Below are 71,406 nucleotides of genomic sequence, written 5' to 3'. Positions count from 1 at the left end.
AACCTGCAAATCCCCTGGGAGGACAGACGCACCAATGTTAGCGTCCTCGACCAGGCCAACATCCCCAGCATTGAAGCACTGACCACACTTGATCAGCTCCATTGGGCGGGCCACATTGTTCACATGCCAGACACGAGACTTCCCAAGCAAGCGCTCTACTCGGAGCTCCTTCACAGCAAACGAGCCAACGGTGGGCAGAGGAAACGTTACAGGGACACCCTCAAAGCCTCCCTGATAAAGTGCAACATCCCCACCGACACCTGGGAGTTCCTGGCCAAAGACCTCCCTAAGTAGAGGAAGTGCATCCGGAAGGGCACTGAGCACCTCGAGTCTCATCGCCGAGAGCGTGCAGTAACCAAGCGCAGGCAGCAGAAAGAGCGTGCGGCAAACCAGACTCCCCACCCATCCTTTCCTTCAACCACTATCTGTCTCACCTGTGACAGGGACTGTGGTTCTGTATTGACTATTCAGCCACCTAAAAACTCATTTTTAGAGTGGAAGCAAGTCTTCCTCGATTCCGAGGGACTGCCTATGATGAAGCTCTGTAATTATCTCCCCAAAACCATCCATTTTTCTCCTCGTAGTAAAAATGTCCCAAGACGCTTTACAGGAGCGTTACCAGACAAAATTTGACAAGGGCCAGAAAAGGAGATATTAGGACAGGCGACCAAAAGCTTGGTCAAAAAGGTAGGATTCAAGGAACGACAAAGGAGGAAAGAGAGGCAGAGAGGTTTAGGCAGGAAGTTCCAGATTTTGGGGTCTTGGCAGCTAAAGGCACGGCCACCAATGGTGGAGCGATTCATAATCAGGGATGCGCAAGAGGCCAGAATTAGAGGAGCGCAGATATCTCGGGGGGGTTGTGGGGCTGGAGGAGATTACAGAGTTAGGCAGGGATGAGGCCATGGAGGAATTTGCAAACAATGATGAGAATTTTAAAATCGAGGCGTTGCCGGACCGGGAACCAATGTAGGGTATTGAGCACAGGGGGTGATGGGTGAATGAGGCTTGGTGCGAGTTAGGACGTGGGCAGCCGAGTTTTGGATGAGCTCAAGTTTACGGAGGGTGCAAGGTGGGAGGGTATACCCCTTTAAATTGATCTGCCGTTTGAAGTGATGCCACACGGCTTTATGCAGGGAAGGAATATTTTCATTAGCAATTCCTGGCTTGCAAACAAGAAATTCCTGTATACAGACACTAAACACCCACTAGTTTGAATTAACAATGAAGAGTTCCCAGCTCACAAAGCAGTTATCTCTCTCTGCAGTGCCTAATTTTCATGTAGATCCATACTGAAATCCTCCTATTCTGATCTGTCGTTTTTCAAAATGCAACGCAGTTGGGTTTTTTCGAGCAGTTCTCCCACTCACAGACGTGTGATTCTAGCACTCCTCGACCAGACGAACATGGAGATAAGATTCTCTCTCCATTTAACCAGCTTCGTCTGCAAAGATTTGGCTGCTGCCTGTGATTTTGTGCGTGTGTGTGTGTGTGTGTGTGTGTGTTATCTTCTCCTCCTCCACAGTGTGTTAAGCATAAGAAAGGAAAGACTTGCATTTAGATAGCGCCTTCCACGACTACCAGATGTCTCAAAGCGCTTTACAGCCAAAGAAGTACTTTTGGAGTGTGGTCACTGTTGTAATGTGGGAAACGCGGCAGCCAATTTGGGCACAGCAAGCTCCCACAAACAGCAATGTGATAATGTTTGCAGATAATTTGTTTTTGTTATGTTGATTGAGGGATAAATATTGGGCCAGGACACCGGGGATAACTCCCCTGCTCTTCTTCAAAATAGTGTCGTGGGATCTTTCGCGTCCACCTGAGAGAGCAGAAGGGGCCTCGGTTTAATGTCTCATCCAAAAGACGGCACCTCCGACAGTGCAGCGCTCCCTCAGCACTGCACTGGAGTGTCAGCCTAGATTTTTGTGCTCAAGTCCCTGGAGTGGGACTTGAACCCACAACCTTCTGACTCAGAGGTGAAAGTGCTGCCCACTGAGCCACTGGCTGGCACTCCATGTGTGCGCCCCATGTGACTGACGTGGCACGCACTGAAGTGGGACTGGAGTTGCCCCCTTCTGCTGCGTTTGAGCCTGGCTCTGTCTAGTCTCCTGGATGCGGTCCACAGTCAAGGTACACGTCATCATTGTAGGCGGCCCCTCGTGTCAAGGATGACCTACTTCCATGCCAAAAAGGGATGAGTTCACGGGTGTTTCTATGAACGCCCTGATATTCCAGATCCCAAACTACATGTTGAAGGGGTGGAAGATGCCTGTGCGTGGATTTTTTTAACGTGGGGTGGCCGTTGCACAGCAGCCACCACACGGGCTTGACAGAGCTAGGTCTTGGTCCTGTGGCAAGGATTGGCAAGGTCCATAAGTGTTGTGGTGTTGGCTGGGTGCTGATGGGTGCCATTTGAAGTTCTGGAAGCACGGAGGTGGCCATTTTCCACTGAGGCAGAATGCAATGAGCGTTGCACCCAAAGGCCCTTCAATTTTGGTTGCACTATTCTCCTCCAGTGTCTTAACTCGAGAGAGAGAGGGAATTTCTCTGCCTCCGCCCCGTCCTTTAAAATGCAGCAACAGATGAGACAGTGCTAGAATCACGTGACAGGTGTAACGTTAGGGGACCAACTTATTTCAAAGTTGCTTTTATTTTCCAACCCAACCCAATTTCAGTGCATTTTTCCATGTCACCTTCTAAACCATTGGTCTTGAAGGAGGAGAGAGAGGCAGAAGGGTTTAGGGAGGGAGTTCCAGAGCTTGGGGGCCCCGGGCAGCTGAAGGCACAGCCACCAATGGTGGAGCGATGAAAATCAGGGATGTGTAAGAGGCCAGAATTGGAGGAGCGAAGAGATCTCGGAGGGTTGGAGGGGGTTACAGAGATCTTTGAGCAACGTTAACGGGGCAGTAACGGCCTCACAGTGAGATCGGTAGACTTATGATCGGGGGGCCTATACTCATTGGAGTTCAGAAGAATGAAAAGTGTTCTTATTGAGACATCTAAGATAATGAGGGGGCTCGACAAGGTGGATGCAGAGAGGATATTTCCACTCATTGGGGAAACTAAAACTAGGGGCATAGTCTCAGAGGCCATATGGCTGACTCCTGCTCCTTTTTCTTATGTTCTTATGTTCATATATCTCTGTCTTAAATTTATTCAATGTCCCAGCTCCCACAGTTCTCTGAGGCAGCGAATTCCACAGATTTACAACCCTGTGAGAGAAGAAATTCCTCCTTATCTCAGTTTTAAATGGGGGATCCAGGGGTATAAGCTCCATTCCCACCACGGGCAGCTGGGGAATGTAAAATTCAATTTAAATAAATAAATCTGCAGTAATAGGCTAGAATCAAGTAACAGTGACCATGAAGCTACTGGATTATTGTAAAAACCCATCTGGTTCAGTCATGACCTTTGGGGAAGGAAATCTGCCGTCCTTAACATTTTTTAAATTAGTTTATGGGATGTGGGCATGACTTGCAAGGCCAGCATTTATTGCCCATCCCTAATTGCCCTGAACTGCAGAGGTGGGGATTAAGAGTCAATCATATTACTGTGGGTCTGGAATCACATATCGGCCCAGACCGGGTAAGGATGGCAGATTTCCCTCCATAAAGGGACATTAGTGAACCAGATGGGTTTTTATGACCATCCGGCAGTTTCATGGTCACCATTACAACTACGTGTCCCCTCGTTTGGAGTGCAGTGCCCAGCCTGTATGCCCCTCTGAAAGTGACAGTGGGACAATCAGCATAAGAACATAAGAAATAGGAGCAGGAGTCGGTCATTTGGCCCCTCGAGTCTGCTCCACCATTCAATAAGATCATGGCTGATCTGATCATGGACTCAGCTCCACTTCCCTGCCTGCTCCCCATAACCCTTGACTCCCTTATCGCTCAAAAATCTGTCTATCTCCGCCTTGAATATATTCAATGACCCAGCCTCCATAGCTCTCTGGGGCAGAGAATTCCACAGATTTACAACCCTCTCAAAGAAGAAATTTCTCCTCATCTCAGTTTTAAATGGGCGGCCCCTTATTCTAAGATCATGCCCCCTAGTTCTAGTCTCCTCCATCAGTGGAAACATCCTCTCTGCATCCACCTTGTCAAGCCCCCTCATAACCTTATACGTTTCAATAAGATCACCTCTCATTCTTCTGAATTCCAATGAGTAGAGGCCCAACCTACTCAACCTTTCCTCATACGTCAGTCTCCTCATCCCCGGAATCAACCTAGTGAACCTTCTCTGAACTGCCTCCAAAGCAAGTATATCCTTTTGTAAATATGGAAACCAGAACTGCACGCAGTATTCCAGGTGTGGCCTCACCAATACCCTGTATAGCTGTAGCAAGACTTCCCTGCTTTTATACTCCATCCCCTTTGCAGTAAAGGCCAAGATTCCATTGGCCTTCCTGATTACTTGCTGTACCTGCATACTATCCTTTTGTGTTTCATGCACAAGTACCCCCAGGTCCCGCTGTAGTGCGGCACTTTGCAATTTTTCTCCATTTAAATAATAACTTGCTCTTTGATTTTTTTTTCTGTGTCTTATGTTCTTATTAATCCAACAACCACTATGTTCCCGTACCCGATAAGTGAAGAGTGCTGGGACATTTCTAACAGATGTGACACGGTGCTATATAAATGCAAGTCTTTCTTTCACAATGTCGAGCCCTTGCCACTGCAGACACTGCAGTCGGCCAAGTGTGTGTGAGCACACACCTCTCTCAGTGCAGTTTTCAATTATTTCTGACGAAGATTCAGAAATAATAAGTTGCTGGCAGCTGCAGCTGGGAGAATGGGGTAATTGAACCATCTTCCATGCATAAACCTGATAACGTGTCTGGCAAGACATGTCCGTGGCCTTTAAAAATACGAAGAAAAAAGCACATAAAGTGCAGGTTATATAAACTCGATCATCTGTGGCATTAATGGTGCATGTTGTTATTGTTAAAGGTGAAGCCCTCACAATATTGTGGCAACATTAAAGTGTCATTAACAATTTACTGCCTGTTGAGAAATAAAGCAGCCAGGTTATCAGATACGCATCGTAAACATTAAGGTAAAGTTCCCATTATCTATTCTCAAAGAGCGTTGAGAACTGTAATGAACCTTTGACCTCTGTCTAGGTGACCCTGAAATGATCTTCCAGACACATATCCGCAGCATAACTAAGATCGGATATTTCCACCTCCATAACATCGCCCGTCTCCTCCCCTGCCTCAGCTCATCCGCTGTTGAAACCCTCATCCATGCCTTTGTTACCTCTGGACTTGACTATTCCAGCCCTCCTGGCTGGCCTCCCACATCCTACCCGACGTAAACTTGAGGTGATCCAAAACTCGGCTGCCCGTGTCCTAACTCGCACCGAGTCCCGTTCACCCATCACCCCCTGTGCTCGCTGACCTACATTGGCTGCCGTTTAAACAACGCCTCGATTTGAAAATTCTCATCCTTGCTTACAAATCCCTCCATGGCCCCGCCCCTCCCTATCTCTGTAATCTCCTCCAGCCCCACAACCCCCCTGAGATATCTGCACTCCTCTAATTCTGCCCTCTTGAGTTGCCTGGGCCCCAAGCTCTGGAACTCCCTCCCTAAACCTCCCCGCCTCTCTACCTCTCTTTCCTCCCTTAAGACGCTCCTTAAAACTGACCTCTTTGACTAAGCTTTTGGTCACCTGCCCTAATTTCGGTGTCAAATTTTGTTTGATAATCGCGGTGAAGCGCCTTAGGATGTATTACTACGTTAAAGGCGCTATATAAATGCAAGTTGCTGTTGGTTTATGTAGTTGTCTCTTCCTCACTTTGGGGTGTTGAGTCTGGATTGCGTTTGGAGCCACCCTTTCCCAGAGAGGGTAGCTGTAATTGCAGCTCACTCCTGCTACATCTGCACTCACCCACCAAGCTATCACTGGACTTCCAATCGTACGCAAAAGGCCTGTGGTCCATGAAGCTTATCCCATTCCCCAGGAAACAAGCTGCTCAATCACTAATCTGTGGACCAACTTCCATCCCTAGAAGGGTGCTGGATGCAGAAACCCTCACCACATTTAAAAGGTGCTTGGATGGGCGTTTAAAGTGCCGTAACCTGAAGGGTTACGGACCTAGAGCTGGTAAGTGGGATTAGACTAGATAACCTCTTGTTGGCAGGTGCACATATGATGGTAAGTACTGCAGAGAATCGAATACAGCCAGGGTGATCTCCTGGATTAGTTTCGATTGCCTGGATGGGTCGGAGAGGAATTTTCCCAGATTTATTTCCCCCAATTGGCCTGGGTTTTTATCTGTTTTTTGCCTCTCCCAGGGGATCACATGGCTCCGGTTGGGGTGGAGTGTAGAATGTTTTAGTGTAAGGGGTGTTGCAGTTGTGTGGGGCGGACTGGTTGGACTGGGTGCTCTTTACCTTTCCGCCATTGTTCATAGGTTTATATGTAACCTTCAGGGCTGCTGACCGAGGGCCATGTGGCTCTTTGTCGACCGGCGCGGACACAATGGGCTGGAATGGCCTCCTTCTGTGCTGTAAATTTCTATGTTTCTAACTTAGAGAAAGAAAACCCTGAGAAATTCCTCTCCAGCCTGCGTCGGGAATCGTGCAAACTCCAGGGGATCGCGGTGATTGTTGCTATTCCTGTCAAAACAACTAACTTCTATAATTCGTGATGTCTCCCACTTGCTACAACTCATCCAGATCCCGTTTGAACTCTTGCTGAAAATCCACACTTGGCACAACCTATTCCAATGGTCCGCAAAAAGGAGATTCCTGGGGTAATGTATTTGGTTCATGGGTTCTTTGCTTAAGGATTCATAGCAACACATTGCTATTAAGAACTAGTTGGTTTATTAGCAAAAGGTTTAACAATCACACTACACATTAACGGTTCATCCACCAGGCTCACAACTGCATACCTCATCATGGATCCCCCGAACCCAACTGGCTGGGGTTTTATTGAGTCTTGTGAACATCACATGACTGGCTAAGCCACTCCCAGCTCAACAGCTCTACCAACCTGTGAGCATCCTCACAGGCGCTTACATTACACCTGGCATCTCACTTAACTCTCTGGTTACGTCATTGGTATTGATGCCTCCTCATTCTTCCAGGGTTGCCAACTCTGGTTGGCTATATTCCTGGAGGTGTCATCACATGACCGCTTGCCTCCAATGGCCCCGCCCCCGCACTCCCGCCATTGGTTGCCCGACACGTCCATCCTCGCGGAGCCCCGCCTTCCCACGGCCAATCGGAAAGCAAATAGACTCGCCATTACCCGATTGGATCATCCTTGACTGTTGGTCTAGCAGCCTTTTTCCGATTATGACTAATAAACAGAAGCGATCGATGAGAATTTTGTTAAGAACCACGAAATCTTTAATGCCCCGATGACTTTTCTCCTGAGTGTTGCTGGTGGCAATGTCCTGGAGGTTAGTCTTTGATTCCGGGAGACTCTAGGACAATCCTGAGGTGTTGCCGATCCTTGGTTCTACCCCCATCAGTACTCATCACTCTGAGCTTGGTTACTGCATGTTGCTGCTACCCAGCCCGTGCGTATTGAGTAAACACGTTTTGCTTAAACCTAAGTAGACAACCGAGCTTCCTGCCGCATCCTTCACCAGAATTGTGTGGTTGTGTCGAGATACCAGTGTTCAAAAAATAATTAATTGAGCCGTGCCTGTACCGTGGGGGAGGGGCAGCGTCTGTAAGTGGGGGAGGGGCAACATCTGTAAATGGGGGAGGGGAAACATCTGTAAGTGGGGGGGGCAGTGCCTGTACAGTGGGGGAGGGGCAACATCTGTAAGTAGGGGAGGGATAGTGTCTGTACAGTGGGGGAGGGGCAGTGTCTGTACTGTGGGGGAGGGGCAACATCTAAGTGGGGGAGGGGCAGTGCCTGTACAGTGGGGGAAGGGCAACATCTGTAAGTAAGGGAGGGGCAGTGTCTGTACAGTGGGGGAGGGGCAACATCTGTAAGTGGGGGAGGGGCAATGTCTGTACAGTGGGGGAGGGGCAGTGTTTGTACAGTGGGGGAGGGGAAACATCTTTAAGTGGGGGAGGGGCAGTGTCTGTACAGTGGGGGAGGGGCAACGTCTGTACAGTGTGGGAGGGGCAACGTCTGTAAGTGGGGGAGGGGCAGTGTCTGTACAGTGGGGGAGGGGCAATGTCTGTAAGTGGGGGAGGGGGCAGTGCCTGTACAGTGGGGGAGGGGCAACGTCTATACAGTGGGGGAGGAGCAATGCCTGTACAGTGTGGGAGGGGCAAAGTCTATACAGTGGGGGAGGGGCAATGTCTGTACAGTGTGGGAGGGGCAACGTCTATACAGTGGGGGAGGGGCAACATTTGTATACTGAGGGAGGGCAACGCCTCTATAATGAAAATATTTGCACCGATGGAACACTTTCCTGGGCGTGTGGGTCACCCTACCCACCCTCCCCAATGACTCGGTGGGTACCACGGTGTCTGGACATGAGCGATAAATTCTAGGTCGTCTCCACCTTCGATCTCTCGTCCCAGTTCGCCGCTGGAATTATCCTGAGTGTATCTGGGCCAGGCGAATTAAATGAAAGGGGGGCAGCGTAGCTACTCCCGGTTGCGGTCTAGCGATTCCTGCTGCTCAGTGTGCATGGCCGGGCAAGTCAGCTGTGAGGACTTACTCGGTCAAATAGCCTGCCAGCACTGACCATTTATTGGAGGTCAGACATGAAGAATTGTCGCTTGGATGAAAGAAAGAAAGAAGGCCTTGCATTTATGTAGCGCCTTTCATGACCACTGGACGTCCCAAAGCCCTTTACGGCCAATTAAGTACTTTTGGAGTGTAGTCACTGTTGTGATGTGGGAAACACTCGGGGGGGAGCCAAACCTCAGCCAAAGTCCTAAAAGGTCAGACTTGGTCAGTCTAAAAGAAGAGGATGTTAAAAAGGAGAGAAAGTTGATTGGGGGGGGGGGGTGGGGGGGCAATAAGGAAAACAAGTCAAGCGCATTCCAGAGGTCATTTGTGCACCAGAAGGACCCGGATGAGACAGAGGCTCATTATAATCAATTACAGAGTGTGTCTGGAGCGATCGACAAACAATGCAATATAGAACAAATCATTTTTGGTCTCCTTATTTAAGGAGGGATATATTTGCATTGGAGGCAATTCAGAGAAGGTTCACCAGGTTGATTCCTGAGTTGAAGGGGTTGACTTATGAAGAGCGGTTGAGCAGGTTGGGCCTGTACTCACTGGAGTTTAGAAGAATGAGAGGTGATCTTATTAAAACATATAAGATCATGAGGGGGCTCGACAAGGTAGATGCAGAGAGGATATTTCCACACATGGGGGAATCTAGAACTAGGGAGCATAGTCTGAGACTAAGGGGTTGCCCGTTTAGAACTAAGGGTCGTGAGGGTCGTGAATCTATGGAATTCTCTGTGGAGGCTGGGTCATTGAATATATTTAAGGTGGTGATAGACAGGTTTTTGAACAATAAGGGAGTCAAGGGTTATGGGGAGCGAGCAGGGAAGTGGAGCTGAGCCCAGGATCAGATCAGCCTTGATCTTATTGAATGGCGGAGCAGGCTCGAGGGGCCAAATGGCCGACTCCTGCTCCTATTTCTTATGTTTTTATGTTCTTCATACGCTTACAGAAACCCCTCCCTGCAAACCTGATCAGCTCGGTATAAAATGTAAATAATTCCTTGCACTTGTTTGGCACGCTCACCATCACAGAGAGGCCCACATGGCTTCACCAGAACCAAGGGATACCCAAACGGAGATCGCAGGAGCGTTAGAGGAGAGGGCCTCACCTCGACCTGTTTACAAATCCTTCCAAGGCCTCCTCCCTCCCTATCTCTGTACCTTCCACCAGCCCTACAACCCTCCGAAATCTCTGCCCTCCTCCTTGCTCACCCCCAAGTTTAATCGCTCCACCATTGGCAGCCATGCCTTCCGCTGTCTAGGCCCTAAACTCTGGAATTCCCTCCCTAACCCTCTCCGCTTCACTCTCCTAAGAACATAAGAACATAAGAAATAGGAACAGGAGTAGGCCATAGGGCTCCTCGAGCCTGCTCCACCATGTAATATGATCAAGGACTTGAGTCCACTTCCCTGCCCGCTCCCCATAACCCCTTATTCCCTTATCGGTTAAGAAACTGTCTATCTCTGTCTTAAATTTATTCGACGACCCAGCTTCCACAGCTCTCTGAGGCAACGAATTCCACAGATTTACAACCCTCTCAGAGAAGAAATTCCTCCTCACCTCAGTTTTAAATGGGCAGTCCCTTATTCTATGATCATGCCCCCTAGTTCTAGTCTCCCCCATCAGTGGAAACATCCTCTCTGCATCCACCTTGTCAAGCCCCCTCATAATCTTACACGTTTCGATAAGATCACCTCTCATTCTTCTGAATTCCAATGAGTAGAGGCCCAACCTCCTCAACCTTTTCTCATAAGTTAATCCCCTCATCCCCGGAATCAACCTAGTGAACCTTCTCTGAACTGCCTCCAAAGCCCTTTAAAATCTACCTCTTGGATCAAGTTTATGGTCACCTGTCAGAATATCTCCTTTTGTGGCTCGGTGTCAAATTTTGTTTTATAACGCTCTCGTGAAGCGCCTTAGGACGGTAAAGGTGCTATATAAATATTTTTGATCATTTAGTTTCGTTCTGCTGAAGACAAACTGCCGATCTCATAAACAGCCCTCGTGCAGCTAACCTCATTGCCAAGCTGTTTCATTCAGGACTAGTGCTGGGCTGTCAACATTATTTGTTGTGATAGTTCCCAAGAATTGCACATCAGAACAAACCATGAAACTAGACAACAGGGGCCGTGGCTATAAAATCGACCGTCCGGCAGACACAGAGCTGCTGGGCTATGGTAGGCCAGGTTTATCACTGCGGGCAGTACTGTGAACGTGATTTCTGACTACAGCAACAAGTGGCTCTCATTGACGCCGCAGACATGAAAGCTGTGAGCAACTGGCCTGTTGCTCATGGATGCACTCGAAAGACCACGGACCTTCACGGGACAGATCACTGTGTGCAGTCATCGGCAGTCCCTCGAAATCGAGGAAAACTTGCTTCCACTCTCAAAGTGAGTTCTCAGGTGGCTGTACAGTCCAATGCGGGAATTACAGTCTCCGTCTCAGGTGGGACAGACAGTGGTTGACGGAAAGGGTGGGTGGGGTGTCTGGTTTGCCGCACACTCCTTCCGCTGTCTGCGCTTGGTTTCTGCATCTACATGCTCTCGGCGACCAGACTACTGCTTGGGTTAGCACATTGTCTTCTCACTATGGGCTTGAATTGGAACCCAGCCCAGAAATACTCTTCTCTGTAGTCCCCTGGGCAGGAACAATTTCGCTCCCCAGCACAAAGTACTTCATTGGTTGAAAAGTGCTTTGAGACATCCAGTGGTTGTGAAAGGTGCTATATAAATGCAAGTCTTTCTTTCTTTCTTGCTTTCTCTCTCTTGCTTTCTCTTTCTCTCTCTTTCACTTTTTTCTCTTTCTCTCTTTCTCTCTCTTTCCCTTTTTCTCTCTTTCTCTCTTTCTCCCTCTTTCCCTTTTTCTCTCTTTCTCTTTCCTTCTTTCCTTCTTTCCTTCTTTCCTTCTTTCCTTCTTTCTTTCTTTCTTTCTTTCATCACAAAGTTATCACTGAGAAGCGTTGCTGCGATCGCTGATGTAAATGTCACCCTGTAACCGGGGATGATTTTGTGACATTGGCCCGGCTGAATTTTGGGAACTTGTGGTGCCAAGTGCATCAGCAGCATCACAATTGGCCTCAGTGCCCCAGATCAAAGAGGGTAAAGCCAACCACGGTCCCCACTTGCCCTCTGTCCGGTCTCCCCCTTTTGGACATACTTGTCTGTCAAGTGAGGACAGAATCGGGCCCGATTATGATGCCTCCCGCATTCCAGTTGTCTGCCCGCATTCACGGCCGAGGCCTGTAGGCCCCTGTCCGATAATGGGGAGCAATCGCTGGAAATGGAACTGCACCCCAGCGCTGTCGGGAGAGAGGTGGGGGGGATAATTGGTGAGAATTGGGGCACTGGAGAGGTACCACCAGCGCTGCCTCCACAAGATACTGCAAATCCATTGGCAGGATAGAGCGAGAGTGTTCTCGCTCAGGCCAACATCCCCAGCATCGAAGCATTGACCACGCTCGATCAGGACACCGGGGATAACTCCCCTGCTCTTCTTCGGAATAGCGCCATGGGATCTTTTATGTCCGCCCGAGAGAGCAAACGGGGCCCTGATTTAACATCTCCTCTGAAAGACGGCACCTCCGGCAGTGCGGCGCTCCTTCAGCACTGCACTGGAGTGTCAGCCTAGATTTATGTGCTCAAGTCTCTGGAGTGGGACTTGAACCACTTGCCCTTCTGGCGAGAGTGCTGCCCACTGAGCCACAGCTGGCACTATTCGAAGGTTAGGGCCTCCTCCCCGTGCCCTGGCCAACGTTCCTCCACCAACAACTGGTTAACTGGTCACTTGTCTTATTTCAGTTTGTTGAGTCCTTGCTGTGTCTCGGTTGCAGTGTATGCCGACATAACAACAGCCTCTGTAACTGGTTGTCTAGGTGACGCATTTTTGAGATGTTTGGGAGGCGCGAAGAGGAGCAGCTCTCTCCGAGCTAAAGGCAAGTCTTTCTTGCATCTCTTTTTTTTTTGGTTTGAGGTTTGCCCAGTATGAAAGACTAAATGCCAACTGTTAGCTGGCTGGTGGCTCCCCACATGAAATATCTTTGGACTGTTTGACGCCAGTTGCTGATGAACACATGCCCACGATGGTTGGTACTAATTGGGTATCTTGCTCCGAAGGGTCACGGAGGGCTAACTAATAGGATGGGTTGTTGGCCCATTCTGAAGGGGCTTTACTGCCCGTTTAATGAGGCTGTATGTGACTGTCCTGCTGACGTCCCCAACCCTTATATTGACTTCCGCAAAAATTAAACAAAATATGTTGCTTTAAGAAAGAAAAGCAATAATTGGCTGGTGTGTTGACGATTACAGCTCAACGATCTGTTGTGTGTGTGTGTGTGTGTGTGTGGGAGCGTGGTGCAGCTTTGTGAGAGGGATTAACTGTTCAGTATGCCTGCAGCAGACACCTATAATGACAGAAGCTGGTGATGTGGAACTTGAAAACGGGGCAGATTCCTGAGGGGAGAAGGAATGTGCTGGATCAACAGGTTCTTCCGGAGTGCAACATTTTCCTCAAATTTAGTCCCATTGGAAATGTTTTACTTAAAAACTTATATTTATTTGGCGCCTTTCATGACCACCGGACGTCTCAAAGCGCTTTACAGCCAATGAAGTACTTTTGGAGTGTAGTCACTGTTGTAATGTGGGAAACGCGGCAGCCAATTTACGCACAGCAAGCTCCCACAAACGGCAACGTGATAATGACCAGATAATCTGTTTCAGTGGAATTCACTGCCTCAGAGAGCTGTGGAAGCCAGGACATTGAATAAATTTAAGACAGAGATAGTTTCTTAACCAACAAGGGATTAAGGGGTTATGGGAAGTGGGCAGGGAAGTGGACCTGAGTCCATGATCGGATCAGCCAAGATCGTATTAAATGGCAGAGCAGGCTCGAGGGGCCAAATGGCCTACTCCTGCTCCTATTTCTTATATTCTTATGTTCTTATGTAATGTTGATTGAGGTGTAAATATTGGCCCCAGGACACCGGGGATAACTCCCCCTGCTCTTCTTCGAAATAATGCCATGGGATCTTTTAAGTCCACCTGAGGGAGCAGACGGGTCCTCAGTTTAACATGTCATCCGAAAGACAGCACCTCCGACAGTGTGGCACTCCCTTAGCACTGCACTGGGAGTGTCAGGTTAGATTTATTTTCTCTAGTTCCTGTCGAGGGACTTGAACCCACAACCTTCTGACTCGGAGGCGAGGGTGTGACCCACTGAGCCTATGATCGCAAAGCGAACTCAGTCACAACCCAGCAGCAGATGGGATATTATAGTTGGTGGGGGGCTGCACGGGGGAAGGGGGTGAATTCTTGTTGTTCCCAACAGAAATCCTGACAATGCTACACAGTAAGAGAGGGAGGCATGCAAGCGCGTGCGTGTGTGACGCTGTCGGGCTGTCAGACGTGCTGCCTTGCTTTGTGTCGGATTTGACATCATGTCAGCCTTTCACAATGGTATTCGTGCAACACCTGACACATCCAAGCTGTCATTAACTGGTGATTCCAGAGGTTTTTCCTCAGAACAGTAACCAACCCATTGTGCCAAAAATACTTTCTGGTAGGCATCTGGATACCTCACTGAGGTGTGTCAACTTGAGGCAACATAGATACCACAAAACAGGACCAGTTACAATGCCGGGATAGAATCTATAAATACCGAGAGTAAGTCCAAAACTTGGGCATTTTGTTGATCACATCTTTTAAACTTCTCAAAGTGCTTCATATGCAATGACATAGTTACATGGAATTTACAGCACCGAAACAGACCATTCAGCCCAGCAGATCCATAAGAACATAAGAAATAGGAGCAGGAGTAGGCCATACGGCCCTTCGAGCCTGCTCCGCCATTCAATAAGATCATGGCTGATCCGGTCATGGACTCAGGTCCACTTCCCCGCCCGCTCCCCATAACCCATTATCCCCTTATCGTTTAAGAAACTGTCTATTTCTATCTTAAATTTATTCAATGTCCCAGCTTCCACAGCTCTCTGAGGCAGCGAATTCCACGGATTTACAAGCCTCAGAGAGAAGAAATTTCTCCTCATCTCGGTCCGTGCTGGTGTTTATGCCCCACACGAGCCTCCTCCCACCCCTCTTCATCTCACCCCATCACCATATCCCTCTATTCCTTTCTCCCTCATGTATCTATCTAGTTTCCCCTTAAATGCATCTTTTTTTATGTTAAAAAAATCCACGCACAGGCATCTTCCACCCTTCAGGATGTAGTTCGGGATCTGGAATATTAGGTCCTTCATTGAAACACCTGTGAACTCATCCCTTTTTGGCGTGGAAACAAGTCATCCTCACTTCGAGGGACCGCCTATGACGATGATGATGAAATTCAGCGATGTTATTCGCTTCAAAAATGCATTCATTTGAAGTGAATGGAGTGTTGCTATTGGAGACAATCACAGCACAGCCATTTTGCACAAAGCAAGATCCCACAAGCCAGTCAGTATTTTGTGTTGGTGGCGGTGTTGTTGAGGAAGGAATGCAGACCAAGACGCCAGGAGAACTCCCAATTTTTCTTCGACTGACGCCCGTGGGACTTTGAACGTTTGCCTGAGGCCAGTGGAGCAGGCAGAAGCTCTACTCAGCATCTTGTCTGAACAGGTACAGCATGGCTTCACTGGCGTCATAGAGTTATAGAGCCATTGCGGCACAGAAGGTGGCCATTCGGCCCATCGAATCCATGCCGGCTCTCTGTAGAGCAATCCAGCCGCTCTATCCTGTAACCCTGCAAGTTTATTTCCCCCAAGTGCTAATCCAATTTGCTTTTGTAATCATTTATCGTCTCCACTTCCACCACCCTCGTCAACAGCAAGTTCCAGGAAATTACCACTCGCTGCGTGAAAAATTTCTCCCTCACATCCCCCCTGTATCTCTTGCCCAAACCCTTAAATCTGTGTCCACTAGCCATCAGCTAATGGGAACAGCCTTTCTCTGTCTACCTCATCCAAACCCGTCATAGTCTTGTTCCCCTCTGTCAAATCTTCCCTCAACCACCTTTGGTCCAAGGAGAACAAGCCTAGCTTCCTCAACCTAACCTTGTAGCTAAAATCCCTCATCCCCGGAACCATTCTGGTAAATTTCCTCTGCACCCTTTAAAGGATATTCATATCCTTCCTAAAGTGCGAGGACCTAACCTGGATGCAATACTCCAGTTTATAGAGTTTAGAGGTTTATAAAGGTTCAGCATAACTTCCCTGCTTTTTGTACTCAATACCTCGATTTATGAAGCCCAAGATCCCATATGCTTTGCTAACTACTCTCTTAATATGTCCTGCCACCTTCAACGATCTATGCACATGAACCCCCAGGTCCCTCTGTCCCTGCCATTAAGTCTATAGTATCTCTCCCTATCCACTCCGCCAAAATACATCAGTAAAGTCCGGGAGTGGGGCCTGAACCCAGAAGTTGAATCAAAGTATGACCAACTAAGTCAAGCTGAGACCAGAGCAGTCCGAACCATGTGTGTTGTATTTGTTTGTCGTGTATACTGGCTGTACTATTGCTGGTTACGATCGGTACATTGTCACTCAGTGAATTTGACACACAGTGGCTATTTATTCAGCGTGATTGTCACGGACATCAGCAAGTTGGGTTTGAACAGCACATTGCTCAAAACACAACACTTTATGGAGAGCAGTGCAGTGTTGAGCAGGAACATAAGAACATAAGAAATAGGAGCAGGAGTAGACCATACAGCCCCTCGAGCCTGCTCCGCCATTCAATAAGATCATGGCTGATCTGATCATGGACTCAGCTCCACTTCCCTGCCCGCTCCCCATAACCCTTTACTCCTTTATCGCTCAAAAATCTGTCTACCTCCGCCTTAGAGGAAGTAGGGTTGAAATTCGGAGAGGTGGATAGATATAGTGTCAAAGTTGCCATGGGGGAGGGGAGGGGGGTGAGTGCGGGGAGTTGTGGATTGCGGAGATGAGGAAAGGTTGAATAGGTTGGGCCTCTACTCATTGGAATTCAGAGGAATGAGGATCGAAACGTATAAGATTATGAGGCGGCTTGACAAGGTGGATGCAGAGAGGATGTTTCCACTGATAGGGGAGACTAGAACTAGAGGGTATAATGTTAGAATAAGGGGCCGCCCATTTAAAACAGAGATGAGGAGGAATTCCTTCTCCCAGAGGGTTGTAAATCTGTGGAATTCGCTGCCTCAGAGAGCTGTGGAAGCCGGGACATTGAATATATTTAAGGCGGAGATAGACAGTTTCTTAACCGATAAGGGAGTAAAGGGTTATGGGGAGCGGGCAGGGAAGTGGAGCTGAGTCTATGATCAGATCAGCCATGATCGTGTTAAATGGCTGAGCAGGCTTGAGGGGCCAAATGGCCAACTCCTGCTCCTGTTTCTTATGTTCTTACGGTGTGGCAGCTGAAAGCTCTGCTCCTCACGGTGGAGCAGAGGGAGGGGGCCGAGCTAGCGTTGGAAAAGCTTGGGTTGCAAGCCGGGTATCGGATTGGAGAGGATTGCGGAGGTGGGAGGTGGGGCTGACACAATGGAGGGATTTGGAGATAAGGACAAGGATTTTAACACCGTGTGAAGCAGTGATATTTGTCATGACAACCAGCTGCCACCTGCAGAAAAATAATTTGGAACGCTGAAAGTGCTCTGTAAGTGCTTGACTAATTCAACGTGTAACATTATACATAATACAAGGTGTAATGGCGTCATATCAAAGCTGCAGTTTCAGACGTTGTATTGAGCCGTTCACGTGTCGCTGTCACCAGTTTGTGTCAGCCGGGGCTCAATGGGTAACACTCTCTCCCCTCTGAGTCAGCAGGTTGTGGGTTCAAATCCCACTCCAGGGACTTGAGCACAAAAACCTAGGCTGACACTCCCAATGCAGTGCTGAGGGAGCGCTGCACTGTCGGAGGTGCCGTCTTTCGGATGAAGTGTTAAACCGAGGCCCCGTCTGCCCTCTTGGATGGATGTAAAAGATCCCATGGCACTATTTCAAAGAAGAGCAGGGGAGTTATCCCCGGTGTCCTGGCCAATACCTATCCCTCAATCAACATCACTAAAAACAGATTATCTGGTCATTGTCACATTTCTGTTTGTGGGAGCTTGCTGTGCACAATTTGGCTGCCGCGTTTCCCACATTACAACAGTGACTACACTCCAAAAGTACTTAATTGACTATCAAGCGCTTTGGGACATCCTGAGGTCACGAAAGGCGCTATAGAAATGCAAATCTTTCTTTTAAACAGTAGCCCTACAGTGAGATTACTGTCCTGTACAAACCCTGGGGTCTCAAAGATTCTGTTGCAGTTAAGGCGCTCTGCAATAATCGGGACAGCAGCAGCAGCAGCATCAAATATGTGGCTGCACTGCCTCGGTGTGTCGATTATGTTTCAGATACGGGTTCCCACCTCTAATTTTCCCACATGCCAAGTTCCTGATCGCTTGACCAAGACATTGAGGGGAAGGGGGGATGGGGGGGGTTGCTGGAGTACCTAGCAGCTACCCTGAACAAGGTGACCGGTCACCCTCCGCAACAAGGAAGCGGGTTTGACGAAATCGGAGTGATTCTTGTGCCACTCTTGCATGGCACCCAGTTTCAATGGCGTTGGCAGTAGCCCATTATGGCCCCCTTTGTATCTGGAGCATGGTCAGAGGTGCAACCCCAAGCAAAGGGTTGGGAGGCACATGGGGGAGTAATTGCTCTCACTTGCCCAGCCGAGCAACTGGAAGGAACTTGAACTACCTGGAGGCAGAAAAAAAAATTACAGGGCTATGGGGAATGAGCAGGAAAGTGGAATTAATTGGACACCTCTCATCATCATAGGCAGTCCCTCGAAAGTCGAGGAAGACTTGCTTCCACTCCAAAAGTGAGTTCTCAGGTGACTGAACAATCCAATACGGGAATTACAGTCTCTGTCACAGGTGGGACAGACAGTGGTTGGAGGAAAGGATGGGTGGGGAGTCTGGCTTGTTGCACGCTCCTTCCGCAGTCAAAGAGCCGACACAGGCACGATGGGCCGAATGGCCACCTCCTGTGCTGTATCATTCTACGATTCTATGCACTGGCCCTGATGTTCCTGGTAAAGGGAGCTTGTGAAAGTCTCCTGGAGCAGAAACGATGGGCGATTCTCTCCATCGTTGCTTTTGGGAGGGGTTGGGAAGGCGGGGCGGTGGGGGGGGACATAGCCTCTCTCTGTGATTGTACCTCAGACGGTGAGGGGGTGACAGTCTGTTCATTGCAGAAGGGGAGAACTCGGGAATAAGTGAAAAGACTGTTCGGCCTGCACAACTCAAGCTGACAAAAAACTCTTTGCTTTGGGTCCATTCAGTGGACCTGATTGACCTGCTCCTAACCAGTCTATCCCGTTTCTCCGATGAGAAATGCAAGTGATACTTTGGATGTTTGTGTCTTTCTGTTGTTGTTGCCAACTATTTCAGATCGAAGCACTGGAGGCACATGGACCAGAGTGTCGGTTCAGCACCGCCCCACTTGGCCAATGCACACGGAAGCCGGCAGATTGCCAAACCCTGAACAATAGCATCACAACCCCTGCCGTGTTTACCACATGCCTTTGCATAACTCCAGAGCAGACCAAATTAATTTATTGTACAGTATCACTGACAGCTCACTGCTCCTAGTACAGTACCACTGATAGATCACTGCTCCCACATTACAACAGTGCCTGCACTCCAGAAAGTATTTCATTGTCTGTAAAGCGCTTTGAGATGCCCAGTGGTTGTGAAAGGCGCTATATAAATGCAAGTTGTTGACTCTATATTACAGGTGAGCGTTCCTTGTTCAAATTGGGAATATTTCTTTACGAAGCGAGCTAGTTGCACCATCCTGGGAACTCGGGGAAGGTTTGGTTGACGGTAAATGCCCTGTACGTGTTAGGTGAATTCCCTGCACTTGTCAACCTGGATTTTTGTGCTCGGGCCTCTGGAGTGGGGATTTGAACCCTCGACCTTCTGTCCTCTTCCTCCTTTTGGATGTTCCCAAGTCAGCCAAGGGTGGGCGTCACAGTGAGCTGCCGAGCTTCCGTCATTGCTGCTGTGGGGTTGGGGGCCCGGAGGTGGGCCAGAAGCTTGGGAGGGCAGGCAAAATGGCAGGCCCTCTGATATCCTGTTCGCAATTTTTAATTAGAGTCACGCCCAATCTGTGCTTTCTGCCTCTGCTCCGAGGCAGAATCGTCACCTGTGTTTTTTTTAACTTTTTTGTCAGTTTGTTGACAGATCCCCATTCATCATTAATCCATTGACATCATCTGTCTACACTGCGATTTGCTGACATGTCAATGTTTAAATGGCATCCAGGATGCTGGCATAGCCACCCCAACCTCTGCTTGATATTAATGCCATTAGTGTCAGCTGTGGCTCAGTGGGCAGCACTCTCGCCTCTGAGTCAGAAGATTGTGGGTTCAAGACCCACACCAGCGACTTGAGCACAAAAATCTAGACTGACACTCCCCAGTGCAGTGCTGAGGGAGTGCTGCACTGTCGGAGGTGCTGTCTTTCGGATGAGACGTTAAACCGAGGCCCTGTCTGCTCCCTCAGGTGGACGTAAAAGATCCCATGGTACTATCTCGAAAAAGAGCAGGGGAGTTATCCCCGGTGTCCCGGCCAATATTTATCCCTCAATCAACATAACAAAAAAACAGATTATCACATCACTGTTTGTGGGAGCTTGCTGTGCACAAATTGGCTGCTGTGTTTCCCACATTACAACAGTGACTACACTCCAAAAGTACTTCATTGGCTGTAAAGTGCTTTGACATGTCCGGTGGTCCTGAAAGGTGCTATACAAATGCAAGTCTTTCTTTAATGATGTGAGTCAGAGCACTGCCTGGAGTAGGTGGCATCCTGTGGTTCGGATTGATGTTTGCCGGATGTTGGTGGAGTAAATGACTGAATTAGCCATGCATTGTGCATCTGAATGTTTGAAATATGCTAATTTGGAACAACACTGTTGGGCCAGTGCACAGATTGTTGATATGTCGGCATCTGGTCGGGGAGGTTGGGGTTGGGGTTTGATGCGAATCCTCCGCAAGTCATTCTATTTTTGGGGGGGGGGGGGGGGGGGGAGTGCGGTGGGGGTTTGGAGTTGGGGGGGGGGGGGTGGGCGGTGGCATCAAGGCTTTAACTACTTCAAAACCAAGATTCAAACAGGGCGCTGGGGAGGTTCAGGTGTCTGCACCGTGAGACGTTTGCAAACACCGATGCTCAAAGTCAGGTGCACTGTATTTCCAACATAGTGTTCGGGGGGTTTTCGAAGGAAAGATGGAATCCTTGTTATTGTAGCTGATTGTGTGTGTGTATGTTTGTATGTGTGTGTGTTTGTTTGTGTGTGCAGGGGTGTGTAGGTGTCTGTGTGTGTAGGGGTGTATATGTATGTGTAGGAGTGTGTGTAGTGGTGTGTGTGTGTGTAGGGGTGTGTGCTTGTGTCGGGGTGTATGTGTAGGGTTGTGTGCTTGTGTAGGGGTGTATGTGTGTGTGTTTCTGTGTGTATGTGTATGTGTTTGTGTGTGTGTATGTGTGTGTGTTTCTGTATGCATGTGTGTGTGTGTTTTTGAGTGTGTGTGTGTGTGTGTTTTTGTGTGTATGTGTGTGTGTGTTTCTGTGTGTATGTGTGTGTGTGTGTATGTGTGTGTGTGTTTCTGTGTGTATGTGTGTATGTGTGCGAGACGTGTGTACCACAACCCCTCCTGGAGAACTTCCCTGTTGTGCCACACTTCTGCGCATGCATTTTGAAATGCTGAATTTAAAAATAAATGCCAACACTGTGAAGGTTTGAACATATTTACTGGAGGAATTTGTTTGGGCACAATGAACAATGAAATAATGTAAATCTGAAACACAATACACAAGGAAAAGAAGTGTGTTTATCTAGCGAATCATCGTGTTGTTTATTTAACACCTTAACACGTCTCAAATATCCCAAAGGGCAGTGACTGTTGTGTGGGTACACGTCATAGCACTTTGCACGCAGCAAGATTCCACAGGCACCAATTGGATGAATGGCTGTTAATTGGCCTCTCATTGAGGGAGGAATGTTGAGCATCTTCAGAAAAATACCAACGGGTGTTTAACATCTCCAGATGCCGCAGTCTTTCCCGACAATGCCGACACCCAGTCCTGTTGATTGCAACAGTGACTACACTTCAAAAGTACTTCATTGACTGTAAAGTGCTTCAAGATGTCTGGTGGTCATGAAAGGCGCTATATAAATGCAAGTCTGTTCTTTCCTTCTTTCTGTTTCTTTCTTTCTTTCTTTCCTTTTTTGTATTTGCCCCAGGACCAGCTTGCCTCTCCGCTCGCTGTGCTAAGATGCCCAGAGTTGTCCACAATAGTCAAGGAGCGCAGGCTCAGTGCTTTGTACAAACTAATTATAGCTTCCTGGAACTTCTGATCTGACCTGTGAGCTATTGGCGAGAACCTGCCTGATTTTTGTTTTTAACCACCGTTGTACATTGACTTAAGGGTAATCCCCCACCGAAAAACTCCAGGCCCCTCCTTGCGTTGCTCCTGCAGACCGTTCCTACGCCCACACTTTGTCTCATTTCTCCAGCTTCATGACTTTGCGTCGCTCCACAATAAATAAGCATCTTCCAATCTTTCGCCGCAACTCCTAAGCTGCCCAGACCACTCTGTACTTGGTCCACTAGAAAGAAAGACTTGCATTTATATAGCGCCTTTCACGACCGCTGGACATCTTAAAGCGCTTTACAGCCAATGAAGTGCTTTTGGAGTGTAGTCACTGTTGTAATGTGGGAAACGCGGCAGCCAATTTACGCACAGCAAGCTCCCACACACAGCAATGTGATAATGACCCAAATAATCTGTTTTTGTTCTGTTGGATGAGGGATAAATATTGGCGCAGGACACCGGGGATAACTCCCTTGCTCTTCTTTGAAATGGTGATTTTTTTTTTTGCGTCCACTTGAGAGAGCAGATGGGACCTCGGTTTAACGTCTCATCCGAAAGACGGCACCTCCGACAGTGCAGCACTCCCTCAGCACTGCACTGGAGTGTCAGCCTAGATTTATGTGCTCAAGTCCCTGAAAGTGGGACTTGAACCCACAACCCAGAAAGAGGTCCCTACTTTGTATGAAACCTCCCAGTTTGCTGCCAGCGATACACTTGGGAGGGCTTTCTTATGCCCCTTCCTCCACATAATGTACGTCGACAACATTAGTGGCCCCAAAACTGATGCCTTAAGTCAACTCGTTCTGTTTTGACACTGATCAGCTAGCCAACTGCCTTTGCACTCTCTGATTCAGCTAGTTACTCATACAGTTAAGAGCTTTCCCCACTCCATGCCCTTTGATCTTGTAAACTCCTGTGTGGCACTGTGTCAAAGGGCTTTGCTAAAGTCTAAGTAGATTTAAACCTACCGAGTCCTCCCCACCCCACCCCCCATGTAAACTGACTCTTGTTATATCATCAAAGGACTCGAGCGAGTTTGTCGAGTGAGTTATGCCACCTGCACAGCTGTGTTTGCCACTCGTCCTCATTCCCAGATGCCTTCCTGCTTACTCCATCAGGTTGACCCGCTCCTGATTATCCGAGGGTTAAAAACCCTGCATCTGCACCCCCCCCAACTGCTCCCTCACCGCCTGCCCTCTCGCACATCAGGCTCACGTATCGTGTACCTGAACAACCTTAAACCATTAAAGGTAACGGGGGAAGGAGGGGGGAAAAAATCACAGGCTGACGATATTCAGACTGGTGAACAGACGAGTTAGACTTCCCTCCATTTTTAGAATTTCAAAAATTTGTTCACGGGATGTGGGCGTCGCCGGCAAGGCCGGCATTTATTGCCCATCCCCGATTGCCCCTTTGAGAAGGTGGTGAGCCTCCTTCTTGAACCGCTGCAGTCCCGTGTGGTGAAGGTGCTCCCACAGTGCTGTTAGGGAGGGAGTTCCGGGATTTTGACCCAGCGGCGATGAAGGAACGGCCGATATATTTCCCAGTCAGGATGGTGTGTGTGACTGGGAGGGGAACGTGGAGGTGGTGGTGTTCCCATGCGCCTGCTGCCCTCGTCCTTCTAGGTGGTAGAGGTCGCGGGTTTGGGAGGTGCTGCCGAAGAAGCCTTGGCGAGTTGCTGCAGTGCATCTTGTAGATGGTACACACTGCAGCCACGGTGCGCCGGTGGTGGAGGGAGTGAATGTTGAAGGTGGTGGATGGGGGGCCAATCAAGCGGGGCTGCTTTGTCCTGGATGGTGTCGAGCTTCTTGAGTGTTGTTGGAGCTGCCACTCATCCAGACAAGTGGAGAAATTTTAGAAATTGACACCATTTCTGCCTCTATCATGTCCCTCAGCACAATTTCCAGGTTTAGCCTTGCCCAGAAGGCACCCTTCAGAACTGTGACCAATTTAATTTGCCACATGCTCTGTTGTGAAGTCAAACCTGGGGGCCTGGTACCTTTTTCCCTTTTAGTGTCGCTTATCTCTCCCTATCGAGCCTTGGTTGGACCGCACTTGGAGCACTGCGTACAGTTCTGGTCGCCATATTATAAAAAGGATATAGAGGCACTGGAGAGGGTGCAGAGAAGATTTACAAGGATGATACCAGAAATGCGAGGGTACACCTATCAGGAAAGGATGAACAGGCTGGATCTCTCTCCTCTTGAAAAAAGAAGGCTGAGGGGTGACCTAATAGAGGTCTTTAAAATTTATGAAAGGTTTTGATAGAGTGGATACAGAGAGAATGTTTCCACTTGTGGGGAAGAGCAAAACTAGAGGCCATCAATATAAGATAGTCACCAAGAAATCCAATGGGGAATTCAGAAGAAACTTCTTTGCCCAGAGTGAGGTGAGAATGTGGAACTCGCTGCCACAGGGAGTGGTTGAGGCGAATAGTATAGATGCATTTGAGGGGAGGCTAGACGTTTCAAGCACACCTTCAAAGCCTCCTTGATAAAATGCAACATCCCCACCGACACCTGGGAGTCCCTGGCCAAAGCCCGCCCTAAGTGGAGGAAGAGCATCCGGGAGGGCGCTGAGCACCTCGAGTCTCATCGCCGAGAACATGCAGAAATCAAACGCAGGCAGCGGAAGGAGCGTGCGGCAAACCAGTCCCACCCTTCCTTACCCTCAACCACTGTCTGTCCCACCTGTGACAGAGACTGTAATTCCCGTATTGGACTGTTCAGTCACCTGAGAACTCACTTTTAGAGTGGAAGCAAGTCTTCCTCGATTCCGAGGGACTGCCTGAGATGATGATGAGACAAGCATATGAGGGAGAAGGGAATAGAGGGTTATGCTGATAGATTTAGATGAGGAAAGACGGGAGGAGGCTCGAGTGGAGCATAAACGCCGGCACGGACTGGTTGGGCCGAATGGCCTGTTTCTGTGCCGTATATCCAGTGTAATCCTGTCTGTGGGTAATTTCTGTGTCTGTCAGTTTTTCTTCCACTTGTCCTTTTAAACTTTAACCCTTTCTGGGGAAGATGTTTCTCGGATTGCTCCATAAGCCCTGATGTAAGGTAATCATCCAGAGAATTCTCGTCGTCATATGTTATCGTGGCTCCCCACCCCCGATCTCCCAGAATCCCACTGTTTTGCACTGTCACCTGCTTACCCAGAATATATTTATAGAAACCTTTCACATTCTATTTTTACGCTCGTCGCAATCCTAATTGCATTTTGCTCCTCTATTCTTTACCTTGAGCTGACAAAACCAACAGTGATCACATTCAAAGGTTGTCCCATTGGCTGCGAAGATCGTGGGGACATCCTGAGGATATGAAAGGCACGTATATAAATGCACCGCAGTCCATGCCAGGAACACCAATCGGAAACTTGTGTGGTTCCCCCCCCACCGCCCCCACCTCGCCCATCCCCGTGAGTCTCCGTCCATTTAACCTCGAGTTTTAGTGGGCAGCCCCCTTGCCTCTGAGTCAGAAGGTTGTGGGTTCAAGTCCCACTCCAGGGACCTGAGCACATAAATCCAGGCTGACACTCCCAGTGCAGTGCTGAGGGAGTGCTGCACTGTCGGAGATGCCATCTTTCGGATGAGACGTTAAACCGAGGCCCCGTCTGCTCTCTCAGGTGGAGGTAAAAGATCCCATGGCCACTACTTCAAAGATGAGCAGGGGAGTTCTACCTGGTGTCCCGGCCAATATTTATCCCTCAACCAAACATCACCAGAAACAGATTATCTGGTCATTATCACGTTGCTGTGTGTTGTGGGAGCTTGCTGTGTACAAATTGGCTGCCGCATTTCCCACATTACAACAGTGACTACACTCCAAAATGTACTTGATTGGCTGAAAAGTGTTTTGAGACGTCCTGAAGTTGTGAAAGGCGCTATATAAATGAAAGACTTCTTTTACTGTTCTTTATGAACTCCATCATACTTTGCACGCTCTGACTTTGACCAATCCCTGGTTTCTACATAGTACCAAGGCTCATATTGCACCCGGCTTGTAGTTTCCATGACTACTTGAATCATGAAACATCCCATAATGAGCCTGCAGACCGTCTCCTGTGAGGCACTGATGCGGGGAGTGTGGTGATATGTGCTTTTCCCCCTGCCGTCGCCCCTCGTACCCATTTGCTAATCTGAGTTGTGTGACTGCAAGGAAACTCCCAGCTAGCCCATCTGCTTTTCACACAGCGAGGGCAAGAAAGTCGGACGGCTGAATATCCGAGGGGGTCCTACTCTCCTGCGTTGCCGAGCGACAGCGTGGGTGGAATCCTGGGATCAGCTTGTCCATAGATTCCGGGTGGTATCCGGGTCAACAATGAAGGGCGTCAAAACCACTACCGCCACAATTAAGAAAGAAAGGCGCGCATTTATGTAGTGCCTGTCACGACCACTGGACATCTCAAAGCGCTTTACAGCCAATCAAGTACTTTTGGAGTGTAGTCACTGTTGTAATGTAGGAAACGCGGCAGCTAATTTGCGCACAGCAAGCTCCCACGGACAACAATGTGATAATGACTGAGGGATATGTTGATTGAGGGATGAATATTGGCCAGGACCCTGGGGATAACTCCCCTGCTCTTCTTCGAAATAGTGGCAGGGGATTTTTTTTGCGTCCACTTGAGAGAGCAGACGGGGCCTGGGTTTAACGTCTCATCTGAAAGACGGCACCTCCGACAGTGCAGCACTCCCTCAGCACTGCACTGGGAGTGTCAGCCTAGATTTTTATGCTCAAGTCTCTGGAGTGGGACTTGAACCCACAACCGTCTGACCAAGAGGCGAGGGTGCTGCTCACTGAGCCACAGCTGATACCCTAAGGCAGCGCCCCCTTTAGGATCGGCAACCAGACAGCAGCCTCTAATCCAACCCATGAACCCTTCTGTTCCATTACATATCAACATACTTGTGCTTTGTGTCAACCTGTTTATATAAATTCTTCAACACCTGCCTCACCCCCAGCTCAGAACCCTTCAGTAGCTGTTCCTTCACCCATGCTCAGTGGGTAACTCTCTTTCCTCTGTGACTCTCAGGTCCTGGGTTCATAGGCCCACTCCAGAGACTTGAGCTCAAAATCCAGGCTGACACTCCCAGTGCAGTGCTGAGGGAGTGCTGCACTGTCGGAGGTGCCGTCTTTTGGATTGGAACGCTAAACCGAGGCCCCGTCTGCTCTCTCAGGCGAACATAAAAGATCCCACGGCACTATTCGAAGAAGAGCAGGGGAGTTCTCCCCAGTGTCCTGGCCAACAATAATCCCTCAATCAACAGCACTAAAAGCAGATTATATGGCCATCATCAGATGGCTGTTTGTGGGAGCTTGCCGTGCACAAATTGTCTGCCGCGTTTCCCACATTACAACGGTGACTATATTTCAAAAAGTACTTCATTGGCTGTAAAGTGCTTGGGGACGTCCTGAGGTTGTGAAAGGCGCTATATAAATGCAAGTTCTTTTTAATTCATTTTATTACACAAAAGTAAAAAAAAATCCCAAGGGACTTCACTAGTGTGTGGTGGATGGTGGGGCGGAGGTTGGAGAGGGGACGGGGGGAATCTTCACTGCAAACATGAGGAAGCTTTTAAAGGTTGTGGGGGGGCGGGGGAGATTCTCCTCCACCGAGGCGAAGTGCAGGGCAGGTCGTCGAAAAGTCTCCTGGCGACAGGCTGGGACTGCCCTTTGGTTCTGTGCCTCTGCCGTACAAACAGCGGCATATCACGACCCGGAAAGTATTGTCGCTACATTCTTGCGATGCCTTATAAGCACAACATATTGTGGTTTCCAGTTCAAGAATAGCAGCAAACACCAAAAACCAAAATACCGAGGGCCTGTTGAGGGGGGGGGGGGGGTAATCCGCCACTTCCATGATGCGTTTGCCCGCAGATGTGTGTGGAACATGGAATCAATAAAGAGCTACAGTCAGTCTGACGTCAGAGCCACAGACCCCGGGAGTAAAGCGTTAACCTCAAGATCCAACTGACGCTTCCGTGTGCGTGATCAGCTAACCTTGTGCTAACGGAATGCAAGCCTAAGGGACAATCTCAAAATTACTGGTACCTCCCACAGCCAATGACAACATTAACATGCACTCTGATAAGCTTGGACGTAAAGGGGGGAAAAAAAAGTCCTGGGGCGCTTTGAAGGAGGGGAGGTGTCGGTGTAGGGATATTGGATTCCGGGCAGAAGCTTAAAGAGTCGGGAAGGTTAAAGACATAGATCTCTTGAAGCTGCAGTTGGGGGCAAGCCAGGTGGGTTTAGGACATGGTTTGACTTTTGAGTCTAGTCCAAGGAGGCTCCACCTGTCCCCACACACACACAGAATTTAGATTTTTATTTCATTGTTAAGAAAGAAAGACTTCATTTGTGTAGCGCCTTTCACGACCACCAGACGTCCCAAATTGCTTTACAGCCAATGAAGTACTTTTTTGAAGTATTGTCACTGTTGTAATGTGCGAAAAGCAGCAGCCAATTTGGGCACAGCAAGCTCCCACAAACAGCAACATGATAATGACCAGATAATCTGCTTTTGTTATGTTGATTGAGGGATAAATATTGGCCCAGGACACCGGGGATAACTCCCCCTGCTCTTCTTCGAAGTAGTGCCGTGAGATCTTTCACGTCCACCTGAGAGAGCAGACAGGACCTCAGTTTGACGCCTCATCCGAAAGACGGCACCTCCGACAGTGCGGCGCTCCCTCAGCACTGTACTGGGAGTGTCAGCCTAGATTTTTGAACTCAAGCCTCTGGAGTGGGACTTTGAACCCACAATCTTCTGACTCAGAGGCGAGGGTGCTACTGGCTAGAGTAGTGAGGTCCTGTCAATATAACGAAAACAGATTATCTGATCATTATCACATCGCTGTTTGTGGGAGCTTGCTGTGCGCAAATTGGCTGCTGCGTTTCCCACATTACAACAGTGACTGCACTCCAAAAGTACTGCATTGGCTGTAAAGCGCTTTGAGGCATCCGGTGGTCGTGAAAGGCGCTATATAAATGCAAGTCTTTCTTTCTGTCAAAGTGCTCAGCTTCTCATTGCTGGTCTCTGTGCCTCCTGGCTTCCACCGGGCTCGCCGAGTGCCACAGAGTCCCTCCGCCCAGCTTGAGGTGTATTCGGAGGTCAGGGGGTGGGGGGAACGTGGAGGTGGGGGCGGGGGTGGGCTCCGACTGGGAGGAATGTTGGAGACCAGTTACGCCGGGCCCGCTCTCACAAGCCGCCCCGCTGGCTGGCTGAAGGACAGCGAGCTAGCTGACGTCCGGGACCCCCTCTGTCGGTTCGGGTGGGAGCTGAAGAAGGAATATCGGGGCAAATCTTCAGCTGTTGCTCTTCCCGGCGTGCTATAATCTGTGCCGAGAATGGATTTGAGGAACCTGGCCACGTGCTCGATTCGCAGCCCATTGGGGATTTCCGAGACACGTTCCCAGGGTGCTCGTGATGAAAAATTTGCCTCTTTATCGTAAGACTGAGTTACTGAAAGTGGGGGAAAACACGTTGGAACATTAAGACTGTTTTCAAGATCAGATGGGTGTGTGCTCTGGTTAAATATAATTTATGAGTGGATTGCTCCAAAGAATGGTGATGTCATTCTCTGGGTGTTGCAAGATTGAACTATGCTATTATTAACAATGTACAACAGCTTTTACTACTTAAACTCATTGCACTGTGAGGTAGCCAGCATATTACAGTGCATACATAAGAACAAAAGAATTAAGAGCAGGAGTAGGCCATTCGGCCCCTCGAGTCTGCTCTGCCATTCAATGAGATCATGGCTGACCTTCTATCCCAATTCCACCTTCCGGACCGATCCCCATATCCCTTTATTCTCTTAATATTCAAATATCTATTGGTCTTTGTCTTGAATATACTCAACGACTGAGCCTCCACAGCCCCCCGGGGCAGATAATTCCAATAATTCAGCACCCTCTGAGTGAAGAAGTTTCTCCTCATCTCAGCCCTAAATGGCCGACCCCTTATTCTGAGACTGTGACCCCTGGTTCTCGACTCCCCCAGTCAGGGGGAAACATCCTCCCTGTGTCTACCCCGTCACCTACAGCACGGAGGAGAATTTATTCAGCATCAATTAAAATCTGTTCACCGAACCCAGCTGGATTCATAAAACACGCATTTATCAAAGTGGTGAAACGTGATGTACTTAGTGAAGCCCCGTCACTCGCCCCCGCCCCCGTGAATGATCCAATGTTATCAGCACGCCCACTTTTTCTGTCAGAATTGCACCCTTTACGAGATCCCGTCCGATCGCAGCTGTAGGAAAAAATTAGAGAAAAAACAATGGTGTTATTAATTGTATTTTTCCCCCACAGTTGCTCACCCCTTTACACAGGTCGATGGAAATTTGACAAAGATGCAGTTGTAGGTTCTGAGCTTGAGGGAAAGGTCTCGTTTCCGTTATTGAATTTACATAATATAAGGTTAATTGGCCTAATCCAACAACGTGTCGTGCCTAATGAGGTTGATAATTACACTGGTCCAAGTTCAAAAAGGTCACTTCCTGTTATGTGGGCCAATTAGCCTAGTTTGTGTACATAAAGGACAGTTCATTGGTTTATTATCCCTAACGAAGGTTGTGGGTTCAAGTCCCACTCCAGGGACTCAAGCACATAAATCTAGGCTGACACTCCCAGTGCAGTGCTGAGGGAGCGCCGCACTGTCGGAGGTGCCATCTTTCGGATGAGACATTAAACTGAGGCCCCGTCTGCTCTCTCAGGTGGACGTAAAAGATCCCAGGGAACTGTTTCGATGAAGAGCAGGGTGTTATCCCTGGTGTTATTTATCCCTCAATCAATGTAACAGAAAAACAGATTATCTGGGTCATTATCATGTTGTTGTTTGTGGGAGCTTGCTGTGCGTAAATTGGCTGCTGCGTTTCCCACATTACAACAGTGACTACACTCCAAAAGTACTTGATTGGCTGTAAAGCGCTTTGAGACGTCCGGTGGTCGTGAAAGGCGCTATATAAATGCAAGTCTTTCTTTCTTTAATAAACAAATTATGATCCCTTCCCAAGTTTCATACAGTTTGGCTCAGTATCAGTTCGAGACCCACTCCAGAAACCTGAGCCCACAACCTAGGCTGACATTGCAGTGCTGCACTGAGGGTGTGCAGCCTGGCCAGAGGTGCCATCCTTTGTGCCAGACGGACTTCATTGAATCGTAGAGTAAAACAGCGCAGAAGGAGGGCCTGTACCGTCTTCTTGGCAGAGCGATCATTTAAACAGTGTGTGCTCTCAGGACAGCCTCAAATCACTTCCCGTACCCTGAGTTACTCTGAAGTGCAGCGACAGCTCGGGCAGTCATTTTGCGCACAGCAAGATCCCACAAACAACAAGCGAAGTAAATAAACTGTGTTTTTTTTTGGAGGTGTTGGTTAGAATTACAGGGGTCGAAATTGCCCCTTTTTACGACGGCCGTTAGCGGGGGACACTAACGGGCCGAGGGGGGGTGGGGGGGGAGGGTTACGCTATTGGCTCCCGCGAAATTGCACGGGAGTTAGCGGAGGCGCTGCCACGGTAGCACCCTGGCCGCCACGCAACCGGCGATGAAGTTATCGGCGTGCGGGCCGACCCCTTAGTGCCGCCCGCCCAACCTTCCCGCCCCGCGAACGGGGTCAGCGCCAGCCTCGCGGGTCGCGTACCGGGCCAACCTCCGCTCCCCGAGCAGGAGTTAAAGGGGAGGTTGGGAGTGTGCCCCGCGCCGCCATCTTAACCTGTTTGGCCGATTCACCGGTCGGTCCGCCTGCCGCGCCCCCCCCCCCCCCACCCCCCTTTGTGTGTTGGGTGCCAGGCTGCGGCCTTGGCTCCACACCGCCCTGGTGGGCCATCATACACCCGGCAGAGGAGTGCGTAGCATGCTCCCCCCACTTGGAGCGAAGGAGGGTTTGCAGGGGTGGGGGGGGGGGGGGGCGCTGAGCCACATCAGCACTACCCGAAGCGCTGCCGATCGCGCCCCATTATCAACCCCCAACACCCCCCCCGGAACCCGCCCCATTAGGAAGAGGGAGCGCGTGACATTGCGTTCCACTTCCTGCGAGGGACGGTAATGGCAATTTCACCGGACTGGTACCGGGACTTCCGCGGCCGGGCACACGATCAGATCCAGCCGCGATCTCGCTGTATGGTGGGGCAGACTCGAGGGGCTGAATGGCCTCCTCCTGCTCTTACTTCTTGCCTTCTTATTTGGGGATTAATCAGACACGAGACTCCCAAAGCAAGCGCTCTATTCGGAACTCCTTCACGGCAAACGAGCCAAAGTTGGGCAGAGGAAAGGTTACAAGGACACCCTCAAAGCCTCTTTGATAAAGTGCAACATCCCCAGCGACACCTGGGAGCCCCTGGCCAAAGACCGCCCTAAGTGGAGGAAGTGCATCCGGGAGGGCGCTGAGCACCTCGAGTCTCATCGCCGAGAGCATGCAGAAACCAAGCGCAGGCAGCGGAAGGAGCGTGCGGCAAACCTGTCCCGCCCTCCCTTACCCTCGACGACTATCTGTCCCACCTGTGACAGGGACTGTGGTCCTCGGATTGGACTGTTCAGCCACCTAAGGACTCATTTTAAGAGTGGAAGCAATTCTTCCTCGATTCCGAGGGGCTACCTATGATGATGATATTTGGGGCTTAGTCGGAGTGATAGCTTTCAGCAGCCTTAAAAGGGAAGGCGACTGAAACAGTGGGAAATGAGAATGTGGCGAAGGACTTACTCTACGCTTTTGGCAATGAAGGGAAGTTTTGAGACTGCCCCTGACGTGGGCGTGTGGCAGTTCTTTTGGCCACCGCCTGGTGTCGGGGAAGTGCTAGAAAACATGATCTTTGTCAAAGAGTGAAGTGCACCCTGAAACCTGTTGGGTCGGTTACTTTGAAAAGGGAAGTAGTCGAGAGCAGCGGGGGCGTGTGGGAGTAAAAGGAGGAAGGGCTTGAAGTCTTATTTACAAAGACTCTCAGGCTCACCACACACATACACACACACAGTCGGTGCATGAGAGAGAGCAGGGGAACCCCAGCGGGAATTCTGCCTTTGGGGACGTTTGATCCACTTGGTCTACAGCCGACAGAGAGCCACTGAGTAGCAGCGAGTGGAGCTGTCAGTGCTGAGGATGAGGGTAAGGAGTTACGTTTATTTTGCATTTGCCGTTCGGGTTTCCGTGTAAAAATCCCACCAATTCTCTTTAACTTCAGTCATTGAAGTTCTTAAAGAGATTCTATTCTGCGTATTCCTCAGTGTTAATTCCTGTGTGTGTACAGTAAATACATGGCTGTTCCCCCAGTCTGGTACAGCAAACCCCTTGTATCGCTCAGTGTTAACTCTTATATGCCTACAGTAAATACATGGCTATTCCCCCAGTCTGGTACAGCAAACCCCTTGTATCGCTCAGTGTTAACTCTTATATGTATACAGTAAATACATGGCTATTCCCCCAGTCTGGTATAGCAAACCCCTTGTATCGCTCAGTGTTAACTCTTATATGTATACAGTAAATACATGGCTATTCCCCCAGTCTGGTACAGCAAACCCCTTGTATCGCTCAGTGTTAACTCTTATATGTATACAGTAAATACATGGCTATTCCCCCAGTCTGGTATAGCAAACCCCTTGTATCGCTCAGTACTGACTCCTGTACAAAAGTGGGGTAGACTGAACCCATTAGACCCTCCGGCACAGAGTCTTAACCACGGCGGTGAAACATAACAGATGGAAAATTGGGCAGGCTGTCAAGCAGGTGCATTAACCGAGCACTTCTGACGCACAAGGCTCTGCTAATTTGTGCAAACCTGTCCTGGACTGTACACGCAGTGAGAGCAGACTGTTTATTTGGTTCTGTCTCGGTGCTGACTCCTGTACAAACACTCGGTAAATGCGCAGTCTTTAAGGGGGCTGTAAGCCAGGGTGTAAAACCCTGTCTGTGCCTCCCGTCTCGGTCGGAGAGAGACTGCAGAGTTGAGAAACAACACTCAAGTCAAGACACTTAATCTAGGCTGACACTCCCAGTGCAGTGCTGAGGGAGTGCTGCACTGTCAGAGGTGCCGTCTTTTGGATGAGACGTTAAACCGAGGCCCCGTCTGCCCTCTCAGATGGACGTAAAAGATCCCGTGGCCACTATTTGAAGAGCAGCAGGCGAGTTCTCCCCGGTGTCCTGGCCAATATTTATTGAAGAACCAACACCGCCAAAAAAAGATGAACAAATCTGGCGAACTATCTCGGTTACTGTTAGTGGGCACGTGCTGTGCGCTATTTGCCAACAGTAACTGCACTGGATGCAGAGCGTCTTGTGATGTCCTGTGGGTTCGATGAGCTACTACCTCAACGCCTGTTGATTCTTTCACCTTGACTTAAAGCAAAGAATATTCACTGCTTTAACACACCGTGTGTTCGCGTGCCACTTCCTATCAATGCCTATTAAACAATTTGTTAAATACTGGCCCGGTGCCTTGGGGTGCTTTGCTGTGGAAGTGTGGGCAATAGCTGTACGTGGTTTGGTGTTTGGTACGTGCCTCAGTAACTGCTCAAATGTCAACAGAGTGTGTCACAGATTACCGCCAAGCACTTAGAAGAATTTTAAATACAGTACCGGCTGGGAAAAACCACTGTGCTGTCACCTGAAAAAAGAACGGTTGTTTATATAGCATCTTTCACAACCTCCGGATGTCCCAATGCGCTTTACAGCCAATTAAATTATTTTGCAGTGTTGCAATGTAGGAAATGCAACAACACAGCACAGCAAGGTCCCACAAACAGCAACGTAATAATTTGTTTCAGTGATGTTGGTTGAGGGATAAGTATTGGCCAGGACAGTGGGGAGAACTCCCCTGCTCTTCTTCAAAATAGTTGCTATCAGATGGTTAACGCCACCTAAGAGAGCAGACGGAGCCTCAGTTTAACGTCTCAGCCAAAAGACGGCACCTCCGACAGTGCAGTACTCCCTCAGCACTGCACTGGGAGTGTCAGCCTAGGATTTTATGCTGAAGTCTCTGGAGTGGGACTTGAACCCACAACCTTCTGACACAGAGTCGAGTGTGCTGCCCATAGCTGACTCCTGGCCCCCTAAACCTTCCTTACTCTGCTGTTCTTCTGTTCCCTCCTTTCAAATCTTCCCCCACTTCAAGTAAAGCTTTTGCATGTTGTTAAACGTATAAAATTATGAGGCGGCTTGACAAGGTGGATGCAGAGAGAATGTTTCCACTGATGGGGGAGACTAGAACTAGGGGGCATGATCTTAGAATAAGGGCTGCCCATTTAAAACTGAGATGAGGAGAAATTTCTTCTCTCAGAGGGTTGTAAATCTGTGAATTTCGCTGCCTCAGAGAGCTGTGGAAGCTGGGACATTGAATATATTTAAGACAGAAATAGACAGTTTCTTAAATGATAAGGGAATAAGGAGTTATGGGGAGCGGGCAGGGAAGTGGAGCTGAGTCCATGATCAGATCAGCCATGATCGTATTAAATGTCGGAGCAGGCTCGAGGGGCCGTATGGCCTACTCCTGCTCCTATTTCTTATGTTCTTATGTTCTTATGTTATGTACTGGAGGGGCATTGGGTTACGGGGCATCAGGTGCAGTAGCGTGTGGTGGCCACACCGTTCCATTCGGAATCGGGCTTGGTACATACATGTACAAATACATGTCATTTTTCTACAGAAGCCTGCTGACTTTGCCGCGAAGAAGAAGTGAGATAGTTGTGTATTTTTAACTTGTCGCGTTCACAAGGTGGTTGATGAGCTGTGAGCAACACGTTGGAATGTCAGTGAGCTGGTGCACCATCCTGTTTGGGACACTGGATACTGTTTTAAAAAAAAATGATTCGCTTTGCTTTTTTTTAATGAGTTTCCACCTCTCCTTGACACCCCTCACCATTCCCGAGCCAAGAGGGGAGGCAGCCAATATGCCAAATGCTTGGCCACTATTTTGTAAAGGTTATTTATTCGTTCATGAGATGTGGGCGTCGTTGGCAAGGCCAGCATTTATTGCCCATCCCTAATTGCCCCTTGAAAGGCCACCTTCTTGAACCGCTGCAGTCCTTCAGATTGAAGGATAACTGAGTGGGGCTCGCTGGGCCATTTCAGAGGGCAGTTAAGAGTCAACCACATTGCTGTGGGTCTGGAGTCACAGATAGGCCAGACCGGGTAAGGACGGCAGATTTCCTTCCCCAAAGAGACATTAGTGAACCAGATGGGGTTTTACGTCAATCTGGTAGTTTCATGACAGGAAGCAGAGGGTAATGGTTGATGGGTGTTTTTGTGACTGGAAGGCTGTTACCAGTGGGGTTCTGCAGGGCTCAGTGCTGGGTCCCTTGCTTTTTGTGGTATATATCAATGACTTGGACTTGAATGTTGGGGGCATGGTTAAGAAGTGCAAATGATACTAAAATTGGCTGTGTGGTTGATAATGAAGAAGAAAGCTGCGGACTGCAGGAAGATATTAATGCACTGGTCAGGTGAGCAGAACAGTGGCAAATGGAATTCAATCTGGATAAGTGTGAGGTAATGCATTTGGGGAGGTCAACAAGGCAAGGGAATATACATTAAATGATATGACACTGATAAGTGTAGAGGAACAAAGAGACCTTGGAGTGCAGATCCACAGATCCCTAAAGATAGCAGGCCAGGTAGATAGGTGATTAAGAAGGCATACGGAATGCTTGCCTTTATTAGCCGAGGCATAGAATATAAGAGCAGGGGGGGTTATGCTTGAACTGTATAAAACACTAGTTAGGCCACAGCTGGAGTACTGCGTGCAGTTCTGGTCACCGCATTACAGGAAGGACGTGATTGCACTGGAGAGGGTACAAAGGAGATTTACAAGGATGTTGCCGGGAGTGGAGAATCTTAGCAATGAGGATAGATTGAATAGGCTGGGTTTGTTCTCCTTGGAACAGATGCTGCTGAGGGGAGATCTCAATTGAGGTGTATTATGAGGGGCCTAGATAGAGTGGATGGAAAGAACCTATTTCACTTAGCAGAGGGGTCAACAACCAGGGGGCATAGATTTAAAGTAATTGCTAGGAGGTTTAGAGGGGATTTTTCTTCGCCCAGAGGGTTGTGGGGGTCTGGAACTCACTGCCTGAAAGGGTGGTAGAGGCAGAAACCCTCACCACATTTAAAGAGTACTTGGATGTGCACTTGAAGTGTCATAATCTTCAGGGCTAAGGACTTAGAGCTGGAAAGTGGGTATAGGCTGGATAGCTCTTGGTTGGCCGGCGCGGACACGATGGGCCGAATGGCCTCCTTCCGTGCTGTAAATTTCTATGATTCTATGTACCCGGGATAACTGTCCACTGGGAGTGGGGGTGAGACAGTTGAGAAATGTGCCAGCTTCTACCCTCCCCTACATCCTTCCAAGAGCGCTAAACCAGATGTTTGCGTCGGATTCACTCGCGTAGTGCCCGCAAAAGTGAGCACCCCAAACCCTCCCAGATCATTGAATCGTACAGCACAGCTGGAGGCCACTTGGACCATCGAGCCTGTGTCGGCTCTCTGAAAGAGCGATCCAATTAGTCCCACTCCCCCCTGCTCTTTCCCCATCGCCCTGAAAGCCTTTCCTCTTTAAGTATATATCCGATTCCAAGATTGAGAAGGTGGCCGTTGAGCTTCTGTTGTTTATATTGCACTTGTCTCCAGTCCCATGCCTGGTTATGGTGCTTGGACATTGGGCCAGAATAGGAAGCCTCCCGATTAGCTGCCAGTTCCCACCATCCACAAGAGGGGCGCCCTTCCATGGTGGCAGCTGGTGAAGGTGTCATGTTGGAAGGGGCTTTTAAGCCAGGAGCTGGATTTTCGGCTTTGATGTTTTTGGGGGCGGTAATGGCGGTGGGGCGGTAAAGTTAGCGCCCGGGAACAATTTGCGCCTCAGTCAGTAAGTTTGGCCAGCTGGGCCCTGAGCAGCGCTGAGGGAGGCGTTGTACACCTCTCTCGGGGCGTTACCACGGCAAACTCCCGAGCTAAAGAGCCAGGCCAGGAGCGCTCCCAGAGACGCCGGGGAGGGAGGGGGGGGGAAACCTAAAAATCCCACAAAAACATTCCCAAAATGCCCCCGCCCCCCACAAGACAAATCGCAAAAAATATTAAAAGGAAAAGCAGTCACACTTGCCTCAGGAGTCTGTAACTTGCCTCTCCGCTATCGGTATAGTCGGCCCGCCCCAGGCGGTCACTGCGGGGCGGTAGGGTCGGGCAGGAGCTCAAGCTCGTGCCGGTGTCGCGACCGGGGGCGGGGGCGGTTGCACACCGAGCGCAGCTCTTCCCTGCGCTGCTGCTCTGTGCCCGCCGCTAAAACCCGACCCGAGGATCGCCGCGGGGCGCTGGAGATTGACCGCCTGCCCAGAACCCCCTCGCCGCCGCCGCCATTTCCGCCGCTCCGGGGCGCAAAGCGGAGCGGGGAGGAGCCGAAAATCCGCCCCCTGATGTTTATCGGGAGCTGGCCTGTGCCTTTAAAACTTTCCAGGGACGGCAGTACTTTTTGTTTGTCCTCCGCGCCGGACCTGGGACCAGGAAGTCGGGCTGATGAGCTCAGGGTTCCTGCTTGTGTGGCTGGGATTGTTTTCTTTAACCTTGCTTCGCACGTCGGGCCTGAGCACTGGCGTGTTTTGGTAGCAGGGCAAGCTTCCTGTGGCGCAGGGCAGGGAGCACACAATGCAGGGGTTAATCCCGGCTGAGGAGCAGGGTCAGGGACATTGCCTTACCCAAACGGGGCTCCCACACACGAGTCCAGTGGATATTTACACAATATTTATGGTATTTTTGTGTCAAAATAAATGAAGAAGAAAAAAAATAGACTCGCATTTACGGAGCGCCTGTCACAGCCTCAGGACGACCCAAAGCGCTTCACAGCCGATGCAGTACTTTTCCCAAGTGTGCTCACTGTCGGGACGTGGGAAACGCGGCGTTTGCGCACAGCAAGATCCCACAAACAGCAACGCGATGAATGGTCAGAAAATTACCTCTGCAAACCACTGGGAGTCTGAAGCAAAAGCAGAATTGTCTGGAATTATTCAGCTGGTCTGTCAGGGGGGCGTTGATAACCCTCCCGGTCACAGAAGCGGTTTTAACTCATTTGAGCTCATTTAGTTGTAGAAACCGGTTCTTGTTTCGTGTAATGTCTGCAGGACCGATGGTACTGATTCTCTTCTGTTGCCAGTTTAAAATGCTGTAGCAATGTGGGACCTAACCTCCCCCCATCTGATGTCCTGGCAGGCACGACTTCGGCCACTGATTTGAAAGAAAGACTTGCATTTATATCGCGCCTTCTAGCGCCTCTCGGAAACATCCCAAAATGCTTCCCGCTCAATAACTTGCTTTGAAGGGCAGTGACTGTTGTTCTTTAAGCAAATGGGACAAAAATCGCACAAACAGCACTGAGGTGAATGGCTAGCAATGATTGAAACAAAGACTTGCTTTCTATAACCACCGGACGTCACAAAGCGCTTTACAGCCAATGAAGTACTTTTGAAGTACTGTACCTGTACTCGGAGCAGTAATCTGTCAGTGATACTGTACTAGGAGCAGTGATAGTGCAGTCACTGTTGTAATGTGGGAAACACGGGAGCCAATTTGCGCACAGCAAGCTCCCACAAACAGCAATGTGACAATGACCAGATCATCTGTTGTTTTGTTATGTTGGTTGAGGGATGAATGTTGGCCCAGGATACTGGGGATAACTCCCCTGCTCTTGTTCGAAATAACGCCACGGGATCTTTTACATCCACCTTCAGCACAGTAACAGCTGCTCAGCTCAACATCCCACCCAAGCTACAATATTGCAACGCTGCCTCAGTCTCTGCACTGGACTGTCCACCTTCATTATGTGTTGAACTCCTGGAGTGGGACTGCAACTGGACTTGAGTCCTCTGGACTTGCCTAGACTCTCGGACTCTGGCTGATCCGTGTCGTAGGGCTCACAGTCTAATATACCCGTGCGGTAGTCTATAATAGGGACATGATAAAGTCATGCAGATAGTCTAACACGGTCTGCAATCAAAAGTTGCTGCAGCGTGAAGGCACCGCAGAAGACGGGGCGATGGGACACAAGTGCCGCGACTGACCCAACAACAACAACAACAACTTTATATAGCGCCTTTAACGTAATGAAACGTCCCAAGGCGCTTCACAGGAGTATTATGAGATAAAAGATTTGACACTGAGCCGCATAAGTAGAAATTAGGGCAGGTGACCAAAAGCTTGGTCTAAGAGCTTGGTTTTAAGGAGCATCTTGAAGGAGGAAAGAGAGGTAGAGAGGCGGGGAGGTTTAGGGAGGGAGTTCCAGAGCTTGGGGCCCAGGCAACAGAAGGCACGGCCACCGATGGTTGAGCGATTATAATCAGGGATGCTCAAGAGGGCAGAATTAGAGGAGCGCAAACATCTCGGGGGCTGGAGGAGATTACAGAGATAGGGAGGGGGCGAGGGCCATGGAGGGATTTGTAAACAAGGATGAGAATTTTGAAATCGAGGTGTTGCTTAACCGGGAGCCAGTTTAGGTCAGCGAGCACAGGGGGTGATGGGTGAGCGGGACTTGGTGCGAGTTAAGACACGGTCAGCGAGCACAGTGGATGATGAGTGAGCGGGACTCAGTGCAAGTTAGGACACGATCAGTGAGCACAGGGGGTGATGGGTGAGCGGGACTCAGTGCAAGTTAGGACTCGGTCAGTGAGCACAGGGGGTGATGGGTGAGCGGGACTTGGGTGCATGGGCTGAAATCACTTGGACTACACCAATTGTCTGCCCTAATCGGTCGGTATGGACAATGGAGGTAGAGCAGATGTAGTCATCCCAGCCAGAGGAGGATGTAAAAGATATGATGGATTATCTGTCTGTATGAACTTGCTGTGTGCACATCAGCTGCCATGTTTCTTACGTTACAACACTTCAAAAGTACGTCATTGGCTGTAAAGCACTTTGGGACATCCTGAGGTTGTGGAAACTGCTATATAAATGCAAGTCTTTATGGAAGGAAAGGGATGCGACTTATTGCATAAAAAAGCAAGGGCATTCCTAGGTTGCTCACGTTCTCTCTCTCTCTCTCTCTCACTCTCTAGGAAACTATGCCCCAGACACCAATTTTCCCCAGCATGTTTGGCACCAGTTGCAGCGGCCACGTGCAGCCAGATGTAGAGAAGTGCGGTGATCCGGTGTACCAGGACGGCAGCGTCGTTTCGGGGTCCCTCGAGGTGCTCATTGAGCACTTGGTGCCCACGGTTGATTACTATCCTGACGTGAGTACTCTGCACGGGGCGATCCCTTCTCTTAACCATCAGAATGTTTGGTTATTTTGGTCAGTGAGACTTCAGTGGACCATTTTCCTCAGTTTTGTGTTCGACTTGTGGCCTTGTTACTGTCAGATCTTCCTGATTGCTGTTTGATTGGGACGTCAGGGATAAGAAAAAAAGTCATGTACCCCAACAAAGTTATAACATTACCTCTCCCATCGAAGCCTGTCCCTCTAGTACATTAACTTGCTCATTGAAGCCAATCCCTCTGATGTAGTAACTCTCCCATCGAAGCCTGTCCCTCTAGTACATTAACTTGCCCATTGAAGCCAATCCCTCTGATGTAGTAACTCTCCCATCGAAGCCTGTCCCTCTAGTACATTAACTTGCCCATTGAAGCCAATCCCTCTGATGTACTAACTCTCCTATCGAAGTTTATCCCTCTAGTAAACCAACTCTCCCATCACAGGAGACACAGGCCCTGAGTCACAGGTACTGAGAGACAGATACACACGTGGATACTGATTAATGGACACTTAACGTATCCGTCAGCAGTTCACCTCTCCGCTATTTTTGCCCATTTATTTATGATGGAATTACACTCCTGCTAAAGCTATGGGGAAGGGTCTTTTCAGATCAGCTCTGATGAATGAACGTGGATCCGTTTCTCTCCCTGCTCACAGCGGACGTACATCTTTACCTTTCTCCTGAGCTCACGTGTCTTCATCCACCCGCAAGAGTTGCTGGCGAAGGTCGGGCAGATCTGCACGAAGCAGCTGGAGACGGGAACCGAGGCGGATAAGGTACAGAGCAGAACCTGGCAGCGTTTGCCGTAACATTGTTGCTCACCCTAGGTGTACCGCAGGCGTGAGTTTGGGGCCCAGAGGAGCCGAGGGCCCAGGGGCAGCCCACACTGCGATATGTACGCGCACGGACCTAGTGCGTGCACATATATTATTATTATATTAGGCAGCCCCTCGTATCGAGGATGATCTGCTTCCACACCAAAAAGGGATGAGTTCACAGGTGTTTCAATAAGGGACCTGACATTCTAGGTCCTGAACTACATCCTGAAGGGTGGAAGATGCCTGTGTGTGGATTCTTTTAACGTGGGGTGGCCGTTGCACACCAGCCACCACACGGGCTTGACAGAGCTAGCGATCTATGGACAGTCGGAGCATATATGCAAACTAGGTCTGTGCAACAGAGCTGGTCTCCAGTCGTCCTGGTTAACCCTTGCCACCGGACCAAGACCTAGCTCTGTCAAGCCCGTGTGGTGGCTGGTGTGCAACGGCCACCCCACGTTAAAAAATCCACGCACAGGCATCTTCCACCCCCTCAACATGTAGTTCAGGATCTGGGATATTAGGTCTTTCATTGAAACAGCTGTGAACTCATCCCTTTTTGGCGTGGAAGCAAGTCATCCTCGACACGAGGGACCGCCTATGATGATGCTGACCGCGAGCGAGAGACTAGAATTCCGCCGTTGCCAGCGCTGTGTGAATTCTGCATGCCTCTGTGCCACCTCCTGCACTGGGGGAGTAACCGAGTAAACACCCGGGGCTGGATTGTCGGTTGTCTAACGCCTCAGTTAGCGGCCAGAGCGGGCGTTGGCGGGGAGCGTAAGAGGTTGCCTAACCGGGAGTGCAGCTTTTACCGAAAATTCACCGGGGGCACAAGCCAGTAGCGCCCGGCTGCTGAAGATCCCGACGACGGTCCCGGTGCAACGCCCGCGCTTGCCCCCCCCCCCTCCCCTCCACCGGTCGGTAAATTCATCGCGGCCGCCACCGACATTTGAGACTGAACGGGGGGTCTTGCCAGGCGGGCCCTGGGTTTAGCATTTGGAGGGCTGCGTGGTGTTGGGCGGTGGGGGGGGAGGGGTTTGCGAGAATTCCCGTTTCGTTACCGAAGAATCGAACTCTGGCAAGTGATGGAAGATGAAATGGCCCCGCACCCTCGGTGACAAGGGGAAGCTCGCTGTGAGATTTTGCAAATGTGTTTTTGACAGGGAGGTGAATGTATGCGCCTGCAGCCGAACGAACGTGTGAAACCTGGCAGCTCTGACTGACTTGCTCGCTATTTGCTCAGCGGGAATGGGGTCTGTGAGACGGAAATGTGATTTACATAACGTTGCTGCGAAATATGGAAATATTCTGCTGGGTAACAGAAGGGAGCTTTAACAGTTCTCGGGCTAGCTCCCAGTCTGCCTGTGGCAAATGGCTGTGACTCATCTGTTTTTCTCTGCACGATATCGGAAACCCATTAAAGACAGTACTTGAATTTATATAGCGCCTTTCGCCACCTCAGGACGTCCCACAGCGCTTTACAGCCAGTGAAGTACTTTTTGAAGTGCAGTCACTGTTGTAATGTGGGGGAACACGGCGGCCAATTAGCGCACAGCAAGCTCCCACGAACAGCAATGTAACAATGACCTAGTTAATCTGCTTTTGTGATGTTGATTGAGGGATAAATATTGGCCCCAGGGCACCGGGGAGAGTGTAGTGAAACACTGGCCACCTTCCATCCCTCCGTTCTTCACCAGCTCTTTCTCTTACTCCGAGTTCCCCTTGCCCTGGATCCTTCCTTTTGCCTGCTGGTTTCTCGTTCCCTCGCCTGCACCCACAGGGTTGTGTGGAAAAGAAAATGTTTTTGGGAAGTCTATGGGGCGGAAATTCGGTTGGAGGCTAATGAGGGCGGTAATGGCGGCGGGGCGGTAAAGTCCGAGGAGGGAAATGGTTTGCGGCTACAGCCACAACATTCACCGGCTGGGCCCTGAGTGTAGGGTGGGGCGCTAGGGAGGCTTTCCACACCACTCTCTGGGCGCTAGGCCGGCTGGGTAAGCGAAAATCCCCAGCTAAACAGCCGGCCTCCGAGCGCCCTGAGAGAGGCCTCGGGGCCGGGAGTCGGGGGGAGGGAACCTGGAAAACAAACACCAAAAAACATACCCAATAAATAAACTCCCACCACCACAACATAAATCGCAACAAAAGAACACTCGTGCTTACCCGAGGGCGACATTATTTACCTCACTGCGCCCGCTACAGCTCGGAACGGGTCTACAGAGCGCTACAGGTCGGGCGCCCGGCCTCCCTAACAACGCCTCCTGCAGCTGAAGCTGTTGTCGCCCGGCAATGCTGGGGGCGGGTGGGGGGTGCCGCGGAACAGAGGTTCGGGTCCGGGGCAGTACTGGGGGTGGCGCACAGCACGCTGATCTCCGGGACGTAGGAGCGAGGGGCGCGAGGGGTGACTGCCGCCGCAAACCTCCGGTGAAATTTTACCGGGAGTTGGTTCTCTCGCCGCGTCCGGGTGCAGAACCATTAACGGCCCATTTCCCCCCCCCCCCCTTAAATCCGGAGGCGCTGCGTTAACGGGGGGGGGGAAGGCGCAAACGATGCCAATCACGTGGGCTGCCATCATACCAGCAGGCTCTTTGTAAAATGAGAGACGAACAACCAGATTAAATATTTATCCAGAGTTCTAACCCTCTCATGCTAAACAGGAATCAAAATTTATTTTCTGAACTCTTGTGGCCTTCCAGTAGAAGAACTGGTTGATTGTCACGACCCAAACAAAAAGTTCGAGGAGTTAAAAGTCTTCCCCCCCTGCTTGCCCCCCTAACCCCCTCCCCCCCCCACCCCCACTCAATGTTCTGATCCAGTGCTTAGTCTAGACGGAGGTCGAGGGTGAACATCTGACAGCATTCCTCCCCTGGCGAGGTGCCACAGTTGCCATCGGTGACGTCAAAGTGCTGAGAACAGGCTGCGCTTCATCGAAAGTTGATCGTGGCAGGGTGCCAGCACCGGGGCAGCTTCACACGCTACACCCAGACCCTGCCCATCCCTTGCTCCCAGAGCACATTGCTTCAGGCAACAGTGACCAGCAGCTGTGGAGGTGCGCGTCTCTGTCACTGTCACCCACGTCGGTGTGGGGAGGGGCCGCCCATCTAAGACGGGGATGAGGAGGAATTTCTTCTCTCGGAGGGTGGTGAATCTGTGGAACCCTCTGCCCCAGGGAGCTGTGGAGGCTGGGTCACTGAATATATTTAAGTTGGAGCTAGACAGATTTTTGAGCGATAAAGGGAGTCAAGGTTTAAGGGGGAGCGGGCAGGGAAGTGGAGCTGAGGCCAGGATCAGATCAGCCATGATCTTATTGAATGGCGGAGCAGGCTCGAGGGGCCAAGTGGCCGACTCCTGCTCCTATTTCTTATGCTGTGAGGGTGGCCCGTTTATAGCGACAGAAAAGCTGGTTTGGCGTAAGGATATAATCAAGTACAATGTGTGCATGCACTCAGTCTTTCTGGCAGAGTGTGAAGCATAGAGACATCCGCGACCTTGTCACAACCCCAGGACGTCTTGCAAATCACTCGCACCATTAGCGTTTGGGCTCCTTCTAGGGTTTTTTAGTGTTTAGACACCCAGCGCTGCAAAGCTTGAAGGGCACTATTATTGTCCTTTCGTCACCTTTAAGCTGTTTCATTTGATCTCTACAATCTCTACAGGCCAAACCTTTAACGGGGTTTGACAGGAACTGACAAAACAATAGGTGAAATTCAGCTAGTTCGGTGGATCATTGCAAATAGTAAAAACCAAACGTTATGTTAAAAATAAATATTTTTTAAAAACTTGCATTTATATAGTGTCTTTCACAACCATCGGATGTCTCAAAGTACTTTACAGCCAGTGAAGTACTTTTGAGTCTAGTCACTGTTGTAATGTGGGAAACGCAGCAGCCAATTTGTGCACAGCAAGCTCCCACAAACAGCAATGTGATCATGACCCGATAATCTGTTTTTTTGTGATGTTGATTGAGGGATAAATATTGGCCCCAGGACACTGAGGATAACTCCCCTGCTCTTCTTCGAAACAGTGCCATGGGATCTTTTACGTCCACCTGTGAGAGCAGGGACTTGAGCACATAAATCCAGGCTGACACTCCAGTGCAGTGCTGAGGGAGTGCTGCACTGTCGGAGGGGCCGTCTTTCGGATGAGACGTTAAACCGAGGCCCCGTTTGCTCTCTCAGGTGGACATAAAAGATCCCATGGCACTATTTCAAAGAAGAGCAGGGGAATTCTCCCCGGTGTCCTGGGGCCAATATTCGAGACATCCGATGGTCGTGAAAGGCGCTATATAAATCCAAGTTTCTTTTCTTTATTCCTAAATCATCTCCACCTCGTCTCCTCCTTTCAGACCCCCCCAGATCTTTGACCAAGCTTTTGGTCGGCTCTCCAGATACCTCCTTCTATGGCATCCATTGCACCTCTGTGACCCGCCCCGGGCTGTTTCTCTGCGCCAAGGGGCACTGTATAAAGGCAGATTGTTGTTGTCGTGTCGTTCAAGCCCTTGGCTCATTCTCCCACAGGCCAAAGTGAAGGAATTTGTCCCGAAAATCATCCAGCTGCTGACAGAATGGACCGAGACATTCCCACACGATTTTCAGGATGAGAAATCGATGAAGGAACTCAAGGAGATTACTCACCAGATAGCACAATGCGATGAGGTGAGAAAACGAGCTGATTTTGTAAACTATTTTAGCGTTGCATATTTTTCTGCGGGGTTGTCTAAAGAATTTGACATTCTCCGACATTCCCCCATTGTGAGGCGTTGTGTTAGGGTAAATAAGGAGAAACTGTTTTCACTGACATTTTCACTCCAATGTGCCATTAAGCCCCCAGCGTAATTTCAAGGTACATGTTATGTGGAGAGACTGGAAACGCTGGGGTTGTTTTTCTTAGAGTAGAGGAGGTTCAGGGGGGATTTAACAGGCGTTTAAAATTCCGAGGAGTTTTGATAGAGTAGATCGGGAGACACAGTTTCCCGTGGTGGGAGGGTCAGTAACCAGAGGACACAGATTTAAAATCATTGGCAAAAAAACCCAAGGGGGAGATCAGGAGAATTTATTTCAAGCAAACAGTTATTATGATCTGGAGTGCATTTCCTGAAAGGGCAGTGCAGGCAGATTCAATAATAATTTTCAAAAGGGAATTAGACTAAACCTCTCTGTCTCTCTCCTCCTTTAAGAAACATAGAAAATAGGTGCAGGAGTAGGCCATTTGGCCCTTCGAGCCTGCACCACCATTCAATATGATCATGGTTGATCATGCAACTTCAGTACCCCACTCCTGCTTTCTCTCCATACCCCCTCATCCCTTTAGCCGTAAGCTCATTAAAACCTACTTCTTTTGTCCTAATATCTCCTTGTGTGGCTCGGTGTCAAACTCTGTTTGATAACACTCCTTGTGACATTTTCCTACGTTAAATGTGCTATATAAATATGTTGTTATATAAACAAATACAAGTTGTTTTGTTGTAGACTTAATTGGATAGCTCTTTCAAAGAACCGGCGCAGATGCGATGGGCTGAATGGCTGTGAGATTCTATGTACGACCTCTGCTCTGGTCTCCCACCATTGGAGACGAGATGCGGGGACCAGTCAGGGCCTCAGCCCGTTCCACAGCCAGTATCAACCCCGCAAAGCTGTAACTCGGACCTGAATTGTTCATTTGCTGGCTAGCCAATTGCCAGTTATCTTTCAGCATTGACAGGGCTGATCAGGAACCTGCAGCCCCATCTCCAACCCTTTGCTGTTTTGTTCTCTGCTTTCCTCTTGACAACGATCCTTTGTGACTTGCTGTGGTTCTTCCCGGCCTGTTGTAGCCCAAGCTAAAGTCCGAAAAGATTTTTCATTCCAGAGTGATGTCCAGTGATTAAAACTTGAGATTCAGTCACTTGGGGAATTAAAAGTTTTTACACGGGATATACAGCACAGAAACAGGCCGTTCGGCCCAACCAGTCCATGCCGGCGTTTATGCTCCACTCGAGCCTCCTCCCGTCTTTCCTCATCTAAATCTATCAGCATAACCCTCTATTCCCTTCTCCCTCATATACTTGTCCAGCCTCCCCTTAAATGCATCGATACTATTCACCTCAACCACTCCCTGTGGCAGCAAGTTCCACATTCTCACCACTCTCTGGTTAAAGAAGTTTCTTCTGAATTCCCTCTTGGATTTCTTGGTGACTGTCTTATATTGATGGCCCCACATGTAGAAACAATCTATCCACTCTATCAGAACCTCTCATCATTTTAAAGACCTCGATTAGGTCACCCCTCTGCCTCCTCCTCTTCAAGAGAAAAGAGACCCAGCCTGTGCATCCTTTCCTGATATGTACAGGCTCACATTTCTGGTATCATCCTTGTAAATTGCCCCCTCTCCAGTTGACTCGGTTGCATTGATGCAGGGACGAGATTTCCCCTCTCTCTCTCAAGAATATTTTCCCCGCAATGTGCGGTCCCAGTGGGCAAGCTGACCTCAAGCTGACAAAAATAACATTAAAAAAAAAAACCAGGGAAGCAGAACACGTGGGCGAGAGTTTTACAAGTGCTGTTTTCTCACACAAACACACGAGAGTTATTAGGAAATAGAATCCATTGCCGCAAAGGGGCGATTGAAGCCCAAGAACCTCAATGAATAAATTCTCATCCTTGTTTTCAAATCGCTCCGTGGCCTCGCTTCCCCCACCTCCCCCCCCCCCCCCAATATCTGTAAACCTTCTCCTGCCCCTACAACCCTCCGAGATCTCTGCTTTCCTCCAATTCTGGCCTCTTGAGCATCCCCTGATTCCCTTCACTCCACCATTGGCGGCCGTGCCTTCAGCTGCCTGGGCCCTAAGCTCTGGAATTCCCTCCCTAAACCTCTCCAGCTCTCTCTCCCTTCCTTTAAGACCTTCCTTAAAAACAAGGTCTTTGATCAAGTTTCTGGTCACCCCGTCCGAATATCCCATGTGCGTCGGTGTCAAGTTTTGTGTGACGATCGCTGCGCAGCGAAGAGCCTAATGGTTTACTACATTAAAGGCGCTATTTAAATGCAAGTTGCTGTTGTCAGTCAAAACATTTAGAAGGGTGTTGGGTGAGCATTTACGGAGGAACAATATTAAAAGTGGGAATCGAGCAGACAGTTCTGTCGTGGGAAGGGTGCAGGTGCAGCCATTCTGTGCTGCAATTTCTGTGATTCCTATAAATGAAGGGCCATTTGAGAATGGGCTGCAGGTCCACTGCGAGGTCACTGGGCGACAAGGGATCTTGGGGCAATGTGGTCCCTTCAAAGCAAGCAGCAACACGAGACGTGGTGGGATCAGTTTGATGCTGTCATGCAGTCATGCAAAGCTAATGGTGTCTGCCTGCAGTGCAAAAATGCATGAAAAATGCAACCACAACACTCCTGAATTCTCACGTCTCTGGAATCCCTGATGTTGACTTTCGGGATTATTGAGGCTCGGGCCATTATGCAGGGAAGAGCGTTAACTCTTTTTTGAGATGGTGGGGAGGGGGGGGGGGTCATTGAATCTTTTTCTCTTCCCTGTGCCCATCTCTGTTGTGTCATCTCCTCCTCCACCATAACACAGAGCAGGCCGTATCCGTGTAGCAGTAGTGAAGGGAAAATAAAGATCGCCATGGCAACAAAATGAAAGAGATTCTTCAGGGCAAGTCACAAACTGCCCCCCCCAACCTCCCGCACCACCTCCCCCGAGAGTACAACTGTGAATAGTTTTCAACGCATTGGTGTTTGGGTTAAAGCCAGCAAAGGGGTTAATTCACTGTCTATAGTTCAAAGCTGTTTGGGAAAATATTCATCTCGGTTATGCAAGAGATATGGAGGAAGATCAGCTAGTGATGGAATGTTTAGGAGAGTGAAGTCAGTACATTCCGTCTTCCCCTCTTAAGATTCCCCACCTCCCACCGAGACTCAGGCAAAGAATTCAGCTCTTTCCCTCTCACAATAGCCTTGGTACAATTAAACGGAAGTGGCCCCGTCAGACCTGTCGAATGGAGTGCTGCTTGGAGGGGAAATATCAGAGGCCGAGATACAGTAAAGAAGACTGACCCACGTGCTTCATTGCACGTCCAAAAAGCCCACGTTTCTCCCCCCCTGCCCGCCCCCACCCCGGCTCTTTCCTCAGGGCTCAAGCTGTCTGATCAGCCTCGCGACAGAAGGCACTTTCTTCAGGGAAGTACGACTATCCAGCGCAGGAGGAGGCCATTCGGCCCATCGTCCCGGTCGGTGCCAGCTCTTCGAGAGGGGGAGGCTCTCCAATTAGTCCCACTCACTCCCCGCTTGCTCTTTTACCCGTCGCCTTGCAATAATTCTTTCTTCCTTTTTGAAGTACTTATCCAACCTCCCCACGACTCTGTTTCCACCGCCCTGTTCAAGCACCGCATTCCAGATCGCGACAACTTTGCCTGGAATTTTCGCAGGGAGTTTTATCACGTGAAAGGCGCTATATAGATATAAGTTGTTGTTGTTGCGTCCTCACCGCGGTTTCTCCAGCGTTTCCGCTCGGGTTACGGCAGGAGGTTGTAAGAAACCCCCTGGAAATTCTCGCCCATTGTCAATGATTAGTAAAAAATCTTTTCCATCCCTTTACTCTATTTTTCTCCATTTCAAGTTACTTTACTTCAGGTGCCATTGCCTTGTCCGAGAGCGAGCGAGACCAAGGGACCGGGGAAGTGCTGACTGAGACCGCTGCAGCAGCCCAACTTAATCTGTGGAGTTTCTTTGGTTATTTTCTAGCAGTGCCACAGCCTGACCAGGTCCTGCAGTGCCGGGGTGTAGCATGACCTGAGATAATGGCCCCCTCAGCAACACCCCGACACTGGCGTACCCCACTTGTCCCTCTGAGCACAACCCTAGAGACCGAGTTACCAAGTGCAAACCCATCGGGAAAACAACGTGTTTGCAATACTGCCAGAAACATGATCCAGGGAAAGGCATATATAATGGGCCACTTCTCCCATTCCTGGTCTTCGTAACTGGACTCAAAAGAAAGGACTCCTTTAAGGATTAACTCCTGTTTAAAATACTTCAGTTGAGACCAGGATACAGGCAACTTTTAAGGAATGGTATAATTGGGAAACAATAAGGTTGGAATTCTGGAACAATGAAATCAATGGGCGGGGGAAGGGCCTTCCACATTTAAAACTTGATTTAACCTTCTATATTCAAAATGATCTTAATTTGGCCTACATTCAAAATGATCCTGATTAGAGCTTTTACATTCAAAATAATCTTGATATATCCTTCTCTATTCAAAATGATCTTGATTTGGCCTTCTACATTCAAAATTATCGTGATTGGGGCTTCCAAGTTTGAACCAAACTTAATTTGGGTTTCTTAGGATAAGGGGTAAGCCATTTAGGACTGAGATGAAGAGAAACTTCTTCACTCAGGGAGTTGTTAACCTGTGGAATTCCCTGCCGCAGAGAGTTGTTGATGCCAGTTCATTGGATATATTCAAGAGGGAGTTAGATATGGCTCTTACGGCTAAAGGAATCAAGGGGTATGGAGAGAAAGCAGGAAAGGGGTACTGAGGGAATGATCAGCCATGATCTTATTGAATGGTGGTGCAGGCTTGAAGGGCCGAATGGCCTACTCCTGCACCTATTTTCTATGTTTCTATACATCTGAATTGACATTTTGCTTTGTGAAGAGGTCCAGTGGAACTCATTCAGTGCTCTACAGTGGACAGTGTGCACTTAGTTAAAGACTACAGTTCTTGATGCACACCAGTACACACCTTATTTTTCACTGCTATGTGTTATCATCGTCATAGGCAGTCCCTCCAAATCGAGGAAGACTTGCTTCCACTCTAAAAGTGAGTTCTCAGGTGACTGAACAGTCCAGTACGGGGATTACAGTCTCTGTCACAGGTGGGACAGACAGTGGTTGAAGGAAAGGGTGGGTGGGGAGACTGACTTGCCGCATGCTCCTTCCGCTGCCTGCGCTTGTTTCCTGCATGCTTTCGGCGACGAGACTCGAGGTGCTCAGCGCCCTCCCGGATGCACTTCCTCCACTTAGGGCGGTCATTGGCCAGGGATTCCCAGGTGTTAGTGGGGATGTTGCACTTTATCAAGGAGGCTTTGAGGGTGTCCTTGAAATATTTCCTCTGCCCACCTGGGACACACTTGCCGTGTAAGAGTTCCGAATAGAGCGCTTGCTTTGGAAGTCTTGTGTCGGGCATGCGGACAATGTGGCCCGCCCAACGGAGCTGGTCGAGTGTGGTCAGTGCTTTGATGCTGGGGATGTTGGCCTGATCGAGAACATTAACGTTGGTGCATCTGTCCTCCCAGGGGATTTGCAGGATCTTGCGGAGACATCGTTGGTGGTATTTCTCCAGCGACTTGAGGTGTCTACTGTACATGGTCCACGTCTCTGTGCTATGTGTATAGTCGGTTGGTTATAGGCTCACTTGCGTTGCATATCCACCGCGAGTTGAGCTGGTTATCTCAGTTGTATTAAACACCCAGGAAGCCACAATTATTGTGACTCCCCCATGCAAGTTCCTTGTGCACTGTTGTCTCCACGTGTTCTCTACGTGACAGTGTTTCCTTTTTGCTCTCCTTGTAGGAAAACACCAGCGTGAAGAAAAACATCAGTCAGATGACCCAAAGTCTGATCCGCAACCTCTCGAGCCACAGCCAGTACCAAGAGGCGCGGGAAATAATCAAACCGTCAGTCACGGACAAGCAGACAATCCTGAAACCCAAGACGCAGTCCAGTCAGAAGGACATACTGAGCGTGTGCAATGACCCCTGTGTCTTAGCCCAGCAACTCACCCATATCGAGATGGTAGGTGAACACTTCTGGGCTTAACAACAACTGGACATCAGAGTCCAAAGAAATGGTGGCAGAGCCTGAAAGAACAGCAGTGAAAGAACAATACCCTTATTGCCACTAACCAGTTGACGTGTTGACCTGGCTAGAGTGTCAGCCGGGGCTCAGTGGGCAGCACTCTCGCCTCTGAGTCAGAAGGTTGTGGGTTCAAGTCCCACTCCAGGGACTTGAGCACATAAATCTAGGCTGACACTCCCAGTGCAGTGCTGAGGGAGTGCTGCATTGTTGGAGGTGCTGTCTTTCGGATGAGACGTTAAACCTGCTCTCTCAGGTGGATGTAAAAGATCCCACGGCACTATTTCGAAGAAGGGCAGATGAGTTCTCCCCAGTGTCCTGGGGCCAATATTTATCCCTCAATTAACATCACAAAAACAGATTATCTGGTCATCATCACGTTGCTGTTTGTGGGAGCTTGCTATGCGCAAATTGGCTGCCGCGTTTCCCACATTACAACAGTGACTACATGTCCAATGGTCGAGAAAGGCGCTATATAAATGCAAGTCTTTCTTTCATGTACAGATGGCGTCTTTGTCACAACACAGCCCTTTCACCTCTTAATCCTGGCTTCAAGCCACCATGGTTGAGTTACGAGAGCTGATTTTCTGAATGCACGCTATTGGCACAGGGCCTCGCTCAGGGGCAGATGGGGGAGTAAGGAGCCACGTAACAGGGTGAGCTGGGGGTCAGGGGCTCCTAAAGTACTACAACAGAAACAGGCCATTCGGCCCCCAAAGTCTGAGCTGGTCTTTTGCTCTAGCAGGACCCCACGATATAATCCCACTCTCCCCCTGCAACCTGTATCGCCCTTTGTCAAGCCACTGTCTTAACCCTCTGTTGAAATAATTTCTGCACTCCTTCAAACTTGTGTGTGGCAGAAAATGCCACATGCTAACCCCCTCCTTTAATTCTTTTTGTGATTATCTGAAATATGTGCCCCCATACATTACGATCTCAATAAAGAAAAAAAGACTTGCATTTATATAGCACCTTTCACTACCTCAGGAGTCCCACAACACTTCAATGAAGTATTTTTGGAGTGTAGTCACTCTTGCAATGTGGGAAACGCGGCAGCCAATTTACGCACAGCAAGCTCCCACATACAGCAATGTGATAATGACCAGATAATCTGTTTTAGTGATGTTAATTGAGCGATAAATATTGGCCAGGATAAATCCCCTGCTCTTCTTCGAAATATTGCCATTGGATCTTTTGCGTCCACCTGAGAGGGCAGACGGGGCCTCGGTTTAACGTCTCATCCGAAAGCAGCACCTCCGATAGTGCGGCGTTTCCTCGGTACTGCACTGGGAGTGTCAGCCTAGATTTTTGTGCTCAAGTCCCTGGAGTGGGACTTGAACCCACAACCTTCTAACTCAGAGGCAAAGGGTGCTGCCCACTGAGCCCCGGCTGACACAATGAGCAGTGGCAGCAACCCATCACTCTTTACCTTATCACAACCCTTCATAAAGGAGAAAGCGTGATGAAAGGCCTTTCCTACGTTCCCGTGATATCATGAACTTTGCAACACAGTCTGCACCTGAGAATGGAATACTCCTAAGTCAGCCTGTGGCTGGTCCCTGAGGGGGTGAAAGGTCAAATGAACAAACTACCATTTTAAGAGCCGGTTGGTTGACAGTAATTATGTAGCTGTGTGTTAATTGATGTCTCCTTGATGTTCGTAGGAACGGTTAACACACATCACCCCAGAGGAGCTGGTGCACATATTCAACCACATGGATTCAATGGACAATCACAAGGTAGGGGGTGGGGGGAGCAGATGTAAGGGAGGGGTAGCTTTACAAACTCCTGCTTCTGCCCCCAAGCTGCACCGGCCGATCACACTTACCGGGAGTTTGGCCCGTGGTCCGCGATGATTTTCTGTCGTTAGTAAATCGCCGTGAAGTGTGTGTGTGGATTGATGCAAAGCAGTGGTGCTGTAGTGTTAAACACTTCAGCGTCAGGTATTTTTAATAGTGGTTGGAGAGGAGGGGAGAGATCAAGTTGATGCACACTTACCTAGTCAGGTATAAAATAAATAAAAAGAGAGACTTGCATTTATATAGCACCTTTCACGACCACCGGACATCCCAAAGTGCTTTACAGCCAATGAAGTAATTTTGAAGTGTAATCACTGTTGTAATGTAGGGAAACTCACAACCAAGATTTTTTGTAGTATAGTCACTGTTACAATGTAGAAAAGGCGGCAGCCAGTTTGCGCACAGCAAGCTCCCACAAACAGCAATGTGATAATCTGTTTTAGTGATGTTGATCGAGGGATAAATATTGGCCAGGACACCGGGGATAACTCCCCTGCTCTTCTTCGAAACAGTGCCGTGGGATCTTTTAGGTCCAGCTGAGAGAGCAGACGGGGGCCTCGGTTTAACGTCTCATCCGCAAGACGGCACCTCCGACAGTGCGGCGCTCCCTCAGCACTGCACTGGGAGTGTCAGCCTTGGATTTTTGTGCTCAAGTCCCTGGAGTGGGACTCGAACCCACAACCTTCTGACTCCGAGGCGAGGGTGCTGCCCACACTGAGCACAAACCCAGCGTCAATGGAGTAGAGCATTTTCTTTGACAAGTGAGCAGAGCGGCTGGACACGCTGCTGAATGTGGGATTACACGACGAGGTGCCACAATTGCTTTGTCCGCTCTTTGAACAGACGCCTTGATGATGACAGTATGGTGGATGACAGATTTCAGACAAACCCTTCCAACACGCTGTAACATTGATAGCTCACAGCTGGCGGTCCCTGGGTTTAGAACATTTCTGAGCTACTGTTGTTTGCTCTCCCGGTGTGGCCCGTTTTGTGATAGATTGATGCTGAGCTTTCTGTTGCGTGCGTTCAGTCAGGAATGCGCTCGCCCCGGAGCCACCGATACACCCGCAAAACAGCTGGAGGGAACAGGCGCGAAACCTTAAACCACAAGCTGCCCGCAGGCATTAACACCCTGCAAAACCCCCGGGGGGGAATGGCTCAAAACCATCATTTATCAAAGTCCTCACATTTCAGCTGCCAGACAAATGTCTCTGACATTTATTTTAATTCTTTTTTTTAAAAATTCTGCTTCTTTTCAAGAGCTGTCGCAGTGACATCAAGAAAACGTACAACTTGGAAGCATGCGACAACTGGTTTAATCGGCTCAGCTCTCTGGTCGCGACCGAGATATGCAGAGTAAGTTAACAGGGATGACTCAGGATGCTGGTGGGAACTCAGTCACCCCCAGCTGCCGTACTGCGATGTGTCAGTGATATTGGTTTCACCGACGCCTTGGCTCGCTGTCTGCGGCTTGGAAGTGGGAAGAGGGTCTTCGAGAAAGTGAATCACTGTGGTGGCAGTACCGTGATTCATTCTGGGGCCCTCTTGCACCTGTCCCAGGGCCCAGCCAGGATTTCTGGTGGTTCAGTTTGTTCTCCCAGAGTTTTCTTCAGAATAAATCTTCATTGACTATCAGACGGTGCGTGTGGGTCCTTCGTGGGTGGGGGTCAAGGGGTATGGAGAGAAAGCAGGAAAGGGGTACTGAGGGAATGATCAGCCATGATCTTATTGAATGGCGGTGCAGGCTCGAAGGGCCGAATGGCCTCTTCCTGCACCTATTTTCTATGTTTCTATGTTATATGTGACACATCGTGCAGACAAATATTTATGATTTAATTGCGGGGGGTGGGTGGGGTGTGGGGAAGAGGGGGGATTCCTAATGACAATACAGAAAGTCACATTTTCAAGCCAGTTCTGCCTCCCCACCCCAACTTGTCCAGTTGAGTATAAGAGTAAAGACATTCTCCTGTAATTATATTCATTCATAGGCAATCCCTCGAAATCGAGGAAGACTTGCTTCCACTCCAAAAGTGAGTTCTCAGGTGGTTGTACAGTCCAATACAGGAATTACAGTCTCTGTCACAGGTGGGACAGACAGTGGTTGAAGGAAAGGGTGGGTGGGGAGTCTGGTTTTCCTGCGCTTGCATTCTGCATGCTCTCAGCGACGAGACTCGAGGTGCTCAGCGCCCTCCCGGATGCTCTTCCTCCACTTAGGGCGGTCTTGGGCCAGGGAGTCCCAGCTGCCGGTGGGAATGTTGCATTTTATCAAGGAGGCTTTGAGGGTGTGCTTGAGGGTGCAATTATATAGGGCCCTGGTAAGACCACACCTGGAGTATTGTGTACAGTTTTGGTCTCCTTACCAAAGGAAGGATATACTTGCCATTGAGGGTGACTCTTTGGAATTCTTTGCCCCCGGAGGGCTGTGGAGGCTCAGTCTTTGAGTATATTCAAGACAGACTTTTGGATATTAAGGGAATCAAGGGATCGGGCGAGAAATTGGAGTTGAAGTAGAAGATCAGCCATGATCTCATTGAATGGTGGAGCAGGCTCGAGGGGTCGAATGGCCTACTCCTGTTTCTAATTCTTATGTGCCTGTGTCCCGATGTCTCATTGGCCATTTCGCTCCAATTACAGGTTGGAAAAAAGAAACAGAGGACGCGGGTTGTGGAGTTTTTCATCGATGTGGCGAGGGAATGCTTTAACATCGGCAACTTCAACTCCCTAATGGCGATCATCTGTGAGTATTCTCCCGAGATCTCTGCGCTCCTCCAATTCTGGCCTCTTGCGCATCTCCAATTTTAAGCACTGCACCATTGGTGGCTGTGCCTCCAGCTGCCCAGGCCCTAAGCTCTGGAATTCCCTCCCTTAAACCTGCCATCTCTCTCTCTCTCTCTCTCCTCCTTTAAGGTGCTCCTTAAAACCTACCTCTTTTGATCAAGCTTTTGGTCGCCTCTGCAGCTCTCTGGGATAGAGAATTCCAAAGATTCATCACCCTTTGAGTGAAGAAGTTTCTCCTCATCTCAGTCCTAAATGGCCGACCCCTTATCCTGAGACTGTGACCCCTGGTTCTACACTCCCCACCCAGGGGGAAACATCCTCCCTGCATCTACCTTGTCAAGCCCTGTAAGAATGTTGTATGTTTCAATGAGATCACCTCTCATTCTTCTAAACTCTAGAGAATATCGGCCTAGTCAACTCATAGGGCAATCCCCCTATCCCAGGAATCAGTCTGGTGAACCTTTATTGTATCCCTCTCGGGCAAGTATATCTCACGTGGCTCGGTGTCAAATTTTGTCTCCTGTGAAGCACCTTGCAATGTTTCACTAGATTTAAAGGACAAGTTGTGGTTGTGTAATGAGAAAACATAGAAACATAGAAATTTACAGGGCCGAAGGAGGCCATTCTGGCCCATCGTGTCCGCGCCGGCCGACAAAGAGCCGCACGGCCCTCGGTCAGCAGCCCTGCAGGTTACATATAAACCGATGAACAATGACGGAAAGGCAAAAAGCACCCAGCCCAACCAGTCCGCCCCACACAACGGCGACATCCCTTACACCTAAACATTCTACACTCTACCCCAACCGGAGCCACGTGATCTCCTGGGAGAGGCAAAAACCAGAAGGGACTCGATTTTTCCTGTGCTTGGAGAGGTGAAGGTTTTGATGCTGAATCCAGTGCCTCCACTGAAAGCTCCTCTCTCCGTCTTCTCTCTTGCAGCCGGCATGAACCTGAGTCCTGTCGCCAGGCTGAAGAAAACTTGGTCCAAGGTCAAAAAAGCGAAATTCGAAGTCTTGGAAGTAAGTAACTGTGCATGGTGGGGATGCGGACACTGTCTGTCGGGATGGCAAGGGTGTGGCACCCACAGGTTCTGCATGTGCCTTTGCCGCTTAGTTGCATCTTACACGCAACGATAATCGCGTACTGATGAAAGAGGAGGCCATTGGATCCCAAATCTGAGCTCCCTCTAGTTTCCGATGTAATGTATTTGCTTCATGGGTTCTTTGCTTAAGAATTCACAGCAATACATTGCTCTTAAGAACTAGTTGGTTTATTAGCAAAGGTTCAACAATCACACTACACATTACCAGTTCATCCACCAGGCTCACAACTGCATACCTCATCGTGGATGACCTAGGCCCAACTGGCTGGGGTTTTATTGAGTCTTGTGGACATCACGTGACTGGCTAAGCCACTCACAATGCAGTAGCTCTACAAACCTGTGAGCACAATGTATACATTGCACCGGGAGCCCGCTCTGGGAGACATGGTAGAGCTGTTTCCTGTGGTACCCTATTGATGTGTCCAGCTAATACATTCTTAAAAGTCACTATATAATATAAAAACAGAAAACGCTGGAAATCTCAGCGGATCAGGCAGCATCTGTGGAGAGAGAAACAGAGTTAACTGGAAACTGGAAAAGTTAGAGATGTCACAGGTTTTTAAGGAAGTGCAGGGGACAGTGAAAGGGGGAGGGGAGGGAAGAATAAAAGGGAAGGTCAGTGATAGGGTGGAAGGCAGGAGAGATTAGAGAGACAAAAGGGATGATGGGCAAAAATGAGATGGTAATGAGACAAGTTAGGAAACAAAAGATGAGTCTAGATGGGATGTGAATGGCAAAATTATCATCAGCTGCCGCAGGAAAGAGAAAAAGAGGTGGGGTTTGTAAAAGAAAAAGATTACTTGTATTTATATAGCGCCTTTAATGTAGTAAAACATTCCAAGACGCTTCACAACGGTGTTACAAGACAAAAACAGATAAATTTGACACCGAACCACAAAAGAAGAAATTAGGACAGATGACCAACAGCTTGGTCAAAGAGGTAGGTTTTAAGGAGCGTTAAAAGGAGGACAGAGAGGTAGAGAGGCGGCGAGGTTTAGGGAGGGAGTTCCAGAACTTGGGGCCCAGGCAGCAGAAGGCACGGCCACCGATGGTTGAGCGATCATAATCAGGGATGCTCAAGAGGGCAGAATTAGAGGAGCGCAGACATCTCGGGGGCTTGTGAGGCTGAAAAAGGGAGGAAAGGGAAAAAATACAGACTTAAATGTCTCTTGGCTGAACCCTGACACATTACATGGGATGACCATCAATGTTCTCACTAAGTGCTGCTCGTGCACGGAAATTTAAAAGGACCTCGCATAGCAAAGACAATTCTGAGGGAATGTTGATAGCCACAGACTTTGTCAGCAGAACGCGCAGACTGAAGCTCGGGAGAGAGAAGGCGGAACAGGCGAGGGTTAGGTCTACACGCAGCGGGTGCTGAAAGGAGTGAGGGAGACTGCCCCAAGGAGGTGGGAGTCGGGACCTTCAAGAGGGGACGGGAGGGTTGCTCTGGTTGATTTGAGGAGGGGAGCGAGAGTTGTTTGAGACTCTGGCCTTGCTCCTCCAGCTCGGCTGCCCTGTGGTTAGAGCGCCACCGTGTGGGAGTGTTGGCACGGTGCTTTGGCTAGAGAGTCCCATTCTCGGAGGATCTGCTCAGACATAATGCTCCAATCTCCAGCTGGAGAGATCGCACTTTTTCCTGTGTACAAGGCACAGCCACAGGAGCACAAATCAATCACTCATTCATTGGCTGCGATGTTCACTAAAAATACTTTGTGCTGAAACCTTTTAGCGCGAACAGGCTTGTGTGAGATAACTCTCTGCTATTTTAACAAATAAGCAACCTGTTTTTTTAAATGGGTCAACACTTCCTTTAAAACTGCACAAACATATGCTGATATTGCTACAGAATAATCATGAGATTCAAAGCATTAATATTCATTCTCCCCACACCGCGCCCCCCTCCCTCACACTAACATTCCGTGCACGTAGCACATGATGCAATCCAGCTCTGGGTGACGTGGGAGAACCAACTTTTAAAATGGGGTGCTCCTGAATTTCTCCCCAATAGAATCTTACAGCACAGACAGCTACTCGGGCCATCGGGCCTGTGCCGGCCCTTTGGTAGAGCGATCCAATTAGTCCCACTCCCCCGCTCTTTCCCCACAGCCCTGGATTTTTTTTTCACTTCCAATGTTTCTCTAATTACCCCTTTTGAATGTTATTACTGAATCTGCTTCCACCACCCTTTCAGGCAACGCGTCTTAGATCACAGCTTGCTGCGTGAAAAAATATATAGTTTCCTCGTGTCGCCTCTGGTTCTTTCGCCAATCATCTCAACTCTGCGTCCTCTGGTTGCCGGCCCTTCAGCCACTGGGACTAGATGCTCCCTGTTCGCTCCACAAACATTCCCCAGTCCCAACCACGATGGCATACTCCGTGTGGGGGTAAGTGGAGATGCGTGCAACGATCTCACGCTGGTGCCCCTTCCCTGCCACGCTCGCGCCAGAGACAAGCATTCGGGGGGGGGGGATATATTCTTTACCACATCACGTACAACGCACAGGTACAAGATGGCTCCAGCAACATGGTGCAGCTTGTATTGTATTTAACGCAGCAGTTGCTGTACCTCAGCTGTCCACTACGTGGAGCTATATTACAGGGGGGGTGCACCAGGAAACTTTCAACTCATTGCTTTTCTTTATTGTGTGTTTCATTGAATAGAATCACATGGACCCTTCCAGTAATTTCTCCCACTACAGAACAGCACTCCAGGGGGCAGTTCAGCGCTCCCAGACAGCACACAGCAACCGAGAGAAGGTAAGCATTGTGTCACCATGGGGCTGGATTTCCGGTTCTGGTCATTTCGGGGCGGTAAAGTTTGCGTCGGGAAATGGTTTGCATCCTCGGCCGCAAAATTCAGCAGCTGGGCCCCGAGTGTGGGGCAGAGCGCGAAGGGAGGCATTGCACACTGCTCTTAGGGCGCTAGGCCAGCTGAGCAACTGGAAATCCCCAGCTAAACATAGAAAATAGGTGCAGGAGTAGGCCATTCGGCCCTTCGAGCCTGCACCGCCATTCAATAAGATCATGGCTGATCATTCACCTCAGTAGCCCACTCCTGCTTTCTCTCCATACCCCTTGATCCCTTTAGCCGTAAAGGCCATATCTAACTCCCTCTTGAATATATCTAACGAACTGGCATCACAACTCTCTACGGTGGGGAATTCCACAGGTTAACAACTCTCTGAGTGAAGAAGTTTCTCCTCATCTCGGTCCTAAATGGCTTACCCCTTATCCTTAGACTGCGACCCCTGGTTCTAGACTTCCCCAACATCGGGAACAATCTTCCTGCATCTAACCTGTCCAATCCCGTCAAAATATTATATGTTTCTATGAGATCCCCTCTCATTCTTCTAAAAGAGTTGGCCTCGGAACCAGACGAAGAGAGGCTCGTTTGAAGAAAAAAAAAATCGGCACAAAACACACAAAAAACATTCCCAATACTTTGCCCATCCCATATTAGGATAAATCGTAAAAATAAAAAACAATCAAACATACCTCAGTTATTACTTACTTCACACAGCCGCTGCCGGAACAGCTCTGACCGTTTGGTTTCTCAGACCTTCCCACTACAGTGTGCTACGGGACGCCAGAATCTCAGCGTCAATCCAAATTCGAAGCGCTGTCAAAACCAGGGGGCGTTGCGTACCGGCTCGGCGCCCTCGGGCAGTGCTGCTCCCCACCCCCGCAAAACCGGCGGCGAATTTCCCAGCGGGGCGCTGGGAGCTGACCGCCCGCCCAGAAACCATCTCCCCGCCACCATTACTGCCCCTCCGGGGCGCTAACAGCGGCGGCAGAAGACCGGAAATCCAACCCATTGCATCAGTACCACATCTAGCCCATCCGGGGCGACAATTTGGCCAGGGCTCCGTCTTGACTCTTCCGCTGGTTCAGTGAAGGTTCAAAGACTCCCAACGGCATTATTACATTGAACATACAGCACAGAAACAGGCCATTGGGCCCAACAGGTCCGTGCCGGTGTTTATGCTCCAAACCAGCCTCCTCCCACCCCTCGTCATCTCACCCCATCGCCATATCCCTCTATTCCTTTCTTCCTCAAGCGCTTATCTAACAGCCCCTTAAATGCATCTACGCTATTCATGTCAACCACTCCCTGTGGTAGTGAATTCCACATTCTCACCACTCTCTGGGCCCCAAGCTCTGGAACTAAACTTCTCTGCCTCTCTTTCCTCCTTTAAGACGCTCTTTGACCAAGCTTTTGGTCATCTGCCCTAATATCTCCTTCTGTGGCTCGGTGTCAAATTTATCTGTTTGTCTGTAACACTGCTGTGAAGCGCCTTGGGACATTGTACTAAGTTAAAGGCGTTATATAAATAAAAGTTATTATTATTATTAATAATATTAATAAAGACATTTCTCCTGAATTCCCTATTGGATTTATTAGTGACTGTCTTATATTTATGACCATTAGTTTTAGTCTCCCCCCCCCAATAGTGGAAACATTTTCTCCCTGTCTACCTTATCGAACCCTTTCATAATTTTAAAGACCCCTATCACGTTTCTCTTTTCCAGAGAAAAGAATCCTTTACAGATAGTTAGTGAAAGAAAGCGAGAATTCTTGAATACACAATAAAAAAAAACAGATTAACTGGTCGCCCGGCTCATTCCTGTTTGTGGAATCTTTCTGTGCACAAAATGGCTGCTGCGTTTGTCTGCACAATAATGAATGGCTGCACTTGAAACCGGTTTATTGTATGCGAAACCCCATGTGATGATGGGAAGACATGACGAGGCCCTGTGTGAATATGAGCGATAAGACAGGATAAACTATCACGCTTCGCCTCTTCAAATCTCCTTTCGTTAAAAGAGCTATTTCTGATTCAGTAACTTGAGGGAATAAATCGGTAAATTGCTTTTTTTTTCTTCCTTAGATTGTCATTCCTGTTTTCAATCTCTTCATTAAAGACATCTACTTTCTGAACAAGATTCACGCCAACTGGCTACCCAACGGGCAAATTAACTTTAAGGTAAGGGGGCTAGCACTAACACCAAACAGAGTATCAGACTTTTCACCGTTTGCTAACGAGGGCTTCATACCTCATGTTTATTGTCGCTTCCTCCCTCCGCAGAAATTCTGGGAGATTGCCAAGCAGATCAGCGAGTTTATGATGTGGAAGCAGGTGGAGTGTCCCTTCGAGAAGGACAGGAAGATCAAAAACTATCTCCTGACAGCTCCTGTCTACACAGAAGAAGGTAGGTGCTTTGGGTTAAAAAGGTAGTCCCTGCATTATAGGTCTGAGTCCCAGTGCTGACCCACGCTTCAGTCTTAAAGGAACAGACGCGGTCCCACGTCACAGGATTGAGCCCTCAGTCTTAAAGGGACAGAGGACTGGCCCACAAGTCCCAGTGCTGACTCATGCTTCAGTCTTAAAGGTACAGAGGGACCGTCCTATGTTAGTTCTAAGACCTATTGATAACTCTTGCAAAGTTAATGCAGGATGAGGGCTGGCCTTCCATGGCGGGTCTAAATGCTGGTTCTAAAGATCCCATGCGAGTACTGAGTTGCCTCAATCTCAGCCCACTTTGCATCAACATGCGTTACAACAATTGGGGCCATCATCATTATCATAGGCAGTCCCTCGGAATTGAGGAAGACTTGCTTCCGCTCTAAAAATGAGTTCTTAGGTGGCTGAACAGTCCAATATGAGAACCACAGTCCCTGTCACAGGTGGGCCAGACAGTGGTTGAAGGAAAGGGTGGGTGGGACTGGTTTGCCACATGTTCTTTCCACTGTCTGTGCTTGCTTTCAGCGTGCTCTCGGTGACGAGACTCGAGGTGCTCAGCGCCCTCCCGGATGCTCTTCCTCCACTTAGGGCAGTCTTTGGCCAGGGATTCCCAGGTGTCGGTGGGGATATTGCACTTTATTAGGGAGGCTTTGAGGGTGTTCTTGTAACGTTTCCTCTGCCCACCTGGGGCTCGTTTGCCGTGAAAACGATGTCACTCAACCTTGTAGCTCAAAGGATGGACTGTGTGGGGAAATGAGGTTGGATTAAGGTTCATTCTTGTGAGAGGCTGTAGCTAAGATCCACGTGGATCCAGGTAACCTGGAAGTGCTTGATGCAGTCACTAGGTGAGCGGTTTTGCCCTAACCCCCGCCCCTGTGGACCATTGGCTTTATATGCTTGAAGTCAGTGGGCAGGATGTAAAACCAGATCCCGTGGGTCTCTCTCCCGGTGAGTTAGATTAAAATTAAACCCCCTGGTGTCAAACTCTACATTCCCAGCATTAATAAGCAGAACATTTATCAAATAAGAAAGCTACAGCCTACATTATCGCAAGAACAGACTCAGTTTCTGATTGGCTGGGAGTGATTTTTTAAAAATTTGTTCTTGGGATGTGGGTGTTGCTGGCAAGGCCGGCATTTATTGCCCATCCCTAATTGCGCCAGAGAAGGTGGTGGTGAGCCGCCGCCTTGTGGTGACGGTACTCCCACAGTGAGTATACTTCTTTGTAGTGGATTGGAACATTTCAGAGGGCAGTTAAGAGTCAACCACATTGCTGTGGGTCTGGAGTCACATATAGGCCAGACCGGGTAATGGCAGCAGATTTCCTTCCCTAAAGGACATTAGTGAACCAGACTGATATTTGCTTTTCCAGATTTATTTTAATTTAAACTCCCTCAGCTGCCATGGTGGGATTTGAACTCGGGTCTACCAGATCATTAGTCCAGGTCCCTGGATTAATGGGCCAGTAACATAACCACCATACTACCATTCCTGCAATGATTTAGAAGGCCCAGCTCTAACTTGCTTTCTCTCCCTCTCTCGTTTCTAGCACTTTATTTGGCTTCATTTGAGAGCGAGGGGCCTGAGAATCACATGGAAAAGGACAGCTGGAAGTCACTCAGGTACCAATCCTTGCACATGTGTTTCTTAATACTTTGAGTACATTGGCAATGCCAAGAATGCAGATACCAATTTAGCCGCAAATCGTGGGCAAGGAAGCCCAAATTTTAATTTAAGATCCATTAAACAGATCAATTTAGTTTGAAAAAGAAATATTTGCATTTATATGGCGCCTTTCACGACCACCAGACGTCGCAAAGCGCTTTACAGCCAATGAAGTACTTTTGGAGTGTGGTCGTTGTTGTAATGTGAGAAACGCAGCAACCAACTTAAGCACAGCAAGCTCCCGCAATCAGCAGTGTGATAATGACCAGATATTCTGTTTTAGTGATGTTGATTGAGGGATAAATATTGGCCCCAGGAATAACTCCCCCACACGTCTTCGAAATAGTGCCATGGGATCCTTTATAGCTGCCTGAGAGAGTGGACTGGACCTCGGTTTAACGTCTCATCCAAAAGATGGCACCTCAGACAGTGCGGCGTTCCCTCAGCACTGCACTGGGAATATCAGCCTAGATTTATGTGCTCAAGTCCCTAGAGTGGGACTTGAACCCACAACCTTCTGACTCCAAGGAAAGAGCACTGCCCACTGAGCCACGGCTGACACTACAGTGGGCATGCTCCTGAGGATTCGAGGTGTTATACTTCGGTTCCAGAGGAACGCAGTGCCAAAATCCCAGGTATTACCGTACACTGCTCGTGTCCCAGTCGCTCCCACGCCCGCTTGTGTTAGTGAAGACCAAGCGTGAGCTTCAGCACAAGTCAAGATGCTGAATGGAGGGGTCTCTGCCTCCATCTAGTCTCAGGCAGAGCTCGCGTGCTTGTGTTACACCTCGAATGCTGTCTGGAGCGCTTCCCTTTGGAAGCGGTCTGAAGAATACAGGCCAGATTGTGAATGGAAAACGCACTTTGCAATGGTCATCGGGGGCCAAATGATGGCGGGCCACTCTGAGATGGGTGCTCTCAGATACCGGCAACCCACCCAAAATGGTCCCTTGTTACCCATTCCTCAAACAACACCATCACAGTAACAGGTTAAGTGGTCGTTCGGTTCCACTGTTGGTCGGACCTCGCTGTAAGGTAGCCGCTGTGTCGGACTACATGCCAACAGTGGCTGCACGCCACAGTCATTTATTGTAGATCAGGCACTTTGAAACATTGCTGAGAGACATGATGAGATGTGACTTGCGATTACATCGGACATACGGCACTGAAACAGGCCATTCGGCCCAACCAGACCATGCCGGCGTTTATGCTCCACTCGAGCCTCCTCCCGTCTTTCCTCATCTAAATCTATCCCCTTCTCCCTCTTATGCTTATCTAACCACCCTTTAAATGCATCGATACCATTCACCTCAACCACTCCCTGTGGCAGCGAGTTCCACATTCTCACCATTCTCTGGGTAAAGAGGTTTCTTCTGAATTCCCCATTGGATTTCTTGGTGAGTATCTTATATTGATGGCCTCTAGTTTTGCTCTTCCCCACAAATGGAAACATTCTCTCTGTATCCACTCTATCAAAACCTTTGATCATTTTAAAGACCTCTATGAGGTCACCCCTCAGCCTTCTCTCCAAGAGAAAAGAGACCCATCCTGTTCACCCTTTCCTGATGGGTATACCCCCACATTTCTGGTATCATGAATTGAGGACCTCATCATGCCCTGGAACGGTATTAAAACGCTTTCCCTACAATGAATTTCACTGACTGTGACTGTGTAGGTCAACACAGCAAGATAGGAATGACTGACAACAGTCTGAGGACATGTGTTGGTCATCTCACCATGAGAACTCCCTGCTCCACTTGGAATAGTGGAATCTTTTAGTGCTGACCTAAACAGGTAGGCAGCACCTCAATCTAACACCTTATCTGACACTGCAGTACTGCACCGACCCTCGGAATGGGGCCTAAACCCTTGACCTTCTATCTTAGGGGTGAGGTTGCTACCACTGAGCCAAGCTGACGCTCAAATGTCTTTTTGAACAACTTTGAACATATGCACTTGTAGAGCTGTTGCATGCGGAGGGGAGCGGGCAGGTCGGAGGGCCTCCTCATGGGCCTGGCCAAGGTGGCCATTAACCGGTCCAGGCAGCGGGCGGTCGAGGGGGTCGTTCATCCCGACCGCCTGCCTCTCTTCCGCAGCTACGTTCGCGCCAGGGTGTCCCTGGAGATGGAGCACACGGTGTCCACCGGTACGCTCGCGGCCTTCCACGAGAGGTGGGCACCAGAAGGACTGGAGTGCATCAATACTCCCTGGCAACCAAATTTTAATTTGTCCTTCAAAGTTTTATTTGGAAATTTATGGGTTTTAGTGCCCTTACCAAAAGGGAGCACTTGATTTAAATTTATGCTCAAAATAGTTGTAGAGCTGTTGCATTGTGAGTGGCTTAAGCCAAGCACATGATGTTCACAAGACTCAATAAAACCTCAACCAGTTAGGTTCAGGGGTTCCACGGTGAGGTATGCAGTTGTGAGCCTAATGGATGAACTAGTAATGTGTAGTGTGATCGTTAAACCTTTTACTATTAAACCAACTAGTTCTTAATAGCAATGTGTTGCAATGAATTCTTAAGCAAAGAACCCACGAAGCAAATACATTACTTTCTTTTTTGTCTCTCTCTCTTGGCAGGGCCACGCTGTTGAACAGGGCGTGAAGCAACCACTTTGTACATACCAAACCCTGTGAATCATTTGCACTGCGACAGAATTTTAGCCCCAATTGGAAGGGAAGAGTCTTGGCGTGGTCGTTGTTGCTTTAAAATTTGTAAATTTGGTTTTGATTCGGATTCGGATCGTGACTGTACAGAGAGAAAGAGGCCGCCTGGATGGGGCACTGGTCCCACTGGTTGGGATAGGACTATTCAACGCCTTTTACAGCAGGCATTGCGCTTTGACTTAAAAGTCACTTGTAAAATAAATGGAAGACACAAGAGAAGGCAGAAGAAAGACTTTTGCCACGGGGCAGGACCCTTTAATGAAGAAAAAGCATCATGGGAAATCGCTGGCTGCTGCTGCTATGGATACCAGTAGAAAATAAATGAGGACAATGGCGACCTGTGAGAAAAGCCTACTACTGTCAATTCATTATTTGTTTTTGTGACTACTTGCTGCTTCTGTGAGAGAGAGTTACGGGTATAAACAGTACTGAATGGACTATGTTGCACCAGATCAGAATCTTACTGTCTTACGGAGGGTGGGAGGGGCGTGGGGGATGGAGGCGGGAGGGGTGGGGGGGGAATTGGCAGACTTTAAACAGGCGAGGTCTTAAGACTGTCCTATGAGGCAGAAGAAGCTCTATCCGCCATGAAGTGTGTAGCGATGATTTTACACTGCAGCTTAACATGGGTTAAAGCAGCCCCCAGTCCCCTGCCTGCCTTGGATCGTGCAGATTGCTTTATGTTGTGCTCTATAATTCAGGTTTTCATTGTTCCACTGGACTGAAAACATTTTTATTTTGTGCAGACTGTAGGTCCCACTTTAGACGCTCACTCGAAGGAGGGGCTGGTTTTCTGCCCTGCTGTACAATGCACTGATGGTTTTATATTGCAGCCTATAAGCCGGGTAGTGGAGGGTCCAAAGGACCGAGGAGCCCCTTAGCCCTGCCGTACTGCCAGTGTGTGCTTGTTTGGTGCTGTTTCAGCTCAGCCCTATCTCACAACTTTGAAAATAAAAGTGATTTGACTTTTTTTTAAAAACAGAAATCAACAACAACAACTTATCTTTATATAGCACCGTTATCGTAGTGAAACGCCCCAAGGCGCTTTACAGGAGTATTATGCGATTTAAAAAAATTTGACACCGAGCCGCATAAGTAGAAATTAGGTCAGGTGACCAAAAGCTTGGTCAAAGAGGGAGGTTTTAAGGAGCGTCTTGAAGGAGGAAAGAGAGGCGGAGAGGTTTAGGCAGGGAGTTCCAGAGCTTGGGGCCCAGGCAACAGAAGGAACAGCCACCAATGGTTGAGCGATTACAATCAGGGATGCTCAAGAGGGCAGCATTAGAGCGCAGACATCTCGGGGGTTGTGGAGCTGGAAGAGATTACAAAGATAGGGAGGGGCGAGGCCATGGAGGGATTTGAAAATAAGCATCTCATCTAATTCAAATTTGAACAGTTTTGCACGGTTTAAACAAGTTGCTTACCGCAGACTGAACTCTTCAAAGATTTCTGCTCAGTGTTTGGATTCCCGAATAGGTCACCATGTAGAATTTTTCCTAAACAAAACTGTATCAGCTAGACCTCTTAATTATCTTGTATAATAGATCCCGCACCCCCCCCCGCCCCCACACACACCCAGCCCAACCCCGAACTAGGGAGCAGTGCAGGATTGTAGATAGAGCCCCATCAGGAATTTGCACACAGGCCATGGGGCGGGAGGGGGGGGAGTGCAGGGGAGAGCAGCGAGGCTAAATCTCCAGTGTTAGAAAGCAAGATGATGAGGAACGACTTGATAAACAAGGGCTCTCAGTCTGAAAAAGGCACACCCCAGGGAGGAAGTTGTACAAGGTGCCAAACAGGATGAGAAAAGATAAATGCAAAACAATACTTTCAGATACTCCAGGACACAGTGCCAGGAATCATCTCTTGATACAGAGAATGATCAACAGCTTGAATAAGGTGGGTCAGGAAGCAGCTGTAAGAGGGAGCCCATAGGGGTTGAGGAAAATGGCTGAAGAGCTTTTATCTCAACCCATCCTGTGATCAGCTCAATCCATCAATTTAACTTATTGCTTTAAGTCCTTCAGTCAAATAATGAATGGTCTTATCCAACTGAACTCCCTGTGCATGTTGCCGGGGCAAAGTATCTTGCCCTTATTTAAGGAGGGATATACATGCATTGGAGGCAGTTCAGAGAAGGTTCACGAGGTTGATTCCTGGGATGAAGGGGTTGTCTTATGAGAAAACGTTGAGCAGGTTGGGCCTGTACTTGTTGGAGTTTAGAAGAATGAGAGGTGATCTTATTGAAACAGATAAGTTACTGAAGGGGCTGGACAGGGTAGATGCAGAGAGGATGTTTCCCCTCGTGGGGGAATCTAGAACTAGGGGGCATAGTTTCAGAATAAGGGGTCGCCCATTTATGATGGAGATGAGGAGAAATTTCTTCTCTGAGGGTTGTGAATCTTTGGAATTCTCTGTCCCAGAGAGCTGTGGAAGCTGGGTCATTGAATATATTTAAGGTGGAGATAGACAGATTTCTGAACGATAAGGGAGTCAAGGGTTATGGGGAGCGGGCAGGGAAGTGGAGTTGAGGCCAAGATCGGATCAGCCATGATCTTATTGAATGGCAGAGCAGGCTCGAGGGGCCAAATGGCCGACTCCTGCTCCTATTTCTTATGTTCTAACGTCACGCTATTGTGTCTTACAATGCCTCAGCCGATGTGTTTCTGTCCACACCTTGGGTGAGGTGTAGATTTTTGGGAGTGTTCCCGGGCAAAAAGTGCTCAAACCGGGGCTAACTGTAATCCTGATAGGGCAGCCATTCCGATTCTAGGCTGAGGAATGTGTGCCGAAGGTTTGAAGGACGCTCAGGGTAATTCACAGGGCCCCTACAACACAGCCTGTGAATTACTATCAAGGTGACTGGCATTCATCTTCAAAAGAAAAACTCAAAATCGATCCCTCGAATCCCATAAAAACAAAATTCAATTAATATCGTCATCATAAATCAGGAGATGTGCGGTGGGAGGGGGGGGGGGCACTCAGATTGTTATTTAATGTCTGCAAAGCCTCTCATTTGGCTTGTACACCAATGAAAGCAAATAGTCAGCTTGGCGAAAGATTACCATCACCTGGAACTTTCAGCGCAGGAGTCAGTTATTCTGCCCACCGTGCCTATACTAGCTCCGCACCGTGAGCTATTTAAAAAAAATTTGTTCAGGGGCTGTGGGCGTAGCTGGCAAGGCCGGCATTTATTGCCCGTCCCTAATGATTGAG

General features: G+C 49.1%; 1 protein-coding gene across 2 annotated transcripts; it reads left to right on the top strand.

Annotated features, from left to right (window-relative positions):
- The first annotated feature begins 32,931 nt into the window (after positions 1-32,931).
- On the top strand, positions 32,932-68,648 carry LOC139234849 (ras-GEF domain-containing family member 1A-like). Of its 2 annotated transcripts, none has more exons than XM_070865601.1 (14): positions 32,932-33,162; positions 41,082-41,258; positions 41,936-42,055; positions 46,612-46,749; positions 52,652-52,873; positions 54,598-54,672; positions 55,993-56,088; positions 57,367-57,469; positions 58,450-58,529; positions 61,277-61,372; positions 63,505-63,600; positions 63,703-63,826; positions 65,408-65,480; positions 68,107-68,648. In XM_070865601.1, the coding sequence occupies exons 1-14, from the start codon at positions 33,157-33,159 to the stop codon at positions 68,129-68,131; spliced, it is 1,431 nt and encodes a 476-aa protein (XP_070721702.1). In that variant the 5' UTR covers positions 32,932-33,156; the 3' UTR covers positions 68,132-68,648. The 2 variants fall into 2 exon arrangements, with proteins under 2 accessions (XP_070721702.1, XP_070721703.1); XM_070865602.1 differs by lacking the exon at positions 32,932-33,162 and adding an exon at positions 40,110-40,130.
- The last annotated feature ends 2,758 nt before the right edge of the window (positions 68,649-71,406 follow it).

The sequence above is a fragment of the Pristiophorus japonicus genome, chromosome 22 (assembly GCF_044704955.1).
Source record: "Pristiophorus japonicus isolate sPriJap1 chromosome 22, sPriJap1.hap1, whole genome shotgun sequence".
Taxonomy (NCBI): domain Eukaryota; kingdom Metazoa; phylum Chordata; class Chondrichthyes; family Pristiophoridae; genus Pristiophorus; species Pristiophorus japonicus.
This window is presented reverse-complemented; position numbering and strand designations above follow the sequence as displayed.

Bases quoted from the DNA above. Each gene is read 5' to 3' on its own strand.
- LOC139234849 (XM_070865601.1), top strand. The intron at 46,750-52,651 runs GTGAGAAAACGA...CTCTCCTTGTAG, and splicing joins AGATAGCACAATGCGATGAG to GAAAACACCAGCGTGAAGAA. The intron at 54,673-55,992 runs GTAGGGGGTGGG...CTTCTTTTCAAG, and splicing joins ATTCAATGGACAATCACAAG to AGCTGTCGCAGTGACATCAA.